The 67,871-nt window shown below is 42.2% G+C and overlaps 2 protein-coding genes across 2 annotated transcripts; both read left to right on the forward strand.

The window, feature by feature from the left end:
• Positions 1 to 3,286: 3,286 nt before the first annotated feature.
• On the forward strand, positions 3,287 to 16,740 carry LOC130322199 (extracellular calcium-sensing receptor-like). Its single transcript, XM_056553062.1, has 3 exons — positions 3,287 to 3,721; positions 11,635 to 11,926; positions 15,276 to 16,740. Exons 1-3 carry the CDS (start codon positions 3,411 to 3,413, stop codon positions 16,125 to 16,127), a joined length of 1,455 nt encoding a protein of 484 aa, XP_056409037.1. The 5' UTR covers positions 3,287 to 3,410; the 3' UTR covers positions 16,128 to 16,740.
• A 13,832-nt stretch (positions 16,741 to 30,572) lies between these two features.
• Positions 30,573 to 53,918, forward strand: LOC130322363 (vomeronasal type-2 receptor 26-like). The gene is made up of 3 exons (XM_056553069.1): positions 30,573 to 30,602; positions 43,200 to 43,323; positions 53,285 to 53,918. The coding sequence occupies exon 3, from the start codon at positions 53,299 to 53,301 to the stop codon at positions 53,899 to 53,901; it is 603 nt and encodes a 200-aa protein (XP_056409044.1). The 5' UTR covers positions 30,573 to 30,602; positions 43,200 to 43,323; positions 53,285 to 53,298; the 3' UTR covers positions 53,902 to 53,918.
• Positions 53,919 to 67,871: the final 13,953 nt, after the last annotated feature.

Consider the following 67,871-nt stretch of genomic DNA (forward strand, 5'->3'; position numbering starts at 1 on the left):
GCTGAAAATGCCCCCCTCAGCTTATACTTGAGTGAACAAAAAATATATATATATCGCCTTAGGCATACCGGTGGGGGGGGTGGGCTGGGCCATCCATCTTCACTGCAGGGACCATCCACATTCCGGTGGGGAGGGTGAGCTGGTCCGGGCCGTCCATCTTAACCGGGAGCCACTCTTCTCCGCTCCGGGCCGTCCCCAGACTAGTGATGCTGTATTGACGTTGCCGAGCAAGGATGTCCATGCTGGGCAGACATATGATGTCAGGGGCGTCCCGTCTGCTGTGCACGGACGTCCCTGCGTGATGGCGCAGTCCGAGGATGGCCCGAAGCAGAAAAGAAGGCCTCCCGGTGAAGATGGACGGCCCTTACCGGCTTACCCTCCCACCAGAATGCGGACAGTCCCTGCAGTGAAGATGGATGGACCGGCTCACCCTCCCTGGACGGTCCCTGCTGCTACTAGAGCAACAGCTGGGGAGGTGAGAAGAAAATGAAAGGGGGGTCTGGATGATGACAGGGGGATATTCACAGGGGGTTATATGGACAGGGGGGTCTGGATGATTACAGGGGTGGGGGGAAGATGGATGATGACAGGGGAGGGGGATGATGACAGGGGGGGATGATGTATTTCCCACCCTAGGCTTATACTCGAGTCAATAAGTTTTCCTAGGTTTTTGGGGTGAAATTAGGGGCCTCGGCTTATATTTGGAACAGCTAATACCCGAGTATGTATGGTATGTGGACACGCCCACTTTTACAAAACTGATGTGAACGGTGTAAACAGTGGCACAAAGCTCTTTGAAAACGTGGTTGATTTTTTTGGGCGCAAAATTCTTTGGGAATCTCCCCCAGAGTTTTTTGGGATACACAATCTCAACACTTTATCTCCAGCAGGTTTAAATTATGTCATTGGAAAAACTGACTTTTAGGTATATATTTATTATAGCTTTTTGTGAGTACTGTTAGGTGTTTTTAGGGTTTCTTATATATGTTTTGCTTATTGTGATACGTGAATGTAATTTTAATGATGTGTATATACACTGTGTCACTTCCAGGAGGAGGGCTTTATGCTCTCCTTCAGTATTTTTAAATGGCTCCTTATCAGTGTGTAACCGCGCCTGACGAAAAAGCCGGAGCACCTTTGAAATACATTGTGTGGATCCTATTTGTGCAATAAGCCTATTCTACGCCCTTCAAGTCCACTTCTGGTGGAACTTCTTGTATCTTAATCCAGTCAACAATATTGGAGTCCAAGCTCAAAGACTGTACACCCTGTTCCAAATTATTATGCAAATTCTATTTAAGTGTCATAAAGGTTAAATATTTAGTTTTTTAGTTTAACTCATGGATGGCATTGTGCCTCATGGCTCTTTTGATCACTGAAAACAATCTCAGACACCTGTGATAATTAGATTGCCAGGTGAGCCCAATTTAAGGAAAAACTACTAAAGGTGGGTGTTCCACATTATTAAGCAGAGAACCATTTTCAAGGAATATAAGGAAGAAAAAGGATCTCTCTGCTGCCAAAAAGAGTGAAATAGTTCAATGCCTTGGACGAGGTTTGAAAACATTAGGTATTTCATGAAAACATAAGTGGGATCATCGCAATATTAAAAGATTTGTGGCTGATTCAGAGCACAGATGGGTTCGTGCAGATAAAGGCACATCGAGGAAGATTTCTGCCTTATCCATGCATCAGATCAAGAGAGCAGCTGCTAAAATACCATTACATAGCAGCAATCAGATATTTGAAGCTGCTGGTGCCTCTGGACATCACACTGACATCAACTTGTAGAGTCCTCCAAAGTCTAGCAACTGTGGATAAACCTTCTATTCGGCCACCACTAACCAATGCTCTCAAGCAGAAACGACTGGGTTGGGCAAAAAGATACATGAAGACCAATTTTCAAACAGTCCTGTTCACTGATGAGTGTTGTGCATCCCTGGATGGTCCAGATGGATGAAGTAGTGGATGGTTGGTGAACAACCATCCTGTTCAAACAAGGCTGTGATGTAAGCAAGGCGGTGGTGGAGCCATGTTTTGGGTTTGAATCATGGGAAGAGAGCTGGTCAACCACTTTAGGGTCCCTGAAGATGTAAAGATGACCTCTGAAAAGTATGTGGAGTTTCTGACTTACTACTTTCTTCCCTGGTACAGAAGAAAGAACTATGCTTTCTGTAATAAAATCATCTTCATGCATGACAATGCACCATCTCATGCTTCAAAGAATATTTCTGCATCAATGGCTGATATGTAAGCACATGAAGCGGCATCACAAAGCCTTGCTAGAAGTATCCCTAGTCCACCACTGCCTGCTTTCCCCTGGCTACTACAACTTCCACCAATCCATTACTGCCTGCTATCCAGTGGCTACCACCACTTCCATCAATACACCACTGCCTTCTGTCCTGTGGCTGCCACAACTACCACCAGTCTACCACTGCTTGCTTTTCAATGGCTTCTAGAACTCTTACCAATCCACCACTGCCTGCTGTTCTTTCCACTGGCTACTACAACTCCCACCAGTCCACCACTGCCTGCTGAGTTCTGGATACTACAAATCCCACCAGTCCACCATTGCCTGCTATATACTGGATACTACGACTCCCAACAATAAACCACTATCTGCTGTCCACTGGTTACTGGAACTCCCAGCAGTCCACCACTGCCTGCTGTCCTCTGGTTAATACAACTCCTAACAGTTCACCAATGTCTGATGTCCGCTGACTACAACTGCCACCACTGCGCCATTACCCTTGCTACCGATGCTACCTGCCAAGCCTACTCATACACAAAAAAGGGATTATTTTTTTCAGTGTTTCTTACTTATTTCTTCACTATTTTGGGAAACCATTCCTTCCAAAAAGGGATACTTTTTTGACCCTTTAAAAAAGCCATTGCGTCTTATGATAGCTCTGTGTGCATTTTCACACTGGCAGACATCTGCAAACAAAAAGGGATACTTTATGCAGCTAGTGCTAAAAATCATACAAACTCTGCTACTGCAGTGTGTTTTTAAACAAGCTGTTAGTTACCATGACTTTAGCATAGCCTTAAAATCACTTCAAACTACTTGAATATATTCCTAGGTGACCCTAGCAGTGTTATACACATGTTTTGAGGCTCGTCATGAACCACACGTTTTCTTACAGTTTGACAAGCCCGCCAAATTGATGTATTGGAAAGTACACACAATACTAATTGTAATATTTTATTTCGAAGTTTGGTCATGTTATTTTATAGTTACTTTTTCTTTCTTAAGATCATAAAGGAAATGTTCAGTGCTGGGAGCTCCCCGGTGGTTTTGATTTTTTTGATGTTGTGATTTATATCATTTTATTTATTTTAACGTTAAATTCATTGAATCTGGTTATATAAACCTCTCCCTGCTACAACCTCTGCAGTAGAGCTGCATGAATCCTTGCGTGTCTGTGCTGTTGGTCCTGATACATCTGCTGGGACATCGGAGGGTGCACACTGTATGCATCTTCTGTTGTCTTGTACTAACCATGTTATTATTGTTGTTTGTTCTCTGTGTGACCTTCTGCATCTCTGAGATCCAGGACCCTGCAGCTCAATGTCATCTTACAATAAAGAATTATACATTTGACTACAAATATTCTCAGGAAGGAGATATCATCATCGGAGGGATCTTCACTGTACATTCCTGGGTGAAAAGGTGGAAGCAGAAAGGGAGAACTTTATATAACCGGATGTGTATAGGGTAAGTAGAAATCAGCATTTATGAAATAAAGAGCAACCGTATAACGAATAATAATACAATTCACTATTTCTAGTGGACAATCACTTCTCTACACATTTGATAATTATTATCTGTAATTTTAGTTCTATTGTCTTTTATGCTGATGCTAAGATGACTCCAAAATCTACGTGCTGTGTGTCAGGGGTGATGATGAGCCTGTGTGGATAGTAATGATATGTGTTGGGCTTTGTGCACATATTATCATGGTCATATAGGGAAGGTGGGGGGTTAAGACCCATATTCATGATTAAAGGGGTACTGAAGTGGAATTTTTATTTTTTTTAAATAAACTGATGCCAGAAAGTTAAACAGATATGTAAATTGCTTCTATTAAAAACAGAGGATGTTCTTTTCTTTTTTTTTTTTTTTTTCTTTTCTGTCACAACCACAGAGCTCTCGGCTGACACTTCTGTCCATGTCAGGAATTGTCCAGAGCAGGAGAAATTCCCCATATCAAACCTATGCTGCTCTGGACAGTTCCTGACATGGACAGAGGTGTCAGCAGAGAGCACTGTAGTCATGACAGAAAAGAAATCCCAAAAGAAATCCCAAGACCACTATACAGTGGTCTCTATACTGTAGCACTCCAGATGTTGCAAAACTACAACTCCCAGCATGCCCAGACAGCTGTTTGGGTATGCTGGGATTTGTAGTTTTGCAACAGCTAGAGGGCTACAGTTTGAGACCATTATACATTGGTCTCTAAACTGTAGCCCTCCAGATCTTGCAAAACTACAACTCCTAGCATGCCCACACAACTGTTTGCTGTCTGGGCATGCTGGGATATGTAGTTTTGCAACATCTGGAGGGCCACAGTTTGCAGTGGTCTCTATACTGTAGTTCTCGAGATGTTGCTAAACTGCAAATCCCAGCATGCTGGGAGTTGTAGTTGTGATCCCTCCAGCTGCTGAATAACTACATCTCCCAGCATGCCCTTCGGCGATCGGTACATGCTGGGAGTTGTAGTTTTGCAACAGCTGGAGGCACACTGGTTGGAAAATACTGAGTTAAATAACAGAACCTAACTGAAGGTTTTCCAACCAGTGTGCCTCCAGCTGTTGCAAAAGTATAACTCCCAGCATGAACGGTCTGTCAGTACATGCTGGGAGTTGTAGTTTTGAAACAGCTGGAGGTCCCCCCCCCCCCATGAAAAGCGTATAATAAGGCAGTGTTTTCAAAACAGAGCCGACAGCTGTTGGAAAACAACAACTCCCAGCATTTCTGGACAGCCACTGACTGTCCAGGCATGCTGGGAGTTTAGCAACAGCTGGAGGCACCCTGCTTGGGAATCACTGGCGTAGAATACCCCTATGCAATCCCTAATTTAGTCCTCAAATGCGCATGGACCTCTCTCACTTCAGAGCCCTGTTGTATTTCAAGGAAACAGTTTAGGGCCACATATGGGGTATTTCCGTACTCGGGAGAAATTACACTACAAATTTTGGGGGGCTTTTTCTCCTTTTACCCCTTATGAAAAGGAAAAGTTGGGGTCTACTCCAGCCTGTTAGTGTAAAGAAATAGTGTAAAGAAGTAAAAGGAAAAAAAGACCCCCAAAACTTGTAACGCAATTTCTCCTGAGTACAGAAATACTCCATATGTGGGCGTAAAATGCTCTGCAGGCACACAACAAGGCTCAGGAGTGAGAGCGCACTATGTACATTTGAGGCCTAAATTGGTGTTTTGCACAGGGGTGGCTAATTTTACAGTGGTTCTGACATAAATGCAAAAAAATAAATACCCACATGTGACCCCATTTTGGAAACAACACCCCTCACGGAATGTAACAAGGGGTATAGTGAGCTTTAACACCCCACAGGTGTTTGACACATTTAAAAAATGGATGGGAAAATGAAAAAAATAATTGTTCTTCACTAAAATGCTGGTGTTACCTTAAATTTTTCATTTTCACAAGGGAAAATAGGAAAAAGCCCTCCAAAATTTGTAACCCCATTTCTTCTGAGTAAGAACATACTCCATATGTGGATGTAAAGTGCTCTGCGGACGAACTACAATGCTCAGAAGAGAAGGAGCGCCATTGAGATTTTGAAGAGAAATGTGTCCGAAATTGAAGGCCACATGTGTTTACAAAGCCCCCATAGTGCCAGAACAATGGACCCCCCAACATGTCCCCCCATTTTGGAAACTACTCCCCTCACGTAATGTAATAAGGGGAAAAGTGAGCATTTACACCCCACAGGTGTCTGACAGATTTTTGGAACAGTGGTCTGTGAAAATGAAAAATGTAATTTTTCATTTGCTCAGCCCACTGTTCCAAAGATCTGTCAAATGTCAGTGGGGTGTAAATGCTCACTGCACTCCTTATTAAATTCTGTGAGGGGTGTAGTTTCCAAAATGGGGTCACATGTGGGGAAGTCAACTGTTCTGGCACCACGGGGGGCTTTGTAAATGCACATGGCCCCTGACTTCCATTCCAAACAAATTCACTATTCAAAAGCTCAATGGCGCTCCTCTTCTGAGCATTGTAGTTCGCCCGCAGAGCACTTGACGTCCACACATGGGGTATTTCCATACTCAGAAGAAATGGGGTTACAAATTTTGGGGGTAATATTCTCCTATTACCCCATGTAAAAATGTAAAATTTGGGGAAAAACCAGCATTTTAGTGAAACATTTTTTTTTTCATTTACACATCCAAATTTAACAAAAAGTCATGAAATATCTGTGAGGTTTTAAGGCTCACTGTACCCCTTGTTACGTTCATTGAGGGGTGTAGTTTCCAAAATAGTATGCCATGTGGGTATTTTTGCTGTTCTGGCACCATAGGAGCTTCCTAAATGCGACATGCCCCCCAAAAACCATTTCAGCTAAATTTACTTTCCAAAAGCCAAATGTGACTCCTTCTCTTCTGAGCATTGTAGTTCGCCCGCAGAGCATTTTACGTCCTAACATGGGGTATTTCCATACTCAGAAGAGATGGGGTTACAAATTTTGGGGGGCATTTTCTCCCATTACCCTTTATAAAAATGATAAATTTGGGGAAAAAACGGCACTTTAGTGAAAACATTTTTTTTTTTTCATTAACACATCCGACTTTAACGAAAAGTCGTCAAACACCTGTCGGGTATTAAGGCTCACTGGACCCCTTGTTATGTGCCTTGAGGGGTGTAGTTTCCAAAATGGTATGCCATGTGGGGTTTTTCTGCTGTTCTTGCACCATAGGGGCTTCCTAAATGTGACATGCCCGCCAAAAACCATTTCAGAAAAACTCACTCTCCAAAATCCCACTGTCGCTCCTTCCCTTCTGAGCCCTCTACTGCGCCCGCCGAAAACTTGACATAAACATATGACGTATTTCCTTACTCGAGAGAAATTGGGTTACAAATTTTGAGAGGATTTTTCTCCTTTTACCCCTTGTAAAAATTCAAAAACTGGGTCTACAAGAACAAGCGAGTGAAAAAAATGAAGATTTTGAATTTTCTCCTTCGCTTTGCTGCTATTCCTGTGAAACACCTGAAGGGTTAACACACTTACTGAATGTCATTTTGAATACTTTGAGGGGTGCAGCTTTTATAATGAGGTAATTTGTGGGGTATGTCTAATAAGAAAGCCCTTCAAATCCACTTCAAACCTGAACTGGTACATGAAAAATTCCGATTTTGAAAATTTGGTGAAAAATTGGAAAATTGCTGCTGAACTTTGAAGCCCTCTGCTGTCTTCTAAAAGTAAAAACATGTCAACTTTATAATGCAAACAAAAAGTAGACATATTGTATTTGTGAATCAATATATCATTTATTTGGAATGTCTATTTTCCTTACAAGCAGAGAGCTTCAAAGTTGGAATTTTTCACCAAGAAATTATGCAAATATCGACAACATTTTACCACTAACATAAAGTAGAATATGTCACGAAAAAACAGTCTCGGAATCAGAATGAAAGGTAAAAGCATCCCAGAGTCATTAATGCTTGAAGTGAAAGTGGTCAGATGTGAAAAAACGCTCTGGTCCTATAGTGAAAAATGGCCTGGTCCTTAAGGGGTTAAAGGGGTACTCCCGTGGAAAACTTTCTTTTTTAATCAACTGGTGCCAGAAAGTTAAACAGATTTGTAAATTACTTCCATTAAAAAATCTTAATCCTTCCAGTGCTTTTTAGGGGCTGTATACTACAAAGGAAATATTTTCCTGTTTGAATTTCTCTTATATCACAACCACAGTGCTCTCTGCTGACATCTGCTGTCCATTTTAGGAACTGTCCAAAGCAGCATATGTTTGCTATGGGGATTTTCTCTTGCTCTGGACAGTTCCTAAAATGGACAGCAGAGGTCAGCAGAGAGCACTGTGGTCGAGACAGAAAAGAAATCCCAAACGAAAATAATTTCCTCTTTAGTATACAGCCGCTAATAAGTACTGGAAGGATTTAGAATTTTTAATAGAAGTAATTTACAAATCTATTTAGCTTTCTGCCAGCAGTTGATTTAAAAAAAAAATTCCACGAGACTATCCCTTTAAGCTCGGTAGTCTGGTCCACCAGTGAGGGTATCATTCTGATTATTTTTAAAGTTTCTTGTACATGTATACATTTTCCTGTTTTTATTTATTGTGGGATGTTTGGCCACAAGGTTGACTTATTGTACTTCTTTATTGTTTGACTAATGTATTTTTCATTTTGTGCTATTAAAGCTTTATTCTTGCTACAGTATTTGGGATGAGGCTTTTGTTTTTGTATGCATGCTGATTATTTTTTAAAGAATTTTTCTGTCGTGTGGGCCAGCACTCTAATGGTCTAATGTATACTTTTATACGTTAGGTGGTGCCCACTTACATTTATATAGTTTAATACAATAATTTCCATCTTAATAGGAATAAGGACATTTGTTTGCACTTTTTCAATATATATAAAAATAAAATAAAAATAAACATTTCCAACAAAAGATCTACAGTTGTGCTCAGAAGTTGGAATACGCTTAAAGAATTTGTCATATTTGAACTGCTTTTTAAGAAAATATGAGTGAGCAGGCAGAACACATTTCTTTTATTCCTAAAAAGATTACTGTACGACTGCAAGTTTTAACAGAATGGCACAATCCTTAAACAAAACACGGAAATGAATAAAAAAAAACTAAATGAAAAAAGTCTGCATACCCTTTGTTCTTAATACTGTGTATTTTCCCCTATGCATCCATGGCAGAGTGCAGTCATTTGTGATACACTTCTCAAAAAAATAAAGAGAACACTTAAACAACACAATGTAACTCAGAGTCAATCACACTGTCCACTCAGGAAGCAACACTGATTGACAAACAATTTCACATGGTGTTGTGCAAATGGAACAGACAACAGGTGGAAATTATAGGCAATAAAGGAGTGGTTCTGCAGTGGTGACCACAGACCACTTATCTGGCTGATGTTTTAGTCACTTTTGAATGCTGGCGGTGCATTCACTCTAGTGGTAGCATGAGACGGAATCTACAACCCACACAGGTGGCTCAGGTAGTACAGATGGCACATCAATGCGAGCTGTGGCAAAAAGGTTTGCTGTGTCTGTCAGCGTAGTGCCCAGAGCATAGGGGTGCTACAAGAAGACAGGCCAGTACATCAGGAGACGTGGAGGAGGCAGTAGGAGGGCAACAACCCAGCAGCAGGACCACTACCTTCGCCTTTGTGCAAGGAGAAACAGGAGGAGCACTTCCAGAGCCCTGCAAAATTACCTCCAGCAGGCCACAAATGTGCATGTGTCCATTCAAATGGTCAGAAACAGACTCCATGAGGGTGGTATGAGGGCCCGACTTCCACATGTGGGGGTTGTGCTTACAGCCCAACACTGTGCAGGACGTTTAGCATTTGCCAGAGAACACCAAGATTGGCCAATTTGCAACTGGCGCCCTGTGCTCTTTACAGATGAAAGCAGGTTCATACAGAGCACATGTGACAGATGTGACTGAGTCTGGAGTCACTGTGGAGAACGTTCTGCTGCCTGCAACATCCTCCAGCATGACCGGTTTGGCGGTGGGTCAGTAATGGTGTGGGGTGGCATTTCTTTGGGGGGCCACACAGCCCTCCATGTGCTTGCCAGAGGTAGCCTGACTGCCATTAGGTACCGAGATGAGATTCTCAGACCCCTTGTGAGACCATATGCTGGTGAGGTTGGCCCTGGGTTCCTCCTAATGCAAGACAATGCTAGACCTCATGTGGCTGGAGTGTGTCAGCAGTTCCTTCAAGAGGAAGGCATTGATGCTATGGACTGGCCACACCCATTCCCCAGACCTGAATCCGATTGAGCACATCTGGGACATCATGTCTCGCTCCATCAACTAACGCCACGTTGCACCACAGACTGTCCAGGAGTTGGCGGATGCCTCAGTCCAGGTCTGGGAGGACATCCCTCAGGAGACCATCTGCCACCTCATCAGGAGCATGCCCAGGCATTGTAGGGAGGTCATATGGGCACGTGAAGGCCACATGGAGCCTCATTTTGACTTGTTTTAAGGACATAATATCAAAGTTGGATCAGCCTGTAGTTTTCCACTTTGATTGTTGATTATGATTTTTGTGTGATTTTGTTGTCAGCACATTCAACTATGTAAAGACAAAAGTATTTCATATAATTATTTCATTCATTCAGATCTAGGATGTGTTATCTTACTGTTCCCTTTATTTTTTTTTTGAGCAGTGTAGTTGTCTTTGAGGCCTGAATTCTTGTAGGAGGTAGAGCTGCCCATTCATTTTAGTACAATGCAACAAGATCATGCAAAGTCTTTGGCTGTCTTTTTGAACCACAAGTTTGAGATCTCCCTAGAGGGAAAATAAGGGGAAGGAGACTGTGATAGTCACTCCAAAACCTTTACCTTTTTCTGTTATAAGCAATGAAGGGTCAACTTGGCCTTGAGCTTAGGGTAATTGTCGTGCTGGAAAGTCCAAGCGTTCCATGTGCAGCTTTCATGAAGCAGAATGCAAATTGTTTGTCAGTATTTTACATACTAATATACTAACTGATAACATGTTACTTTCCTCTTGCTATGACTTTTAACAAGATTTCCCATGGTGCCTATAAAGCATTATCTTATACCTATCCGCATTCAATTCAGTTGCCAGAGTTCTGAATATTTCTCTGTTTTACCTAAATCCTTTTCTATTTGGTGTATCCCCCCAAACACAGGGGAAGAGGAACAGAGGTGCAGTTGCCCATAACAACCAATAAGATTGTTTCTTTTATTTTTCAGAGGCCTTTTTAAAAAATTAAAGAAGCAATTTGACAGGTTGCTATGGCCAACTGCATTAAACCTTTTATTGCCATTTTAATCTGTCACCGTGTGTCTCTGTAATACGGCCAGAGTATATGAACTTTTGATCAGGGCCATTTGGGTGATTTCTTTTGTCATTGTGATTTAATAAGGAACTAAACAAATATCTGATAAGAAATGGCTTCATATGGTCACTCTCCTCATATAAAAAGCATGGTCAATCATATTTTCTAAATCAATGCCAAAAAGTCACAATTTCGCCAGGTTGTGTGAACTACTGTACCACAAACTGAAGCACAGAGAGAGCTTGAGAGGATGATATCGGTTGCTTCTATGGCATATACACAATAATAGTGGGGCAATAAATTGCCTTATTTTCTTTATTTTATGAGACCACTCGTTCAGGTTTTTATCTTGGTGTCATGAAATGTTTTACAAAAGAGTGACTGTGTAGGGGAGGAGGTTTAGCGGTTCTAGCTAAAATAGTAGACCAGACTAAGGTTTTGGCTGCAGTGTTTACCTTAATGTTTTTTTTTTTATTTTTTATTTTTTGAACTGATAAATTTACTCTTTAGCTTAAATAGAAAATGTCCCCCTATAGTTTATTCTTCCTTCTTATAACACAATTGCTGCTGTATGTATCTAGTAACACAGTTGTCTTGTATTGTTCCATAGTGCTCACCCCAGAGAATATACACATCTGAGGGCTTTTCTCTTTGCTATAGAAGAAATTAACAATAGTTCAGATATCCTTCCCAATGTCACCCTGGGATATCACATATATGACTCTTGTGGACATGAGAATAAAGTTATAAAAGATGTTCTGCAGATACTGTCTGGACACACAGTGACAGCTCCAAACTATTCCTGTATGGAGAATGATGCAGTGGTCGGTTTTATTGGGGATTTACATTCTGGTACTTCTCTCCCTATGGCCCAACTGTTAAGTTTATACGGATATACACAGGTGAGTAAAGAAAGTATCTAAGTGTAAAAATCTACATACAGTATCTGTATCTAATTATTGATACACATGTTATGTCTGTCTGAGTTAGTGAATTAACCTGGGCATTGGTATGTCCGTCTTGTCCATATGAACCCTTAAAGGGGTTATCCAGGATAAAAAAAAACATAGGTAATTTCTTTCAAAAACAGCTCCACGTCTGTCCCCAGGCTGTGTGTGGTATAACAGCTTGGCTCCATTCATTTCAATGGAACTGAGCTGCAGAACCACACCCAACCTAAAGACAGACAGAGAGTGTTTTTTTTAAAGAAATTTGCTCAGTTTTTCTATTCCTGGATAACCCCTTTAAGGACACAGCCTATTTTAACCTTGAGGAAACAGACTATTTTGATTTTTCAGTTTTTGTTTTTTTCCTTCTTGTGGTTTAAAAGCCATAACTCTTTTATTTTTATATCTACAGACCTTTATAAAGGCTTGTTTTTTGTGCTTGTTCTTTATAATGAAAACTTTTATTTTACCATAATACGTACAGCAAAACAAAAAACAAAAAAAAATGCTATTTGTCTGGGGAAATCGAAAAGAAAACTGAAATTTTTAAACTTTTTTTTTTTTACTTTTATGCAATACATTTTAAGGTAAAACAGACATTCTTGTTTTTTTCTCTGGATTAACCCCTTAAGGATGCAGTTTTTGCATTTTCGTTTTTTCCTCCTTACCTTTTAAAAATCATGACCCTTTCAATTTTCCACCTAAAAATCCATATTGTGGCTTATTTTTTGCATCCCCAATTCTACTTTGCAGTGACATTAGTCATTTTACCCCAAAATCCCCGGCGAAACAGAAAAAAAAATCATTGTGCGACAAAATCGAAGAAAAAATGCCATTTTGTAACTTTTGGGGGCTTCCGTTTCTACGCAGTGCATATTTCGGTAAAAATTACACCTTATAATTATTCTGTACGTCCATATGGTTAAAATGGTACCCTACTTATATACTTTTCATTTTGTCGTACTTCTGGAAAAAATCATAACTACATGCAGGAAAATGTATATGTTTAAAAATGTCCTCTTCTGACCCCTATAACTTTTTTATCATTCCACGTACAGGGCGGTATGAGGGCTCATTTTTTGCACCCTGATCTGAAGTTTTTATCGGTATGATTTTTTTTTATCGGACTTTTTGATCACTTTTTATTAATTTTTTAATGGTATAAAAAGTGACCAAAAATACGCTTTTTTGGACTTTGGAATTTTTTACGTGTACGCCATTGACCGTGCGGTTTAATTAATGATATATTTTTATAGTGCGGACATTTACGCACAAGGCAATACCACATATGTTTATTTTTATTTTTATTTACACTGTTTTATTTTTATCATGGGAAAAGGGGGGTGATTCAAAATTTTATTAGGGAAGGGGTTACATGATCTTTATTGACACTTTTTTTTACTTCATTTTTTGCAGTGTTATAGGCCCCATAGGGACCTATAACAATGCACACACTGATCTTTTACACAGATCACTGGCGTGTGTTAACACGCCTGTGATCAGTGTTATCGGCGCTTGACTGCTCCTGCCTGGATTTCAGGCACAGAGCAGTCATTCGCCGATCGGACACCAAGGAGGCAGGTAAGGGCCCTCCCGGTGTCCTGTAAGCTGTTCGGGATGCCGCGATTTCACTGAGGTGGTCCCGAACAGCCCGACTGAGCAGCCGAGATACTTTCACTTTCGCTTCAGACGCGGCGGTCAGCTTTGGTCGCCGTGTCTGTAGGGTTAATACAGGGCATCACCGCGATCGGTGATGTCCTGTATTAGCCGCGGGTCCAGGCCATTGATAGCCGCCGGGACCGACCCGATATCACGTGGGGTCACTGTGTGACCCTGCGGCATATCGTGGGAGCCGGCGGAGGACGTAATTATACGTCATTCGTCGTTAAGGGGTTAATATGATTAATCTCTTAAGGATAATGGGCGAAAATATATGTCCTGCTGCACTGGTACTTAATTTACCAGGACATACAGTACATTTATGTCCTGTACATGAAGCGAGTACAGGAACTGCACTCACTTCATGCATGGCAGGTCCCAGCTGCCATCAGTTGCCAGGGATCATCCGGTAATGGCGGTCATCAGCAATCGCGCTGATGTTCACCATTTACCCCTCAGATGCCGTGATCAATATTGATTACAGCATCTGTAGCATTGCAGCGGTTCCGATGGTAGATCTGGTCACCCACAGCAGGACTGTGGGGATCAGATCAGCCAAGATGATGGACAGAAATAAAGAAAACATGTTCTTCGGATCTTCCACACTGTTCTTCACCATCAGAAGGGGAGACTTGTTTTCCAGGTCTCAGGGGGGTCCCATCCATTTGGACCCCTCTCTGCCCTTGGATTAGACACTTATACCCTGTTCTGTGGATAAGAGATGGGTGTTCTAAGCTGGAATAGCAATTTAAATGGGCTTTGTCATAAATTTTTTTTTGCTATTGTACTCCTTATGGTAAATAAAAACATCTTTCTAATATACTTTGTTTAAAAAAATTAAGTTTTATATGTTTTATTTGTGTTTTAAAAAGCCTAAGTCTCCCTATTTGTCCAGAGCACATTTACCCCCATCTCTTGCACAGACTTTGGACTCCTGCAGGCCTGGAAGATGTCCAAAATCAGGAAAGGCAGTCTGGAGTGCTGACGGGGGGGGGTGTGCAGCCTTAACCAATCATAGCTCATCTCACACACTGAACTTCTCTAGGCTGTGTGTAGCAGAGTGAGGGAAGAAGTTCTCCCCTGTATGGCTTCATATGATGTCACACCTGCTGGGGAACGCCCCTTCCCAGTCAGTGAAACTGACTGAGACTGAGCAGAAAATACAGAGCAATCTCAAGGTAGAATTAAAATAAAGGCAGGGGGTGGTTTATAATGGTTTATCCCAGTGAACTGGGAATATTATTAAATTAAACACGATCATGACAGGTATTCTTTAACACTATTTACCCAGATTACTAAGATTTGCCTTTTGGAGTCATCCAGCCCTTAGAATCTGTCTCTTATAGAAGCCCACAAGGTCTTTATGGTTGCTAATTTTCCTGGTTTCAACAAATTAATTTTAAGAACTGGCTGCCCACTTGCTGCCCCCTTATATAACTGGCCAGTAGTTGCCATTTAATGTTGATCAGTTTTGGTTGATAGCTCGGAGTTATGAATTACTGGTTACAGTGAACTTTATATTTAATTGTTCAGTTCTATTTTTGTTCTTTTACAAATTATAGTGCTGTTTAATGTCTTTTTCTTCTTTTTGATAGTGAATACTCTATAATTTATGGTCACAGTATGGACATTTTTTTTTCTTTAGATCAGTTATGGGGCCAGAGAACCTCTTCTTAGCAATAAAAGACTTTACCCAAACTTTTTTCGAACTGTACCTGATGAAAAGATACAATATGCAGCCTATGTGAAGCTATTGGAGAGATTCCAGTGGAATTGGGTTGGGATCATCACATCAGATGATGACAGTGGACGGCGAGAGTTACAGGAGTTGGTCAAACTATTTACATCTCATCAGATTTGTATAGAATTTACTTTTCTTGTATCTGAAAATAATTTGGATCATGTCCCTCCAGCTTTGAAGGCTTCATCTACTGATGTTATTATTATCTGTGGCTCCTATAGTCTGACTTACATCAAGTTTTTATACAATGTAGCTCCTCTTCTAAAGAACAAGAACAAGACTCTTATACTTCCAAGTTCATGGTCACTGGCGACAGACCTTATTATTTACAGAGAAAATGGAAGTCCTGGTAATTGTAGTTTAGTGTTTTCAATTCCCATAAACAATATAACTAAAAAAGAGTTTTTGAATATTGTTCAGTTATGCAACCAACCTTCTGATCCATTGTTGGAAGATCTTTGGATGACTTTATTCCATTGCTATACAGGAAATAAATTAAAGGATTTTCTCATGCCATTGGCAGATCAAAATCCATATTGTCATTGTTCTGAGGAGATGAAACTCAATAAACTGTTTAATTTTTCTGGAGATGCAACTCCTTACCAAGTGTATATTGCTGTCTATATTATGGCTCAGGCTTTGCACAAACTGAACATTTTTCTTAATTACAATAAAAAAACAAATGCTTCAATAATTTATGACTATAAAAGATGGGTGAGTATTGTTAATTCTGGATATTTCATCATTTTTATTTAAGTGGAAGGAGAAGAATACAAAAATATAAGACACAAATGTAAAATACATGAATAAATGTGACATTTTGCCTTGTAGAAACACATACTATAGTGCTGGGGTCCTGGATAAATAGAAAAAAGAAATATATGCTTCCCTACCCCACTGGTCCCACCACAGATGTAGTGCTCCTTTTTCTGATCCCCCATTACTTTTCTTTTCAACCTGCCTCCAAGATAAGGGCTTGAAGCAAGACCTTCCCACTCAGCCAATCACTGACTGAGATAGGACACCACTGATGCCAGTGATTAGCTGAGGTACTGGAAGGTGCTGGAAGTACTCAGAAGCCTGTTGAAGAGAAGAGCAGGGGCCAAGTTGTGAGTTTCCAACCAGCTGGCAGAGCTAGCCAGGACGGAGGATTTAATTCTTTAGATGCCGCGATCAGCATGATCACAGCATCTAAATGGTTAAGGACAGGATCATTAGTGGCATTAGTGGCCCTGATGTGGTAAGCTCAGGGTAGCAAGGGTTTACTTGTACTTTGACGTCCGCTACAGGTTAAGGTCAAGTGGAGTTACTGATAATGGAGCTATTTTAGGTGATAGTGTGGTTTGTGATCTTTAGTCATAAAATAAGAGAGGGAATGTGGAATTGCTAAATACACTTTTAAATATTTTTTTTGTCCTTTGTGTATTTGTTTTGGTAAAAAAAAAATTCTGTAAGTTTTTATTAAAATTAGTTTTGTACTTTCTCTTTTTTTTTAGTTATTCTTTAGAAGCAGATTGTCATCTTGTCAACAAACCTTTTCATTCCTGTCTTGAATCTGTTCTAAGCTCATTTATGACCAGAGCAAATTTGACCGTTCTCTGGTGTTAAATCAGATTAGAATATTGTTCAGGAGAGGAGAGACAAGGGCTGAAGACAGAGACATCAAGCTGTGTATTTGACAAAATGGGACAGAGCAGCTAGTACTACTATATGTTAAAAGGAAAATGTTTTAGTAGAGAACCTAAATGAAATAAAAGAAAAAGACATGTATGGGAAAAATATTTTCTGTGACATTATGGTAAAGATTTATCAAAACCTGTGCAAAGGGAAAAGTGGTGCAGTTGCTCATAGGAATCAATCAGGAGGCATTCTCATGGTGGCAAAATCCCAGTGAAGTTCAACCCATCTACTTGAAATGTATCTCATACAATTTGTTGTCTCCTCAACCACCTTAATTAATAAAGTCCAAAAGGTGTTGCCAACTGTTAGGGTTTCCGCCAACTACAGCCATGCGGCAGGTCTGTGAGGCGAGCTTAGGAGCTGTGGGCGCTTCATACCTGTTTGGTCTTGACTGCTGATAGCTAATGCCAGACATCGACAATCAGTTTTAGGTTCAGCATTAATCCTTAAAAAGCCACAACCAAAGTTGATATAAATGACAAAAATCCAGTGCCGGTAACTTAGTGGAGCTAATCAAGTCCATCGCAGCAAAAGCGAGGGATCCTGATCAGCTGAGAGGAAGGGCTCCAATGGTGCAGACAGCCTCAGAAGCCTAATAACACTGACCAATGCTGTGCTATGGCAATAGTCCCATAGGGGTACTAAAAAAAAATGTTTTAAAAGGAAAAAAATTGTAATAGATGGGAATAAGCCCCTCACCTAATAAAAGTTTAAATCAACCCTTTTTTTATTTTAAAATAAAACAATGTTAAAAAATGATTAATCATTTGTGCTAATTTTCGCATATGCGAATGTTCTTCAATATGTTAATTTTTGCATACGCGAAATTTTCGCATATGCGAAAATAAAACGAGAATATAACGAATATGCGAATATTCGCGAATATATGACGAATATTCGTCCATATATTCGCGAATATTCGCGAATTCGAATATGGCCTATGCCGCTCAACACTATTTCTAATATGAAGGCCATTCAAATCCATTTCAAAACTGAACTGGTCCCTGAAAAATTCTGATTTTGAAAATGCTGTGAAACATTTGAAAATTGTTGCTGAACTTTTAAGCCCTCTGATATCTTCCAAAAGTAAAAACAAGTCAACTTTATGATGCCATCATAAAGTAGACACATTGTATATGTGAATCAATATATAATTTATTTGGTATGTCTATTTTTCTTACATGCAGAGAGCTTCAAATGTAGAAATCTTTAGAGAAATTTTGGAATTTTTCACCAAGAAATGATGCAATTATTGACAAAAAATTAACCACTATGTTAAAGTAGAATATGTCACGAAAAAAAAATCTCATAATCAAATTCATAAGTAAAAGCATCCCAGAATTATTAATGCTTAAAGTTACTGTGGTCAGATGTGCAAAAAATGCTCTGATCCTTAAGGTAAAAATGGGCTTGGTCCATAAGGGGTTAAGGGGTTAAAGTAGTACAATAACAGTTAAGTGTGTAAACATGGGTATCATTTTAATTGTATTGATCCAAAGAAAAAATAGAACATTTTTACCGTTAAGTGCACTGTGTAAAAACGAAACCCTCCAAAAGTTGCAAAATTGCCTTTTTCTTTTCAATAACCCCACAAAATAATATTTTTGGTTACTCCGTACATTTTAAGGTGAAATAAAAGGTGTCATTACAAAGTACAATGAAAATGCAAAAAATGAAACTGGCTTTGTCCTTAAGACAAAAATAGGCTGCATGCTTAAAGGGGTACTCCACCCCTACACATCTTATCCCCTATCCAAAGAAGCACCCCCTATCAAGGAGGGAGTTTGCGATGCAGGGGTGGGGATCGTGGTGTCACGGCCCTGCCCCCTCATTGCAAGTCTATGGGCCAGCTACTATCAGTAGCTGAGGCCTCACTGTTAATAACAGGCAGTGGCGATCCCACCACTGCTGTCATTAACCCTTTAGATGTGGCGGTCAATGCTGATCACGATGTCTAAAATTAATGTGAAACTTTCTGACTAGCTCAGTGAAATCCTTGGGACTCCTGCAATGTGATCCCAAGGGTCTCGTGAGCTGAAACAGTGGTGGAGGGTCTCGTTACCTACCTCTGGCTGCCTGCTTGGCTCTTCACTGATGCACCATAGGAGGACCAGGCTGTATCAGTTAAAGGGAATGTGTCACCAATTTTTTTTTATTTTTTTAGAGGTTAAATACATTTTTCACATTTTTTTTATTATTTTTGGAAATGTTTTTAAAATTTTTGACTTGTCACAAAATTAGAGCAATTAAAAAAACTTGTCATATTTCCCACTGTTGATCAACAGAGGGAGCTAACATAAGGACTCTGGTGAAAGCAAGGAACTTGTAAATTGACTGCTGCAAATCTGGCCTTGCACGTCTACATCTTCCTCTTGTGTCTGTGTGCAAAAGTAGAGGGGGAGAGGCTTTTGTAGTTTTTTCAATTCCGGTAAGCCAGAGCCATTTTGTTGGTGATTGAAGGGTGGTAAAGTACAGACTACCAAAAGTCACTTGCTAACTGGCTGTCACTGCCAGAAGTCTCTTACCCACTTTTCTGCTCTAAAGTTGCAGCTGTGTTAAAAATTTGCGATATACATGTTATATTTTTTACCGCTTTTTTTCCCCTAACCAACTTGTACTAACAAATTTTCTCTGTTTTTTTTTCCTTCTCATTTCAGATCCTTGTATGCAGAGGACTACTTCTGATTCCGTGGACCTGCGATTGACCAACGTTTTTTTGTTAAATAGTTTAAAATGGTCAATGAAGGCTTGTGGGGGAGTGTTTTATGGAATAAAAGTTTTTAAAACTTTGTTGTGTTTTTTATATACTTAACAGGCTTGGTAGTGGAAGCTATAGTACAGACGGAGTCCATCACTAAGCCAGGGCTTAGTGTTAGCCCCAAACACAGCTAGCGCCAACCCCCAATTATTACCCCAGTACCTACCACCACAGGGGTGCCAGGAAGAGCCGGTACCAACAGGCCCAGAGCATTAAAAATGGCGCGCCTACGTGGTACCAGGCTGGTATTATTTAGGGTGAGGAGGGCCAGAAACAATGGTCCTCGTCCACCCTGGTAATGTCAGGCTGTTGCTGCTTGGTTGGTATCTGGCTGAGAATGAAACAAATAAAACTGGCTGAGAACAAAAAATGTGGTTCCACGTATTTTTATTCTCAGATACCAACCAAGCAGCAACAGCCTGATGTTACTAGGGTGGGCGAGGAACATTGTTAAAGGCCTTCCCCAGCCTTATTAATGCCAGCCTGTTACTAGTGTTGCTCGCGAATATTCGCAATGCAAATTTTATTCGCGAATATCGCATATCGCGAATCCGCGAATATTCCCGAATATAGCACTATATATTCGTAATTACGAATATTCGTATTTTATTTTATTTTTCACAGTACACATCACAGTGATCATCCCTCTCTGCTTCCAGCTTGTGTGGTGTAAAGAAGGCTCTAATACTACTGTGTGAGACTGGTGCGCGAATGTGAGAATGTTCGCATATGCAAATTTTTCTTATGGTAATTTTGTAATTGCTAATTTTCGCATATGTTAATTTTTGCATACACGAAAAATTTACATATGCGAAAATAAAATGAGAATATTACGAATATGCGAATATTCGCGAATATATGACGAATATTCGTCCATATATTCGCGAATATTCGCAAATTCGAATATGGCCTATGCCGCTCAACACTATCTGTTACCACCTAGGCCCAGGAGCACCATTTTTGATGCTCCGGGCCTGTTGACACCGGCTCTTCCCAGTACCCCTGTGGCGGTGGGTACGAGGGTAATAATTAGGGGTTAGCACCAGTTGTTTTGGGGGATAACGCTAAGCCCTGGCTTAGTAATGTATTCCGTCTATAAGACAGCTTCCATTTCTAAGCCTGTAAAGTAAATTTAAAAAATGTTTAAAAAACACAACACGTTTAAAAACTTTTATTCCAAAAAACACTACCCCACAAGCCCTCATTAATCAGTGTATTAATAGTAAACAAAAAAAAATTGGTCATCATGGTAATCCATCGAATCCAAAGTAGTCCTCTGCATACTTGGATCTGAAATGAAAAGAAAAAAAAAACACAAAAAATTGGTTCTTACATTTATGGCACTCTCCCCTGGGGAGAACGCCCATAAAGCAGGGTTTCCAAAAGGGAACCTCCAGCTGTTGCTAAACTACAGACCCATAATTTCAAGACAACCTTAGGCTGTCTGGAAATGATGGTAGTTGTAGTTTAGCAACAGCAAGCCTCCAGTTTAGCAAGAGCTGGAGGCTCCCTGTTCCTCAACTACAACTCCTATCATGGGAGTTGTAGTTTAGCAACAGCTGGAGGCACCCTGCTTCTAAGTTACAACTCCCAGACAGCTAAAAGATAGCTGTTGGGGCATGCTGGGAGTTGTAGTTTTGCAACATCCTAGTTGGGAAACACTGGTATGGAGGGGCAACACTGAAGCAGTGTTTCCCAACCAGGATGTTGCAAAATTACAACTCACAGCATGCCTAGACAGCCTTTAGCTGCCTGGGCATGCTGGGAGTTGTAGTCTTGCATCATCTTGGAAACCTCCCCTCCCCCTGGGCACCATCGAGTTGCAAGAGGTCTGTATACAGTAGACAAATAGCTTTTTGAAACTTTGAAAAAAATTGATGAAATTCTCCTTTTTTGGGAGTTGCAACTCTTAGGGTACGTTCGCACTAAGTAATTCAAGAGGCATTTTCTCGAGTAATTTCTCTTGAATTCTACGCTCCAAATTAATGCACATCTCCTCTGCCCATTGACTTTAATGCTTTTTCAGCTGTCCTGTTCTTTTCTGTCTAAATCCTCTCTGATAACACCTGTCTCGGGAAACGCCCAGTTTAGAAGAGGTTTGCTATGGGGAATTGCTTCTAAACTGGGCGTTTCCCCAGACAGGTGTCATCAGAGAGGATTTAGACAGAAAAGAACAACCTTAACTTCAGAAGCTCATAAGTACTGAAAGTATTAAGATTTTTTAATAGAAGTAATTTACAAATCTGTTTAACTTTCTGGAGCCAGTTGATATATAAAAAGTTTTTTCCTGGAATGCCCCTTTAAATTATGTAAACAAAAAACATTTATGTAAACAAATGCGGTATCGCTGCCTGTGGAAATGTTATTACATTTATGGCACTCTCCCCTGGGGAGAACGCCCATAAAGCAGGGTTTCCAAAAGGGAACCTCCAGCTGTTGCTAAACTACAGACCCATAATTTCAAGACAACCTTAGGCTGTCTGGAAATGATGGTAGTTGTAGTTTAGCAACAGCAAGCCTCCAGTTTAGCAAGAGCTGGAGGCTCCCTGTTCCTCAACTACAACTCCTATCATGGGAGTTGTAGTTTAGCAACAGCTGGAGGCACCCTGCTTCTAAGTTACAACTCCCAGACAGCTAAAAGATAGCTGTCGGGGCATGCTGGGAGTTGTAGTTTTGCAACATCCTAGTTGGGAAACACTGGTATGGAGGGGCAACACTGAAGCAGTGTTTCCCAACCAGGATGTTGCAAAATTACAACTCACAGCATGCCTAGACAGCCTTTAGCTGCCTGGGCATGCTGGGAGTTGTAGTCTTGCATCATCTTGGAAACCTCCCCTCCCCCTGGGCACCATCGAGTTGCAAGAGGTCTGTATACAGTAGACAAATAGCTTTTTGAAACTTTGAAAAAAATTGATGAAATTCTCCTTTTTTGGGAGTTGCAACTCTTAGGGTACGTTCGCACTAAGTAATTCAAGAGGCATTTTCTCGAGTAATTTCTCTTGAATTCTACGCTCCAAATTAATGCACATCTCCTCTGCCCATTGACTTTAATGCTTTTTCAGCTGTCCTGTTCACACATCGAAAATTCTGCTAGCTGAATTCCGACACTAAATTCCTTTCCGCTTGAAGAAAGAACATGTTCATTCTTCAATCGGAATCAGCTAGCAGAAATCAATGGTAAAAAAAAAATTCCCTCCGACATGGTTTTCGCACATAAATTGCACGGAATTTGCACAAAAATGGCTGAAAAACCCTTCACTTCTTTCTCCCTCATTTACGCGCACAATTCTGCGTGAATTCCGCGAGAACTCCGTGCAAATTCCGCAAATAGAAAATTATTTTTTCCACACGTAAATTTTTTTGTGTGAATTCCTCTTGATTTACTCAGTGTGAACTCACCCTTAAAAGACTAGAGAATCACTTTTTGAAATTTTGAATCTGGTCCTGGCCATAGTTACCACTCCGTGTATGTACTGTGGCATGCACTGTGCTGCACACCGACAACTGCATGTGGTGGCTCATCCTCTCCTCCACATCCTCTCTTTGTGCTCATCCTTATCATCCCCACCACTCCTCTAAGTATGAATTTATGATGTCTGATCATGGCTCCTTGCTCCCCCTTAGCACATCAACCATTATGCCATACAATCTCACCACCAAGCCTACCACTACTAGTCCCACTAGTGCTGTGCTCAGCCACTGCTTCCACCTCCACTACCTCCTCAACACACTCCAAAGGCTGACCGTGACACAACTCCTCCTCATGGCTGCTATCCTTCTGCTCACCACTGGGGGAAGGGAGCAAAGGCAAGATAATAAAACAGATTATGTAGGATGGACATTTCCATCTTGCCATGTTACTGCAGACCAGGGGTTGGCAACCCCAGGAACGCATGCCATGAGTTGCACACTGGGCCTGCCCTGCACAAATGCTCTCTCGCTATTAGGAATTCAGGACACTTGTTCCAGATCCCCAGACGAGTGGACACCAGTTTCAGCTGTGCAGTACGTGGACAAGACCTTCAGCTTACACTGAAAGGAGACCAGTTACAGTCTTCCTCACGCAGTGCAGGCGACGATGAAATCACTCATTGACGGCTGTACTGTGAAGGGAGAAGAACATGGCTAGCCATCATTGTGGAGAAGATCACTGTGTGGGACATGAGGTGCTAGATTCTTGGCTACCTCCCTACCTGGCTACCTATCAAATTACTTCCCTGGCTACCTACATACTTAACTACCTGACTACCTGATTACCTACCTACATAGCTAGCTACCTGGCTACATACCTACATAACTACTGTAGCTACCTACCTATCTAGCTACTTTGGCTGACTACTTATCTACTGCCTACCTTGCTACCTACCTGCTCTGCATACCTACCTAACTGGCTACATACTCACCTTACCAACCTACATAGTGAACTCCGCTCCTTGCTGGATTACGGGAGATCACGCGCTTTCCATTCATGTCCATGGGAGGGGGCGTAGCGGCTGTGGTTTAGTGACACGCCCCTCCCACAGATATGAATGGAGGGGGCATGGTGTGACAACCACCGCCACCCGAAGCTGGTGTACAGAACAAAATGTCTCAGAGGCCAGACCCCTGTGAACAGACATATCCCCAATCCTTTGGAAAAGGTATAAGATGTCTTGGGGTGGAGTACCCCTTTAACCCCTAGAGGATTTGCAGCATACATCTGTGCCGCAATGCCCTGGAACTAAGCGCACAGCAATGTACATGTACGCCGCCCAGTTCCGGTATCACTGCCATGCCCAACATGGTGATTGGAATTAGCCAGCTGCTGTTATCAGCAGGGACCTCATGGATAATGGTGTACATCAGTGATTGTACTGATATCCTCCATTAACCCTTCAGATGCCGTAAACAATACTGATCACGACATCTGAAGTATTGCAGTGCTTTTCAGACACACTTCAGACCATTCGTGGTGCAATTGCGGGTAGTCCGAAGTGTTAACATGGCGGCCAGAGCTCCTCTCACCTGCTGCGGCCAATTCCTGCAGTCCAGAGAAGTAGATCGCAAACAACACTGATCAGTGCTATGCATATGTTCAGTATTTGCAATCCAAAGATTATGCCTCTTAGAAGGCGAGGAGAAAAAAAAAACAAAATGCAAAAATGAAATTGTATGTGTCATTAAGGCCAAAATGGGCTCTGTATTTAACTCCTTGCCACATAACGCCGTTTATTAATGGTACAGTGGCACGGCAGGGGTATGAAGCGAGCTAAGAAGCTGAGATCGCATCATACCCTCATGGTCCCGGCTGCAGCCAGGATCCATGGCTAATTCCGGACATCGCCAATCAGGCCTGCATTAACCGTAGAGAAGCCATGAACAAAATTGATCACAGCCTCTAAAAGTGACGAAATCTGTTCCTGGCTGCTTAGCAGCGCTGATTGGGTTTATCGCAGGGAAATTGTGATGTCCCAAACAAGTGTAGTGATGGAAGGAAGCCTCTTACCTCCTTCTTTGCTGTCCAATTGGTGCTCCTTTGCTGCAGACAGCCATTGCAGGCTGTAACAATCAAGCACTGACAACACTGATCAATGCTCTCTTATGGAGCATCATTGAACAGTGTATGCAATCTAAACATTGCATGTAATAGTCTCCTATGGGGACTAAAAAATTGTGAAAAAAGTTTTTTTAAAAGTCTAACCTCTTCCCTAACCCCTTAAGGACTCAGCCCATTTTGGCCTTAAGGACTCTGCATTTTTGTTTTTTCCTCCTCGCCTTCAAAAAATCATAACTCTTTTATCCACAGACTAGTATGAGGGCTTGTTTTTTGGGTGACCAGTTGTCCTTTGTAATGCATTCACTCACTTTACCATAAAATGTATGGTGCCACCAAAATAATACTATTTATGTGGGGAAATTAAAAAGAAAACCGCAATTTTGCTAATTTTGGAATGTTATGTTTTCACGCCGTACAATTTATGGTAAAAATGACATGTGTTTTTTATTCTTTAGGTCAATATGATGAAAAGGATACCCATGATTACATACTTTTCTATTACTTTTGCGCTTTAAAAAAATCGCTAATTTTTTATCCAAATTAGTACATTTAAAATCCCTCTTTTTTGAAGACCTATAACTTTTTCATTTTTCCATATAAGTGGTGGTAAGAGGGCTTATTTTTGCGTCGTAATCTGTAATTTTTATTGATATCATATGTGCATATATAAAATGTTTAATACATTTTTTTATAAAAAAATTTTGGGAATAAAATGTTATAAAAAAGCAGCAATTTTGGACTTTTTTTTACGTTCACGCTGTTCACCATATGGTATCATTAACATTATATTTTAATAGTTTGGATATTTACGCACGCGGCGATACCAAATATGTTTATTAAAGTTAGATTTTTACACTTTTTGGGAGTGAAATGTGGGAAATGGGACATTTTACATTTTTATTGGGGGGGGGAGACTATTTATAGCAATCATTCGATTGCTTATACTGTTCAGTGCTATTTATAGGGCATAGCACTGATCAGTGTTATCGGTCATCTTCTGCTCTGGTCTGCTTGATCTCAGACCAGAGCAGAAGACCTGTGGAGGGCAGGGGAGGCAGGTGAGGGGACCTCCGTCTGCCGTTCTAGATGATCCAATCCAATCATCCATTTTAGTGACTGCAGTGCTGCAGATGCCGTGATCTGTATTTATCACGGCATCTCAGATGTTAATGGCGGACATCCTCACGATCGCGGATGTCGGCCATTACCGGCGGGTCCCTGACTGCTATCAGAAGGACCTGCCGCACATGACCCGAGCTTCGCTGTATGTATAGGACGTAAATGTACATCCTGGTGCATTGATTACCACCTCACCAGGACGTACATTTACATTCCCATTTTTAAAATGAAAGGGGTATTCCAGGAAAAAACTATTTTTTTATATATATATCAACTGGCTCCAGAAAGTTAAACAGATTTGTAAATTACTTCTATTAAAAAATCTTAATCCTTTCAGTACTTATGAGCTTCTGAAGTTAAGGTTGTTCTTTTCTGTCTAAATCCTCTCTGATAACACCTGTCTCGGGAAACGCCCAGTTTAGAAGAGGTTTGCTATGGGGAATTGCTTCTAAACTGGGCGTTTCCCCAGACAGGTGTCATCAGAGAGGATTTAGACAGAAAAGAACAACCTTAACTTCAGAAGCTCATAAGTACTGAAAGTATTAAGATTTTTTAATAGAAGTAATTTACAAATCTGTTTAACTTTCTGGAGCCAGTTGATATATAAAAAGTTTTTTCCTGGAATGCCCCTTTAAATTATGTAAACAAAAAACATTTATGTAAACAAATGCGGTATCGCTGCCTGTGGAAATGTTATTATTAAAATATATTGTTCACTTAACCACACGGTCAAAGGCATAAACGTAAAAATACCTAAGTCAAGAATTGCATATTTTTGGTTGATTCTTATACCAGGAAAAAATGAATAAAAACAATCAAAAAGTCCCATCAAAAGAAAAATGGTATCAATAAAAACTGAAGACCACGGCGTAAAAAAATAGCTTTCATGCGTCCCCGTCTATGCAAAAATAAAATAGTTATAGGGGTCAGAAGATGACAATTTTAAATATGTTAATTTTCAAATTAAAGTTATATTTTTTAAAAGTAAATAAAACAAAACCTATATAAATTTAGTATCATTCTAATCATATGGATCTACAGAATAGATATATCATGTCATTTGTACGGAAAAGTGCTCTGCGTAGAAAAAGAAGCCCCCAAATTTTACTAAATTGCTTTCTTTTTCGATTTCTTCATACAGATTTTTATTTTTATTTTGCAGTAGATTAGGTGGTAAAATGAGTGATGTCCATACAAAGTACAGTTGGTGGCACAAATAACAAGCCCTTATATGGGTCTGTAAGTGGAAATTTGAAAGAATTATGGCTTTTAGAAGACCAAGGGGGAAAATGAAACTGCAAAAAAATAAATAAATAAATAAAACATGTCCCTAAGGGGTTAAATGGCTCCAGAAAGTCAAACAGATTTGCAAGTTAAATCTTAATCTTTCCAGTACTTAGCATCTGCTGTATACTATAGAGCAAGTTGAGATGTTCTTTTTTGTGCTCTCTGCTGACACCTCTGTCCATGTCATGAACTGTCCAGAGCAGGAGAGGTTTGCTATGGGGATTTGCTTCTTCTCTGGACAGTTCCTCACATATACAGAGGTGTCAGCAGAGAGCACTGTGGTCAGGCAGAAAAGAACAACTTAAAGGGGTACTCCCGTGGAAAACTTTATTTTTTTTTTTTAAATCAACTGGTGCCAGAAAGTTTAACAAATTTGTAAATTACTTCTATTAATCCCTTGGGGATGGAGGGTTTTCCAGTTTTTGGACTCCTCAATCATAACCCTTTCAATTTTGCAGCAAAAAATCCATAAGATGGCTTATTTTTTGTGCCACCAAATTTTACTTTGCAATGACATCACACATTTTACCCAAAAATCTACGGCGAAACAGGGAAAAAAATCATTGTACAACAAAATCTAAGAAAAAAAAGCCATTTTGTAACTTTTGGGGGCTTCCGTTTCTACGCAGTACATATTTCGGTAAAAATGACACCTAATCTTTATTCTGTAGGTCAATACGATTAAAATGATACCCTATTTATATAGGTTTGATTTTGTCGTACTTCTGGAAAATATCATAACTATATGCAGGAAAATTTATATGTTTAAAATTGTCATCTTCTGACCCCTTTAACTTTTTTTTATTTTTCCGCGTACGAGGTGGTATGAGGGCTCATTTTTTGTGCCCGCCGTGATCTGAATTATTTATCTATTTATTAGACTTTTTGATTTCTTTGTGTAAACTTTTTCATGATATAAAAAGGGACCAAAAATGCACTATTTTGGACTTTTGAATTTTTGGGCGCGTACGCCATTGACTGTGCGGTTTAATTAACAATATATTTTTATAATTCGGACATTTCCGCACACGACAATACCACATATCTTTATTTAAATTTTTATTTATGTAGGTTTTTTTTTTTATTGGGAAAAGGGGGGGTGATTCAAACTTTTATTCGGGAAGGGGTCAAATGATCTTTATTCACTTTTTTTTCCCATTTTTTTTATTTTTTTTTCACTGTTATAGCTCCCAAAGGGGGCTATAACACTGCACACACTGATCTTTTACATTGATCAATGGTTTCTCAAAGGAAACCATTGATCAATGATTCTGCCGCTTGACTGCTCATGCCTGGATCTCAGGCACTGAGCAGTCATTCGTCGATCGGACAGCGAGGAGGCAGGTAGGGACCATCCTGCTGTCCTGTAAGCTGTAGAGAATGCAGCGATTTCATCGCGGTGATCCAGAACAGCGCCCTGAGCTAACCGGCAGTGCTTAACTTTCACTTTAGATGCGGTGTTCAACTTTGAACGCCGCGTTTAAAGGGTTAATAGTGCGCGGCACCACAATCAGTGCCGCGCGCTATTAGCTACGGGTCCCGGCAGTTGTTAAAGGCTGGGCCCGACCCTCTATGACACGGGCCATGGCGTGGCCCCGCATTATAGAAAGGGAGTGGGCTGAGGGCGTATAGATACGCCCTCCGTCCCCAACAGGTTAAAAAATATTAATCCTTCCAATACTTTTAGGGGCTATATACTACAGAAGAAATGCTTTTCTTTTTGGTTTTCTCTGATATCACGACCACAGTGCTCTCTGCTGACCTCTGCTGTCCATTTTTGGAACTGTCCAGAGCAGGAGAAAATCCCCATAGCAAACATATGCTGCTCTGGACAGTTCCTAAAATGGACAGCAGAGGTCAGCAGAGAGCACTGTGGCCGTAACATCAGAGAAATCCAAAAGAAAAGCATTTCCTCAGTAGTATACAACCCACAAAATGTATTGGAAGGATTATGATTTTTTAATAGTAAATTACAAATCTGTTTAACTTTCTGGCACCAGTTGATAAAAAAAAAATAAAGTTTTCCACAGGTATACCCCTTTAACTTAATCTGTAGTATACAGCAGCTGATAAGTACTAGAAGGATTAAGATTTTTTTATAGAAGTAATTTACAAATCTGGCACCAGTTGACTCTAAAAAAAAATGTTTTCCACTGGAGTACCTTTAAGGCATTAAGGCTCAAGACCCGTTCACACTGCAGAATTTCAGGGGCGGACATTTCCGCCGCTGAAAGTGTTCCGCGCAAAGAAAGAAGAAGTCCATTCTTTGCACGGATTCCGCAAGCGGACCATAGCCGTCAATGGTGACGGCTCAGTGCCCCGTGGCCTAGCGCCCAAGCATCTCCGGCGCCGGCCGCCAGGCGGAATCTCTGTTCGGCGAATTCAGCCGCGAGAATTCCGTTGTGTGAACGGGGCCCTAGGCAAAACCCGGAATGGGTTCAACACACAAAAAAAGCTACAAATCCTTTATTATAGTTTTTTCTATGTGCCACTTTCACTCCTGGTTTTGGCTAAAAATCTAAATACTGTTTGTGAACTCGGCCTAAAGGTGAGTATTAATATTCTTATCTTGTGTGCCCAGTATGACCAATAGATTGAAATATTTATTGTTACTGATATGACAACCCTGGTTTATCTTTTAAAGCTAACACACTATATAAAAGAAGAAAATATTTTTTTCAATGAAAACAGAGACTGGATAACACCGCTAGATATTATGAATTGGGTAACAAGAAAATACCAAGGAATTGTGAAAAGGTCTATAACGGTTGTTGGAAGATTTGATGCATCTTTTCGAGAAGATAAACAGCTGGATATTAATCCCCAGATAATAACATGGAGACAGAACTCAGTAGGTTACCATGAAGTCATTTACCAGTATATAACATGTTTTCTAGAAGATCAAACCCAGGAATATGTTAGAGAAATGTATTTATTAACTAAAGGGGCTTTATAGAGGTTTTTATGTACTTTGAATGCCACCAGCTCAGGGTTTGGTATATTATTTATACATTTTTATTTTGATGAGAGGTGGGAACATATTGGTGCCCCTGCATGAAGGAAATTGCCATCCTAAAGGGGACATTCTGAGGTTAAATGACCTACCTACTTTGGGCATCTACCTAAAGTAGGGCTGAAATTATCTACTTGGTGATGTCTACCATATTTTTCGCCGTATAAGACGCACTTTTTCTTCCCCAAAACTGGGGGGAAAAAGTCGGTGCGTCTTATACGGCGAATACACCCCTATCGCGGCGGTCCCTGCGGCCATCAACGGCCGGGACCCGCGGCTAATACAGGACATCACCGATCGCGGTGATGCCCTGTATTAACCCTTCAGACGCGGCGATCAAAGCTGGGCATTTTTTGAAAATCTGACCACTGTCACTTTAAACATTAATAACTTTGGAATGCTTTTACTTATCATTCTGATTCCGAGACTGTTTTTTCGTGACATATTGTACTTTATGTTATTGGTAAAATTTCACTGATATTTGCATCCTTTCTTGGTAAAAAATCTAAAAATTTCATGAAAATTTTGAAAATTTAGCATTTTTCTAACTTTGAAAGTCTCTGCTTGAAAGGAAAATGGATATTCCAAATAAATGACATATTGATTCACATATACAATATGTCTAATTTGTGTTTGCATAAAAAATTGACAAGTTTTTACTTTTGGAAGACACCAGAGGGCTTCAAAGTTCCGCAGCAATTTTCCAATTTTTCTCAAGATTTTCAAAATCGTAATTTTTCAGGGCCCAGTTCAGGTTGGAAGTGGATTTTAAGGGTCTTCATATTAGAAATACCCCATAAATGACCCCATTATAATAACTGCACCCCCGAAAGTATTCAAAATGACATTCAGTAAGTGTTTTAACCCTTTAGGTGTTTCACAGGAATAGCAGCAAAGTGAAGGAGAAAATTCGAAATCTTCATTTTTTACACTCGCATTTTCTTGTAGACCCAATTTTTGAATTTTTACAAGGGGTAAAAGGAGAGAAATCACCCTAAAATTTGTAACCCAATTTCTCTCGAGTAAGGAAGTACCTCATATGTGTATGTAAAGTGTTCGGCGGGCGCAGTAGAGGGCTCAGAAGGGAAGGAGCGACAATGGGATTTTGGAGAGTGAGTTTTTCTGAAAGGGTTTTTGGGGGGCATGTCCCATTTAGGAAGCCCCTATGGTGCCAGAACAGTGGACCCCCCCCCACATGTGACCCCATTTTGGAAACTATACCCCTCATGGAATTTAATAAGGGGTGCAGTGAGCATTTACACCCCACTGGCGTTTGACAGATATTTGAAACAGTGGACTGTGCAAATCAAAAATTTTATTTTTCATTTTCACAGACCACTGTTCCAAAAATCTGTCATACACCAGTGGGGTGTAAATGCTCACTGCACCCCTTATTACATTCCGTGAGGGGTGCAGTTTCCAAAATGGGGTCACATATGGATATTTATTGTTTTGCGTTTGTCAGAACTGCTGTAACAATCAGCCACCCCTGTGCAAATCGCCTCAAATGTACATGGCGCACTCTCCCTTCTGGGCCTTGTTGTGCGCCCCCAGAGCACTTTGCGCCCACATATGGGGTATCTCCGTAGTCGGGAGAAATTGCGTTACAAATTTTGGGGGTCTTTTTTCCCTTTTACCTCTTGTGAAAATGAAAAGTATAGGGCAACACCAGCATGTCAGTGTAAAAAATTTATTTTTTTACACTAACATGCTGGTGTAGACCCCAACTTCACCTTTTCATAAGGGGTTAAAGAAGAAAAAGCCCCCCAAAATTTGTAAGGCAATTTCTCTCGAGTACGGCGATACCCCATATGTGTCCCAAAACTGTTGCCCTGAAATACGACAGGGCTCCAAAGTGAGAAAGCACCATGCGCATTTGAGGCCTGAATTAGGGATTTGCATAGGGGTATTCTATGCCAATGATTCCCAAACAGGGTGCCTCCAGCTGTTGCAAAACTCCCAGCATGCCTGGACAATCAATGGCTGTCCGGCAATACTGGGAGTTATTATTTTGCAACAGCTGGATGCTCCGTTTTGGAAACAGTAGCGTACCAGACGTTTTTCATTTTTTGGGGGGAGGGGGGCTGTGTAGGGGTATGTGTATATGTAGTGTTTTTAACTTTTTATTTTAGGTTAGTGTTAGTGTAGTGTAGTGTTTTTAGGGTACAGTCACATGGGCAGAGGTTCACAGCAAGTTTGCCGCTGGAAGTTTGAGCTGCAGCGCAAAATTTGCGCCATCTCAAACTTGCAGCACTCACTGTAAACCTCCGCCCATGTGAGTGTACCCTGTACATTCACATTGGGGGGGGGGGCAAACATCCAGCTGTTGCAAACTCCGAGCATGCCCTTTGGCTGTCCGTGCATGCTGGGAGTTGTAGTTTTGCAACAGCTGGAGGAACGCTGGTTTGGAAACACTAAGTTAAGTAATAAACTTTCAAGTGTTTTGCAACCAAACTTAGTGTTTCCAAACCAGTGTGCCTCCAGCTGTTGCAAAACTACAACTCCCAGCATGCATGGTCTGTCAATGCATGCTGGGAGTTATAGTTTTGCAACAATTGCAACAGCTGGAGGCACTGAGGTAGGAAACGGACAATGTTTCCCAACTAGTGTGCCTCCAGTTGTTGCAAAACTACAACTCCCAGCATGCCCAGACTGCCCAGGCATGCTGGAAGTTGTAGTTTGGCAATATCTGAAGGATCAGATGTTGCCGAACTACAACTTCCAGCATGCTTGGGCAGTCTGGGCATGCTGGGAGTTGTAGTTTTGAAACATCTGGAGGTCCACAGTTTGGAGACCACTGTATAATGGTCTCCAATCTGTGCTCTTCCAGATGTTAGAGAACTACAACTCCCAGCATGCCTGGACAGACTGAGCATGCTGAGATTTGTAGTTTTGCAACATCTGGAAGAGCACAGATTGGAGACCATTATACAGTGGTCTCCAAACTGTGGACCTCCAGATGTTGCAAAACTACAACTCCCAGCATGCCCAGAAAGCCAAAGGCTGTCTGGGCATGCTGGGAGTTGCAGTTTTGAAACTCTCAGAGGCAGCAGTGAGATCGCTTTACGGCGATCTCACTGCTGCCAATGAAGATGCCGCACTGCTGCCGGAAACTCACCTCCGGGACGCAGCGCAGCCAGGACCGCATGGAGGACGCCGGGACCGCTCGGGACACCGCTCGGACGGGTAAGCGACGCCGGGGGACGGGTCAGGGACACTTATCAGAGCGGTGTGTGTCCCGATCCCCGTGATCGGGACTCACACACCGCACTGCTAAGTATTTTCATAGCGAAACGCTGCTATCAGCTGGTCAGATTTGACCAGCTGATAGCAGCGATCGCTGGGGGGGGGGTGGGGGATGAAACCCCCCGTGGTTGCACGGTAAGATTGCTGGCTATCAGTGATAGCCACCATCTTTCCGGGCGCTGCGGGGTGCCGCGAGTAGCGGCAGTAATGTTCATGACGTACCTGTATGTCATGGGTCGGGAACACCTTGCCACCCATGACGTACAGGTATGTCAAAGGTCGGGAAGGGGTTAAAAGGCAAGTGCACCAATGATTGGTGCCTGGCCCAATCAGTCTGATTAGCTTCCACCTGCCCCCTGTCCATATAACCTCACTTCCCCTGCACTTCCTTGCCGGATCTTGTTGCCATTGTGCCTTGAGAAAGCTATCTCTGAGTTTGCCATTTCCAGTGTTCCTGACCTATTGCCGTTGCTATTGACTACGAACCTTGCCGCCTGCCCCGACCTTCTGCTACGTCTGACCTTGCCTCTGCCTAGTCCTTCTGTCCCACGCCTTCTCAGCAGTCAGCGAGGTTGAGCCATTGCCGGTGGATACGACCTGGTTGCTACCGCCGTGGCAAGACCATCCCGCTTTGCGGCGGGCTCTGGAGAAAACCAGTAGCAACTTAGAACCGGTCCGCCGGCACGGTCCACGCCAATCCCTCGCTGACACAGAGGATCCACATCCAGCTAGCCGAATCATAACAGTAGATCCGGCCATGGATCCCGCTGAGATGCCGCTGCCAAATCTCGCTGAGCTATCCACGGTGGTCGCACAGCAATCCCTACTGATCGCCCAACAAGGTCACCAGCTGTCGCACTTGACCACCATGCTACAGCAACTTCAGTCACAGCTACAGCAGCTGCTACAGCAACAACCATCTCCTCCGCTGGCTCCTGCACCTCCTCCGCAGCGAGCGGCCGCTCCTAACCTCCGCTTGTCCCTGCCGGACAAATTTGATGGGGACTCTAGACTCTGCCGTGGTCTCCTGTCTGGGAAGGCCCTGTCATGGGCCATACCACTCTGGGCACCTCTCTCACTGTATCCTTTGCAATCTACCCCTGTGCCTTCCGCCGAGGAGGCTACGCAAGTGGATCGGTCTCGCCTGACCCATGAAGAGAGGACTCGCCGCAGAGATAAAAATTTATGTCTGTACTGCGCTAGTACCGAACATTTCTTGGTGGATTGCCCTATTCGTCCTCCACGTCTGGGAAACGCATGCACGCACCCAGCTCACGTGGGATTGGCGTCTCTTAGTCTGAAGTCTGCTTCTCCACGTCTCACCGTACCGGTTCGGATTTCTCCTTCTGCCAACTCCTCCTTCTCAGCTGTGGCCTTCTTGGACTCTGGTTCTGTGGGAAATTTTATTTTGGCCTCTTTTGTTAATAAGTCCAACATCCCTGTGACCCGTCTCGCCAGGCCGCTCTACATTTCCTCGATCAACGAAGTAATATTGGACTGCACTGTGCGTTACCACACCGAACCCCTGCTCATGAGCATTGGACAGCATCTCGAAAAAATTGAACTTTTTGTTTTGCCCAACTGCACCTCTGAAGTGCTCCTTGGTCTGCCATGGCTCCAACGCCACTCTCCTACCCTTGACTGGACCACCGGGGAGATCAAGAGCTGGGGTGCTTCTTGCCACAAAAAATGCCTCACGTCTGCTCCCAGTCCCGTCAGTCAAACCTCAGTGTCTCCTCCTTTGCCTGGTCTCCCCAAGGCCTATCAGGACTATGCTGTGTCTCCTCCTCATAGCCCCCGTCCTGGTAACACTCTGCCCCGTGCCAAGCTTCACCCTCTTCCCCCCCCTCCCCACTCCCAAGCCTTCTGGTTTGCCCGCTGTTGATGAGGTTTCCCGGGACTTCTCCACCGTTTGGAAAGAGACTCAAAAATCCCTCATACAGGCCTCATCCCGGATGAAGAAGCATGCCGACAAAAAAAGAAGAACTCCTCCTGTCTTTGTTCCTGGAGACAGAGTGTGGCTCTCCGCCAAGTATATCCGCTTCCGTGTCCCCAGTTATAAACTGGGACCACGTTATCTTGGACCCTTTAAAATCAAGTGCCAAATCAATCCTGTTTCCTACGAACTCCTTCTTCCCCCTTCTCTCCGTATTCCTAACGCTTTTCATGTCTCTCTCCTTAAAGCGCTTATCCTTAACCGCTTCTCTCCCAACGTTGTTGCTCCTACTCCTGTCTCCGGGTCCTCAGATGTCTTCTCGATTAAAGAATTTTCAGGTTCCAAAAAGAGGGGGAGACCCAAGGGGGGGGGTACTGTTATGCCGAGCGCTCGCGGCGTTCCTCTCTCTGCAGCGCCCCGGTCAGACCCGCTGACCCGGAGCGCTGCACTGACACTGCCGGCGGGGATGCGATTCACGTCACTCACCTGTCCCGGTCCCCGGCTGTCATGTCCTGGCTCTGCTCCTTAGGGCGTGCGCGCGCCAGCTCTCTAAGATTTAAAGGGCCAGGGCACCAATGATTGGTGCCTGGCCCAATCAGTCTGATTAGCTTCCACCTGCCCCCTGTCCATATAACCTCACTTCCCCTGCACTTCCTTGCCGGATCTTTGTTGCCATTGTGTCTTGAGAAAGCTATCTCTGAGTTGGCCATTTCCAGTGTTCCTGACCTATTGCCGTTGCTATTGACTACGAACCTTGCCACCTGCCCCGACCTTCTGCTACGTCTGACCTTGCCTCTGCCTAGTCCTTCTGTCCCACGCCTTCTCAGCAGTCAGCGAGGTTGAGCCGTTGCCGGTGGATACGACCTGGTTGCTACCGCCGCTGCAAGACCATCCCGCTTTGCGGCGGGCTCTGGTGAAAACCAGTAGCAACTTAGAACCGGTCCACCGGCACGGTCCACGCCAATCCCTCTCTGACACAGAGGATCCACATCCAGCTAGCCGAATCATAACATACCGTATTTTTCGCCGTATAAGACGCACTTTTTCTTCCCCAAAACTGGGGGGAAAAAGTCGGTGCGTCTTATATGGCGAATGCACCCCTATCGCGGCGGTCCCTGCGGCCATCAACGGCCGGGACCCGCGGCTAATACAGGACATCACCGATCGCGGTGATGCCCTGTATTAACCCTTCAGACGCGGCGATCAAAGCTGACCGCCGCGTCTGAAGGGAAAGTGACACTAACCCGGCTGTTCAGTCGGGCTGTTCGGGACCGCCGCGATTTCACCGCGGCGGTCCCGAACAGCCCGACTGAATAGCCGGGTTAGTGCTTACAGGACACCGGGAGGGACCTTACCTGCCTCCTTGGTGTCTGCTCCGTGCCGGGATCCCCTGTATGCCGGCGCTCTCCTTCCTCGTCGTCGCGTACGTACGTGATGGCGTGATGGCGGCGACGGAGAGCGAGGATACCCGGCCGGCAGCAGAGACGTTCCGGAACGACGGGGACATGGCGACAGCGATGGAGCGACATTCAGGGCAGCGGTGACGGGTCCGGAGCGGCGGGGACACGTGAGTATTACCTCCTCATGCAGTGGTCTTCAATCTGCGGACCTGCAGATGTTGTAAAACTACAACTCCCAGCATGCCCGGACAGCCAACGGCTGTCCGGGCATGCTGGGAGTTGAAGTTTTGCAACATCTGGAGGACCGCAGGTTGAAGACCACTATTGGGTTCTAAATCTTTATTTTTTAAGATTTTGCCCCTAAAAATTGGGTGCGTCTTATACGCCGGTGCGTCCTATAGGTATATATTTTATATATATATATATATATATATATATATATATATATATATATATATATATATATTTTGTGACACCCATGCAAGATTGGCTGTGAAGGGGAGGTATATGTTACCGAGATTCCTCTCCTACGTGAGGTAACAGCAGAGCCGCTCACCTGCTCGGAAATAATTTAGGTGATCAGAGGGCGGATATATAAGAGAAGCCATGAGAGCCGATAAATCTCTCTTCTGGATGGGGACACAGAATGTGGACATTAAGTTTGATGTGATCTGGATCTTCTTAGCAATTGGCCGGTTTAAGAAACTTGTATTTCTTGAACCCATTGTAGTAAATCAACTCACGTGCTCTGGCTCCTCTGCGTCACAAACTGTGTATAGCAAGCGGAAAAAAATGGCACTGTGTTCAGGACTCCTGGCCCAGTGACTTGAGAAAAGTCTCGTTGTGAAGACCGAAACGTAGCACAGTATGGGTGGGTGAATAAACCACGCTGCTTTCACGTTATTTTGGAGTGCCACTTCTTTATCCAGTGGATATGAGGTCTATGGGGTATTGAGTCCTACCTTCAGTCGCTGAGCACCCATTTGGACCAGGAGTCCTGAACACAGTGCCAGTTCTTTTTCACTTGCTATACACATGAATTACTTGAACAATGCCATTCATGGTTGTATTGTCTTATTCATGTTCCTAAATGTTCTGTCTCCATTTGCTTTTCATTTGATTTCTTTTTTGTTCTTGAAAACCTTAATAAAATTCTTTCAAAATAAAGCTTGCTTACAAATTCCGGACTTAAGCCTCTCAGGGGGGCAAGATAGGGGTATTACCAAACTTTCAAATATTTCACATTCCTCAGGCCTGTTACCTTTTATTACTATTATGGACAAATTCAAGCTCCCACACACTGAATTCTATAAGTATCTGCAAATTAGGCAAACCTCCTCCAAAAACCACATGTCCTTCCTATAGCTTTTGTTTTTTCTCCACATGCACTATAAAAAGGCATATCACAAGCATATATAATTAATATATAAATAATTTTAACCTTGCTTGGAGTAAATGGCTTGAGTTTAAAGGGGTGCTCCTGTGGAAAACTTTTTTTTTTTTTAATCAACTGGTGCCAAAAAGTTAAACAGATTTGTAAATCACTTCTATTAAAAAATATTAATCCTTCCCGTACTTTTCAGGGGCTGCATACTAAAGAGAAATCCAAAAAGAAAATTCCTGTGATGTCCTGACCACAGTGCTCCCTGCTGACCTCTGCTGTCCATTTTAGGAACTATCCAGAAAAGGAGAAAATCCCCATAGGCAACATATGCTTCTCTGTACAGTTCCTAAAATGGACAGCAGAGGTCAGCAGAGAGCACTGTGGTCAGGACATCACAGGAAATGCATTTCTTTTTGAATTTCTTTTTAGTATACAGCCCCTAAAAGTACTGGAAGGATTAAGATTTTTTATTAGAAGTGATTTTCAAATCTGTTTAACTTTCTGGCACCAGTTGATTTAAAAAAAAAGTTTTCTACGGGAGTACCCCTTAAAGCCTTTATATTAAAAATCTTGGATCATTTCTGTCTCTGAAATAGGGAACAGGAAGAAATAAAGATAGGAAATATATTGATTAACCCCTTAAGGACGCAAGACGTACTCAAACGGCCCCTTTTCCGAGTCCTTAAGAACTCAGGACGTTTGAGTCGCTAGCTGGAGGGGAGCGGTGCCCGATGCCTGCTGAAATCGTTCAGCAGGCATCGCGGCATATAGCCCATGGGCTCATGATGACCCCCCCCCCCATGCTGACGATGGCCGCAGATCACTGGACAATTCAGCCCAGCGATTTGTGGCGGATTCCGGGTCAATCGGGTCTCCATGTTTACCGGCCGACCAATCAGGGCACCTGCTGCGGGTGTCACTCCCGCAACCCTCTCCGCCCCTCTTCCGGAGGACGTGATCGGGTGCGGGAAGAGGACCCCGGCAGCTGGGGACCCCGATCCCCGGCGTCAATGTTGGGATCGGGGCCCCAGGAGCGGCGGCGAGGGACTGACCTGAAGCGGCGTGGATCAGCAGTTGGAGATGAGTGACAGCCTCCTGCTGTTGCTTAGCAACAATTCCCAGCATGCAAAAAGGGCATGATGGGCATGCTGGGACTTATAGTTTTGCAACAGCTGGAGGCACATTTTTTCTATGGAAAAGTGTACCTTCAGCTGTTGTATAACTACAACTCCAAGCTTGCACAAACAGCTAAAGTGCATGCTGGGAGTTGTAGTGGTGCATCTGCTGGTTGCATGACTACAACTCCCAGCATGCCCGTTGGCCGTCGGTGACTGCTGAGAGTTGTAGTTTTACAACAGCTGTAGGCACACTGGTTGTGTATTACTAAGTTTGTGACCTAACTCCAGTGTTTCACGACCGTTGTGCCTCCAGCTGTTGCAAACTACAACTCCCAGCATACACCATACATGCTGGGAGTTGTATTTTTGCAACAGCTGGAAGCACACTGATTGTGAAACACTGAGTTAGGTCACAAACTCAGTGATACACAACCAGTGTGCCTACAGCTGTTGCAAAACTAAAACTCAGCATGTACAGTCTGTCAGTGCATGCTGGGAGTTGTAGTTTTGCAACAGCTAGATGTCCCCCCCTCCAATGTGAATCTACAGGGTACACTCACATGGGTGGAGGTTTACAGTAAGTATCCGGCTGCAAGTTTGAGCTGCCGCAGCTCAAACTGCCAGCGAGAGACTACTGTGAACCCCCGCCTGTGCGACTATACCCTAAAAAACACTACACTAACACAAAATAAAAAGTAAAAAACACTACATATAGACATACCCCTACACAGCCCCCCTCCCCAATAAAAAGGAAAAACATCTGGTACGCCACTGTTTCCAAAACGGAGCCTCCAGCTGTTGCAAACCAACTACTCCCAGTATTACCAGAAAGCCACTGGCTGTCCAGGCATGCTGGGAGTTTTACAACATCTGGAGGCACCCTGTTTGGGAATCACTGGCGTAGAATACCCCTATGTCCACCCCTATGCAATCCCTAATTTAGGCCTCAAATACGCATGGCGCTCTCACTTTGGAGCCCTGTCGTATTTCAAGGCAACAGTTTATGGTAACATATGGGGTATCGCCGTACTCGGGAGTAATTGTGTTACAAATTTTTGGGGGTATTTTCTGCTTTTACCCTTTTTAAAAATGTAAAATTTTTGGGAAAACAAGCATTTTAGGTAAAAAAAATAAAAAAATTTTACATATGCAAAAGTCGTGAAACACCTGTGGGGTATAAAGGTTCACATTACCCCTTGTTACGTTCCCCGAGGGGTCTAGTTTCCAAAATGGTATGCCATATGGTTTTTTTTGCTGTCCTGGCACCATAGGGGCTTCCTAAATGTGGCATGCCCCAGAGCAAAATTTGCTTCCAAAAAGCCAAATGTGACTACTCCTTTTCGGAGACCTGTAGTGCGCCAGCAGAGCACTTTTCACCCCACTATGGGGTGTTTTCTGAATCGGGAGAAATTGGGCTTCAAATTTTGGGGGTTATTTTCTGCTATTACCCTTTTTTAAAGTGTAAAATTTTTGGGAAAACAAGCATTTTAGGTAATTTTTTTTTTTTTTTTTACATTTGCAAAAGTCATGAAACACCTGTGGGGTATTAAGGCTCACTTTATCCCATGTTACATTCCCCGAGAGGTCTAGTTTCCAAATGGTATGCCATGTGTTTTTTTTTTTGCTGTTTTGACACCCTAGGGGCTTCCTAAAGGTGACATGCCCCCCAAAAACCATTTCAGAAAATTGTTCTCTCCAAAATCCCCTTGTCGCTCCTTCCCTTCTGAGCCCTCTACTGCGCCCGCCGAACAATTTACATAGACATATGAGGTATGTGCTTACTTGAGAGAAATTGGGCTACAAATACAAGTAACATTTTTTATAATGGGGTCATTTATGGGGTATTTCTAACATGAAGACCCTTCAAATCCACTTCAAAACTGAACTGGTCCCTGAAAAATATCGAGTTTGAAAATTTTGTGGAAAATTGGAAAATTGCTGCTGAACTTTGAAGCCCTTTGGTGTCTTCCAAAAGTAAAAACTCATAAATTTTATGATGCAAACATAAAGTAGACATATTGTATATGTGAACCAAAAAAAATTATTTTGAATATCCATTTTTCTTATCTTCAAAGTTCGAAAAATGCAACATTTTCATTTTTTTCATCAAATTTTGGGATTTTTCACCAAAAAAGGATGCACGTTACCATAAAATTTTACCACTATCTTAAAGTAAAATATGTCACGAAAAAACAATCTCGGAATCAGAATGATAAGTAAAAGCATTCCAGAGTTATTAATGTTTAAAATGACAGTGGTCAGAGTCCTTAAGGTGAAAAAGGGCTAAGTCCTTAAGGGGTTAAAAACCGAAGAGATTGACCTAAAGAATAGATCAATTACTTAATAAATAAATTACAAAAAAAAATCAGCAACTCTAATAAGGAATAGATAGACTTTCAAGCTCTTGCATATTGACATCAAAACAAAAGTGGTATCGATATAAACTACCGATAACGGCACTCATACAGCTCCGTATACGGAAAAATAAAAAAGTTATTGAGGTCAAAGTAGGACAATTTTAAGGATTGTCCTTGTAGACAAAGTTTTACTATTTTAAAAGGAATACAATAATAGAAAAAATATTTAAATGCAGGTATTAGTTTATTCGTATTGACCCACAGAATAGAGATTACATGTCAGTTTTGCTGTAAAACACACTGCATAAAAAATATCACCCAAAAGTGGAAAGTGTTTTTTATATTATTTTCTCATTTTCATTGATATTTTTTTTTTTCATTTTCATGAATATTTTATGAAAAGGGATCATTGCTCCGTATAATTGGTCCTGCAAAAAAAAAAATAAATAAATAAAAAAACAAGCCCAATGATGCTCCGTGGATGCAAAAAATATGAAAAAATAGGTTTCTTAAAAGATCCTTTCTAAGTCAAAGCAGAGAATCACTGAGGAGAACAACCCCGCTCTGATAACACAAATATCTTTACACAATTCCCCATTCATTATTATATAATATTAAATTTCCCTTGAAGAAGCAAAGAACTTTCCTCTGGGTGCTTCATACTACGAAGGGGATTTTAGTTGGACAATTGCTTTAGTGTTTTATTCACTTTTATATATAATATATATATATATATATATATATATATATATATATATATGTGTGTGTGTGTGTGTGTGTGTGTGTGTGTGTGTTTTACATGGTATGGAAGAGAATATGCATTTTAATCACTTATGTATTTAGCAAAATGAAGAATGAAGTGGCACTCCAAAGGATTCAATCTAAAAAGTGGTGCTTTATTCACCCATCAGTACAAGGTACAACATTTCGATCCACAGTCAGGATCTTTTTCAAGCATAGTTCGTATTGAATTTATGTGTTTCCTTATACTTAGAATCCTAAAGGTCGGTGCATTGAGCCCTGTCTGCCAGGAACCCGAAAAGTTCTCAGAGGAGGATATCACATCTGCTGCTATGACTGTATCCCATGTCCAGAAGGAGAATTTACAAATCATCCAGGTATATATATATAAATATATATACCAAATATACCAAAGTTCTCCCTGCTGACACGTCTGTCTCAGGAACTATCAAGAGAAGGCGCAAATCCCCATAGCAAAACTATCCTACTCTTGACAGTTCCTGAGACAGACAGAGGTGTCAGCAGAGCACTTTGGTCAGACAGAAAAAAATAAATAAAAAGAAAATAACTTCAGTATACAGCAGCTGATAAGTACTGGAAGGGTTAAGATTATTAAATTGAAGTAATTTAGAAATCTATTTGATGTTCTGGCACCAGTTTATTTAAAAAAAAAATGTTTTTCACCGGAGTCCCATCCTCTAGATTTCACCTGCAATAGAGATTCTTCCTTGAGCTGGTTCTGTATTTCTTTGTTTAATTTTGACTTGACTTGTCTAACTTCTCTTTATCTGACTGTTCACTCATTCCCTGTGTTTTGGTATTGCTCCCTAATCTGTGTCTGTTTAACCCATTTTGTCCTGACTTTTGTATTGTATTTGTGTTATTGTTTTTTGTGGACATTGTTACACTGTGCACTTCCTTCAGAGTAGGGAACGTTGGCAAGTTGGGGGTCTGACTTTTTGGCGGATCGTTGGGTAGTGAGTAGCCTAGGACTGTGCTTATTCCACACCAATAAGCAGTTTTTAAGCAGGAAGTAACTTGATCCCACATGCCCATAATTTGTAAACTTTATGCTCACTCAAGAGAATACTATCTCTAGTGTAGACTCCATCTGATGAGATCACCTTTTCAAGGTGGGATGGTGTACACTGTGTTCAGACAATAGACAATATACTAAGAATCTTAATTTTTACAGAACAATATTGCAATTGAATATAGTCATCTGTGCCAGTTAAAACTGTTGAGTCCCATATTCCAACCGTGCATGAACTGTCAAGGGCATCCCAAATGCCATCAGCCAAGATATCAATATCAGGGGCTTGACCCAGACGACCAAATAATAACACATGCAGTGGCACACTTCTGACGGTCTAAACACCACTCTAGTCCCTGTAAACATGGTCTTCTACCAATGTTGGGATTACAACTACCAGCCGGTTCTGTCTAGACAATCGGTACCAACCCGCATATGCAAACATTCTCCCTTCTTAAGAGCACACTTTATCTTAAGGCATATCAGTGCCCACTGGTTATCAGACATCATGGGTACAAGGGAACGGTTTAGCTGGTAATTTGTATATTAATAAAACTGTATACAATGGTGGACCTGTCTGCTACTTTGGCAATGTTAAGGCCTCTTTAAGACCTGTATAAATCATGGCAGTGCAGTTGCTCACTCTACCAGCTGACTAAGAAACATGTTGCACAGCCTTCAATTATCAGCAAAGGGATTATCACTTCTTTTACTTCAACACCCTCACAAAGTATGGGCTTTCCCAGAAGCATTGTAGATCCCTAAAAATTTACAAAAGCAACAGCTCAGTAGAGGCAAAGGAATCATCAAGAATAATTATACAGCAACAGAAGAATGCAGCAGCACACTGCCAGCACAAGGCTATAGGTGAAACATGAATATGCAGTTAAAACATGGAGAGCTATACAGCTATGGTGTAATAGATGCAAATGTAAAACTATGAAATAGTGAGGCACTTAGCTTGCAAATTTGTCTCCGCCGGCGGTCAAATAGCTTGGACCGTCCCACCGCGATAAGGTGGCCTCATTGGGACGGACCCTACACTGTGAATATGCCTCTGTGTGAACAGTTCAGTAAGCATGGCAGGGTCTGGAACATCCAAGACACCTTATATACACACCTGATAGAGGTGGGTGGGGTGCAAGGCCAACATGGAGGTAGCCACTCCCCCATATGTGCAATACAGACAAAGAATAAGTCAGCCAGCACTTTAGTTGATACCAAACTAATATATGGACCTGGCCTACAGGTGCACGCTACTAGGCTAGATATACAGCAACAGAAGAATGCAGCAGCACACTGCCAGCACAAGGCTATAGGTGAAACATGAATATGCAGTTAAAACATGGAGAGCTATACAGCTATGGTGTAATAGATGCAAATGTAAAACTATGAAATAGTGAGGCACTTAGCTCTCAAATTTGTCTCCGCCGGCGGTCAAATAGCTTGGACCGTCCCACCGCGATAAGGTGGCCTCATGGGACGGACCCTACACTGTGAATATGCCTCTGTGTGAACAGTTCAGTAAGCATGGCAGGGTCTGGAACATCCAAGACACCTTATATACACACCTGATAGAGGTGGGTGGGGTGCCAGGCCAACATGGAGGTAGCCACTCCCCCGTATATGCAATACAGACAAAGAATAAGTCAGCCAGCACTTTAGTTGATACCATATCAACTAAAGTGCTGGCTGACTTATTCTTTGTCAAGAATAATTATAGTTAGACAAGCCAGAGGTCCAGACAAAAAGTTCAGTGCAGTTCTTCCCTTTTCAAGTGGTGGACTCTGCACCTTTCAGAAAACTGATGGCTTGTGCCGAGCCGAGATGGAGAGTCCCAAGCCGTCATTTCTTTTCGAAAAAGGCAGTACCAGCCCTGCACAAACATGTCGGTGTGTACGGCAGCTCCCTGTTCGGCAGCTCCCTCCCAAAGTGCACGGCAGCTCCCTGTGGAGCTGTAACTATGGTAAGGGACAATACATGTCCTTTATGGCCCACTGGGTGAATGTTTATTCTTGCACAGCCTCACCAGAAACTTGGCCAGGTCATGCCGCTTCTGCCTCCACGCTCTTACGCCGTTGGTGCTGCGACAATGTCCGACTCTGCCTCCTCATCCTATGCCATTTCCTCAGCCTCCACTGCATGGACAAGTCACAGGGTCCCTCCAGCATGCCATGTGTGCAGGGCACGGTGGTGTTCTTCACCTGGTTTGCTTTCTGCTGAAAGTGATTCGCCAAGAAATTGAATCATGGTTTTCTCCGAGACAACTGGAAATGAGAACCATCGTGACCGACAATGGGAAGAACATCTTGTCTGCGCTGCGTCAAGGAAGGCTGAGCCATGCACCCTGCATAGCACACATGTTCAATCTGGTTGTCAAGCATATCCTAAAGTCTTCCACTCAATTGCAACACATCCTAACAATGGCAAGGAAACTTTGCATGCACTTCAGCCAAATAACACCCTCCTTGAGTTGCAGTGTCAGAACGGCATCCCCCAACATAGTCTGATATGCAACGCTTTCACCCGTTGGAATTCCACCCTCCATAAGTTGGACCAACTATATGAACAAAGAAAAGCCATCATCAATTTCTTGATTATCCAAGCGGATAGGGGTACTCCCCTATGTAACTTTAATGTCAACCAGTGGCAGCTCATACGTGACACCTGCCGTTTGCTCAGGCACTTGGAGGAAGCGACATTATTAGTCAGTCACCAGGATTATGGGATGGATAACGTCATTCCACTGCTTCATTTCCTACAACAGATGGTGGAAACTATGGCTGATCAGACAAGGTGCCTACATCTCATTGCCATATGAGCCCTGTGGAGCTGAACTGGAAGAGGAGGTTTGACAGGAGAGGAGGAGCAGCAGCAGCCAGAAGAGCTACACGGTGATGAGAAAGACAAGACAGAGGACCCAGATACACCGTGGCAGTACACAGTGGAGATGGAGGCAGGGAGTCCCTCTGAGTCACTTGCACAACTGTCACGATGCATGTTTAGTAGTGACTGCCGAAATTGTCACCTTTCAGCAGTGGGATGACTTCTGGCTCTCCACTATGTTGGACGCTCGTTACTGGCACAAAATGGGGGCCTTTTTGACACCCACTGAGAGGGAGGACAAACTGACCTACTACAGAGTCATCCTATATAGTCAGTTGGCCGATACCTATCTGCGCCATCGTCCATCCTCTCTCAGGTCTGACTCAGGGGGCACTCTGCGCTCACCTTCCACTGCCATGGCTGCGTGGGTGGGGTGGCAGGAGCAGTACCAGCTCCATCTGCAGAAGCCTGAGTCTACAGTCGCTGATGAGTAGCTTTCTTCACCCGCATAGTGAAACAACTCATCAGCAGCAGGTAGACCTTGAGCAGGATCTGAACCAGCAGGTGGTGGCATACCTTGACATGCCCATGCCAACACACATTGAAGATCCGCTGGACTTCTGGGCTGGCAAACTGGATTTGTGGCCCCAACTAGCAGAGTTCGCCCTGGAAAAGCTTTCCTTCCCGGCAGTAATGTGCCATCAGAGCGCATGTTTAGTGCAGCGGGGGCCATAGTTACCCCAAGGAGGACTCACCTGTCCACCAAAAATGGGGAGAGACTGACCTTTGTCAAGATAAATCAGGCATGGATCAGCCAGGATTTCCACCCACCAATGCCTGATGCATCAGAGTAGATTAACCATGGTGTCACACCAACACTTTACAAATATGGATAAAGCAAAAAATATTTAAGGTGCTTCTCCCCAGTTACAGAAATTCCTCCACATCAGATCTCAAGTAATTATTGAGGATATGCATGAACTAAAGCTTAACATATGGACCCAATTTTTTTTTTAATCAAACAAAAAGAAAGATGTGCAAAAAACACCATGTGCCACCTACACCACCAAGTATTGATGTGATGCAAAAACCTCTATAAGGTGGAAGGGAACAACGTATGGTCCATTGTAACAGGTGGGGGTAAAAACTGGCCCTGTAAGGCTCTACTCTCGCCCAATTGATTCCCTTTTTGTCAAGTGTTACTCGCCCTAAAAAGGGCACCCCACACAGGAACCTCTCCCTATTTCCACCTAAAAACCCTGCTATTTCCCAGGGTTTTTGGATGGAAATAGGGAGATGTTTGTGTGGAGCCACCCTTTTTAGGGCAGGTAACACTTGCCAAGAAGGGAATTAATAGGGCGAGAGTAGGGCCTTTAAGGGTCAGTTTTTACCCCCACCTTTTACAATGGACCATACGTTGTTCCCTTCCATCTTTTAGAAGTTTTTGCATCACATCAATACTTGGTGGTGTAAGTGGCACATGGTGTTTTTTGCACACCTTTCCTTTTGTTTGATTTAAAAAAAATTGGGGTCCATATATTCTATCCTAAGAATATTATTAACCCCTTAATGACCAAGTCCATTTTCACCTTAAGGACCACGCCAATTTTATGTTTGCATTTTCTTTTTTTCCTTCTCGCCTTCTAAAATCCATAACTCTTTTATATTTCCATCTACAAACCCATATAAGGGCTTGTTTTTTGTGTGAGCAATTGCACTTTGTAATGAGACCTCTAATTTTACCATAAAATGTTCGGCGAACCCAAGAAAAAAAATTTTTAGGGAGGAAATTTTAATGAAAACCCAAATTTTGCACATTTTGGAGGGGTTCGTTTTCACACTGTACAATTTACGGTAAAAATGATATGTGTTCTTTATTCTGCGGGTCAATACGATTAAAATGATACCCATGGCTAGATACTTTTATATTTTTGTACCGCTTAAAAAAAATCGACAAATGGACAAAATCAGTCATCTAAAATCGCCATATTTTGACCACCTATAACTTTTTCATTTTGCCGTATATAGGGCGGTATGAGGGCTCATTTTTTTGCGCCGTCATCTGTACTTTGTTAGGTGCCATATTTGCACATATAAAACTTTTAGATCATTTTTAATAAAAAAAATTTAATAAAATGTGACAAAAAAGCAGCATTTTTGGACTTTTTAAATTTTTTATGTTTACGCCATTCACCGTACGGGATAATTAACATTATATTTTGATAGTTCGGACATTTACACATGCGGTGATACCAAATATGTTTATAAAAAAAAAACGTTTAGGCTTTTTGGGGGTAAAATGGGAAAAACTGACAATTTTCATTTTTATTGGGGGAGGGGATTTTTCACTTTTTTTTTTACTTTTTATTTTTACATTTTTCAAATTTTTTTTAACACTTTTTATGTCCCCATATGGGGCTATCTATAGCAATCCATTGATTGCTAATACTGTGCAGTGCTATGCATAGGACACAGCACTGCTCAGTATTATCGGTGATCTTCTGCTCTAGTCTGCTCGACCTCAGACCAGAGCAGAAGACCCCGGGAGACAGCCGGAGCCAGGTGAGGGGACCTCCGGCCGCCATGCTGGATGATCGGATCGCCACGGCAGCGCTGTGGGCGATCCGATCATCCAATCAAAGTACCGCAATGCTGCAGATGCCATGATCTGTATTGATCATGGCATCTGAGGGGTTAATGGCGGACATCCGGACAATCGCGGATGTCGGCCATTACGGGCGGGTCCCTGGCTGCCGTATATGATGCGAGCACCCTTCAGATGCTCACGGTCATACACAGGAAGTAAATGTACGTCCTGGTGCGGGAAGCCAAACCAGGACGTACATTTATGTCCGTGGTCGTTAAGGGGTTAAAATTTTAGTTTTAGCTAATGCATATCCTCAATAATTACTTGTGCACACTTAACCACTTTGACAAAAAAGTCTGGTTTCTTCTGCCTACCTGCCTCAGCTACTATGCTGATCCTGCCACCTGCCTGATGCCACACATCTGATGCCAAGTTCTCCTTTCACCCACCTTCATCTGTGGGTACTGGTATTGCCACCCACCACCCCAATCTTTCACCGGGTCACTTTCGGGATTACTTATGCTGCAATCTCCAGGCTGTGTCATTGTGCCCCCATATGGTCTCCTCATGCTGCCACCACCTCCAGGCTGTGTCATTCTGCCACTATATGGTCTCCTCATGCTGCCGCCACCTCCAGACTGTGTCATTCTGCCACTATAGGGTCACCTCATGCTGATGCAACCTCCAGGCTGTGTCATTCTGCCACCATATGGTCTCCTCATGCTGATGCCACCTCCAGGCTGTATCATTCTGCCATCATATGGTCTTGTCATGCTGATGCCACCTCCACGCTGTGTAATTTTGCCACTATATTGTCTCCTCATGCTGCTGCCACATCCAGTCTGTCATTCTGCTACCGTATGGTCTCCTCATGCAGATGCCACCTCCAGGCTGTGTCATTCTGCTGCCATTTGGTCTCCTCATGCTTCCGCCACCTCCAGGCTGTGTCATTCTGCCACCATATGGTCTTCTCATGCTGATGCCACCTCCAGGCTCTTTCACTGTGACGCTTTGTGGCCTACATACGCTGCCTCCATGTCCAGGCTGTGTCATTCTGCCGTCATTTGGTCTCGTGTTGCTGCTGGCACATTACATTAACCCCTTAAGGACCGGGGGTTTTTCCGTTTTTGCATTTTCTTTTTTGCTCCTTGCCTTTAAAAAATCATAACTCTTTCAATTTTGCACCACCAATTCTACTTTGTAATGACGTCAGTCATTTTGCCCAAAAATCTACGGTGAAACGGAAAAAAAATCATTATGCTACAAAATTGAAAAAAAAAAAACAGTTTTGTAACTTTTGGGGGCTTCCGTTTCTACGAAGTATATTTTTCGGTAAAAATGACACCTTATCTTTATTCTGTAGGTCCATACAATTAAAATGATACCCTACTTATATAGGTTTGATTTTGTCATATTACTGGAAAAAATCATAACTACATGCAGGAAAATTAATACGTTTAAAATTGTCATCTTCTGACCCCTATAACTTTTTTATTTTTCCAGTATGGGGCGGTATGAGGGCTCATTTTTTGCGCTGTGATCTGAAGTTTTTAACGATACCATTTTTGCATTGATAGGACTTATTGATCGCTTTTTATTCATTTTTAAATTATATAAAAAGTGACCAAAAATGCACTATTTTGGACTTTGGAATTTTTTTGCGCCCACGCGATTGACCGAGCGGTTTAATTAATGATACATTTTTATAATTCGGACATTTCCGCACGCGGTGATACCATATTTGTTTATTTTTATTTTTGTTTACACTGTGTTTTTTTATGGGAAAAGGGGGGTGATTCAAACTTTTAATAGGGGAGGGGTTAAATGATATTCATTCACTTTTTTTTTTCACTTTTTTTTTGCAGTGTTATAGCTCCCATAGGGACCTATAACACTGCACACACTGATCTTTATCATTGATCACTGGTTTCTCATAGGAAACCAGTGATCGATGATTCTACCACATGACTGCTCATGCCTGGATCTCAGGCACCGAGCAGTCATTCCGATCGGACCAGCCTTGTTTAGTTAAACGTCCATGGCTTAATATTTTTGACAAGCATATGATAATGGCAGGATCTATCCAGTAGCTTTCCAGGGTCAGGCCTGAATCACTGAGAGGGAGGACAAACTGATACACTACTCTGTCGTTGTGCCGCTCTGCGGCCTACATAGGATGCCACCACCTCCATCCTGTGTCATTGCGCCAACATATAGTCTCCTTATACTGCTGCCACATCCAGGCGCTATCATAGTGCCGCCCTATGGTCTCATCATGCTGCTGCCTCCTCCAGACTCTGCCATTGTGCCACATGTGATCTACTTGTTATATTTCTTTGGTTGTCATACAGTATTTTTTCAAAGTCAACCCTTTGGGCACCTGGGACACTCAATTATGAGCATCGGGGGCGCTGAGAGGCAGGTGCTGGAACAGGTGGTAGCTCGCCTCGCAGCAGACTGCCCTCCAATGGGTCCTCAAAAATAATTTTCAATATTACAAAATTGGGTCCTCCAAAATTTTACATTTTTTTTTAAATTAAATTAAAATAAAATAAAATATAAATTAAATAAAAAAATATATATTTAATCTTCTTAATTGTAACGCCATACGGTCTCCTGACCCTGCTCCCACATCCAGATGCTCTGCAGCAGTGATTCTAATAGCGATGCCTGTTATCTGCATGTCATACTGAATAACAGTATTATTTTACTAACCAAGCACACTCCCTATGCGTGTTATTACACTATTGAGGCTCTCTGTAGCCCGGAAATAGCCTCTTTTAATAGCGATTTGCCGCAAATAAATTCGGATCAAACCGATTTGGGGGGGGGGGGGGGGGGAATTTGGCGAATCGTCCGAATCACATTTTTCAAAAATGTGCTCATCTCAAATGACTACACTGCAAAAGAAGGTTGTAACCAATAGGTAAGATGGTTCATTTTTACACTAACTATGACAGGAAAACCTTGATGTCACATATGGGCAGGGAACAGTGAAGCCCTAACTCACCCACAGCCACTGTCCCTACCTATTGCCTATCCGCCCTAAGTGACGGATCGACAACCACAATGACAAACCCTCCCTGCTAAGTGTTAGGACAGCATTGTCAAAATAATAAAATACAAAAACAGTAGAAGTTGGAAAACCGCTGGAGGCACGCAAACTAACTGAGATACACTAAGACACACATACGGTCAAAACAATAAGTCTAGCCGAGGTTGTTACCAAGTAATAGCCGAGTACAGGAGAAGAGTCAAGGGAAAATCCAAAAATCAATAAATAAGCAGGAGGTGTCAGCTATGGTATAACCTTTCACAGACAATGAACTGATCACTGCTCCTAGCTTATATATGAAGGTGATCAGGGATATACCTCCCTGATAGGTAGCAGAGCTGATAACCACACCCAGATAACACAGGTGAGCTCCAAACAGTGCCAGCCCAACTAGAGTCATTTAACTCTTCATGTTCGACCAGAGCCATACATTGAACTTGATGTATCACATGTCATATTTATATTTTTATATAATACATGCATTTATATTATGATGGTATGTATGATATACTATATACTGAAGTTAGATATTTTTATTTTTATTTATAGATAGTGAAAATTGCCAGAGATGTCCTAAAGATAAATGGCCAAATGAGCGAAAGAACAATTGTATTATAAGGGATTATGAGTTTCTATCATATGACACTGATGTTTTTATTTTAGTCCTTTCCATCATCTCCATATTATTATCTCTTATAACTGTATTTATAATTGGAATTTTTATTTTATTCCAAAAATCTCCCATTGTCAGAGCCAATAACCAGAGCCTAAGCTTCGTTCTCCTGACCTCTCTCATGTTCAGCTTACTCTGTGTGTTTCTATTCATCGGTCGTCCAGTGGATATAACCTGCATGCTGAGACAAATCTTCTTTGGCGTCTTCTTCACAGTTGCCGTGTCTTCTGTCCTGGCCAAGACCATCATAGTCTGCATAGCATTCAAGGCCACCAGACCAGACAGCTCCTGGAGAAAATGTGTGGGGGTTAAGCTTCCTTATTCTGTAGTGTTGGTCTGTTCATCTCTTCAGATCCTGAATGCAGTTATCTGGTTGTCATTGTCTCCTCCATATCAAGAGCTTAACCTGGATTATCCTGGGAAGATCATCATTCAGTGTAATGAAGGGTCTGTCTTGGCCTTTTACCTCATGTTGGGTTATATGGGGCTTCTGGCGGCTGTGAGTTTTCTTCTAGCTTTCATGGTGAGGACATTACCTGATATGTATAATGAAGCCAAGTATATCACCTTCAGCATGCTGGTGTTCTGCAGTGTCTGGATCGGTGCCATCCCGGCCTATCTGAGCAGTACAGGGAAACACATGGTCACTGTAGAGATATTTGCAATATTAGCCTCAGTGGGAGGAACATTGAGCTGCATGTTTCTACCTAAATGTTACAATATCCTGATGGAGCCTGAAGTGAACAGTAAAGGACATTTGTTCCAGAGAAGCGTTATGTGAAGATGTTTTTGTCACTGTACAGTTTGTATATTTTGAAAAGTGTTTATCTGGAAAGATATAAAGTCCATATATTATTTTGCAAATATAACTGTTTCTTTGTTGTCTCTTGTTCTAATGTATGGTGATAATATACCTCCTTAGATAATGATATTTTTGACAATATTTGACAAAACACTACATATACACCCCCTTACACTCCCCCCCCCAATAAAAATTTGTAACGCATTTTCTCCTGAGTACGGAAATACCGCATATGTGGACGTAAAATGCTCTGTGGACGCACAACAAGGCTCAGGAGTGAAAGTGCAGTATGTACATTTGAGGCCTAAATTGGTGATTTGCACAGGGGTGGCTGATATTACGGCGCTTCTGACATAAATGCCAAAAAAAAATACCCACGTTTGATCTCCATTTTGGAAACTACACCCCTCATGGAACGTAACAACGGTATAGTGAGCCTTAACACCCCATAGATGTTTGTCAAATTTTCGTTAAAGTTGGATGAGAAAATGAAAAAAACTTTTTTTTTTTACTAAAATGCTGGTGTTACCCAAAATTTTTTATTTTCATAAGGGAAAATAGGGGAAAAAAAGCCCCCCAAAATTTGTAACCCAATTTCTTCTGAGTAAGAACATACCGTATATGTGGATGTAAAATGCTCTGCGGGTGAACTACAATGCTCAGAAGAGAAGAAGCACCATTGGGCTTTTGGAGAGAAAATTTGTCTGGAATTGAAGGCCACGTGTGTTTAAAAAGCCCCATAGTGCAAGAACAATGGACCCCCACCACATGTGATCACATTTTCAAAACTACACCCCACATATAATGTATCAAGGGGTGCAGTGAGCATTTACACCCCACATGTGTCTGACAGATTTTTGGAACAGTGGTCTGTGAAAATGAAAAATGTAATTTTTCATTTGCTCAGCCCACTGTTTAAAGATCTGTCAAACGCCAGTGGGGTGTAAATACTCACTGCACCCCTTATTAAATTCTGTGAGGGGTGTAGTTTCCAAAATGAGGTCACATGTTTTGGGGTCCACTGTTCTGGCACCACAGGGGGCTTTGTAAACGCACAAGGCACCCAATTTCTATTACAATCAAATTCTCTCTTCAAAAGCCCAATGGCGCTCCTCTTCTGAGCATTGTAGTGCCAGCAAAGCACTTGATGTCCACAAGTGGGACATTTCCATACTCAAGAGAAATAGGGTTACAAATGTTGGGGGTCATTTTCTCCTATTACTGTACCCCTTGTAAAAATGTTAAATAATAAAAAAAAAAAACTGCATTTTAGTGAAAAACATTTTTTTTTTCATTTACACATCCCAATTTACCAAAAAGTCGTCAAACACTTGTGGGGTATTAAGGCTCATTGTAACCCTTGTTAAGATCCGTGAGGGGTGTAGTTTCCAAAACAGTATGCCATGTGTTTTTTTTTTTTTTTTTTTGCTGTTCGGGCATAATAGGGGCTTCCTAAATGCAACATGCCCCCAAAAAAGCATTTCAGTAAAATGTGCTTTCCAAAAGCCAAATGTGACTCCTTCTCCTCTGAGCATTGTAGTGCGCCCGCAGTGCGCTTGATGTCCACACATGGGGTGTTTCCCTACTCAGAAGAGATGGAATTACGCATTTTGGGGGGCATTTTCTCCTATTACCACTTGTAAAAATGTAAACTTTTTGGGGAAACCAGCATTTTAGTGAAAAAAAAAATAATTTACACATCCAAATTTAACGAAAAGTCATCAAACACCTGTGGGGTGTTAAGGCTCACCGTATTCCTTGTTACATTTCATGAGGGGTGTAGTTTCCAAAATAGTATGCCATGTGGGAAGTTTTTTGCTGTTCTGACACCATTTCTGAAAAAACTCACTCTCCAAAATCCCATTGTCACTTTTTCCTTTCTGATCCTTGTAGTGCACCCACAGAGCACTTGACATACACATATGAGGTATTTCCTTACTCAAGAGAAATTGGTTTACAAATTTTAGGAAGATTTCTCTCCTTTTACCCCTTGTAAAAATTCAAAAACTGGGTCTACAAGAACATGCAAGTGTAAAAAATGAAGATTTTGAATTTTCTCCTTAATTTCGCTGCTATTACTGTGAAACACCTAAAGGGTTAACACACCTACTGAATGTCATTTTGAATACTTTGAGGGGTGCAGTTTTTATAATGGGGTCATTTATTGGGTATTTCTTATATAAAAGCCGCTCAAATCCACTCCAAAACTAAACTGGTCCCTGAAAAATTTAGATTTTCAACATTTTGTGAAAAATTTGAAAATTGCTGCTGAACTTTGAAGCCCTGTGATGTCTTCCAAAAGTAAAAACTTGTCAACTTTATGATACAGTCATAAAATAAACATATTGTATATGTTAATCAATATATCATTTATTTGGGATATCCATTTTCCTTATAAGCAGAGAGTTTCAAATTTTTCATCACATTTTGGAATTTTTCACCAATAAATCATGCAAGTATCAACAAAATTTTACCACTAACATAGAGTAGAATATGTCATGAAAAAACAATCTCAGAATCAGTGTGAAAGGTTAAACCATCCCAGAGTTATTAATGCTTAAAGTGACAGTAGTCAGATGTGCAAAAAATGCCCGGGTCCTTAAGGTGAAAATGGGCTGGGTCCTTAAGGTGTTAAAAAAGGGTCAAAAAGGGATCCTGGGAAAGTTTAACATCTGTTGTAGATTTTTGAGGGTGTTCTAACGGATTCTATCCTGAGTTTTTTAACAAAAATAACCTTCTAACACAGCGACAACATGGGCTTATGCAGGACTGGTACTAATCTGATCAGCTTCTATGAGGAGGCCAGTTATAGATTGGATCAGGGTAAAGCTGTGGATGTTGTACATATGGATTTTTTCTAAGCCATTTGATACTGTGCCAAACAAAGGGATGCTGTGACTAGGGGAGGATATATGTAAATGGATTAACAACTGGTTATGGGATAGGAAGTAGAGTGTGGTTGTCAATGAAACTTACTCTGGTTGAGTGACAGTTACAAGTTGGGTAACACAGGGGTCAGTACTGGGTCCACTTTTTAAAAATTCTATTAATGACCTTGTAGAGGGATTATAGAGTAGAATTTTTACATTTTCGGATGACACTTAACTGGATAAGGTGATCGCTACAGAGGAGTATGATATAATATTACAGAGGGATTTGGGAAAGCTGGAGGCTTGGGCACAGTCATGGCAAACTACATTTAATGTGGATAAATGTAAGGTGTTCAGGTTATCAAGCTTGGGGTTATTTAGTTTGGAGAAAAGACATCTTAGGGGGCGGTTCAATTACAATTTACAAATATATGAAGGGACAGTACAGAGATCTTTCTAGTGATCTTTTTATATGTAGGCCGGTAACCATGACAAGGGGGCATTCACTATGTTTAGAGGAAAGAAGGTTTCCCACCATCATCACAGACTATAGAACTCTCTGCCTCATGATATTGTGATGTCTAACTCAATTAACAGGTTCATGGGGGGCCTGGACGTTTTTCTGGAAAACTATAATTTTATAGGTTATGAATATTACACTTAAAGGGGTACTCCGGTAGAAAACAAATGTTTTCGAATCAACTGGTGCCAGAAAGTTAAACAGATTTGTAAATTACTTCTATTTAAAAATCTTAACCCTTACAGTGCTTATCAGTTGCTGTATACTACAGAGAAAGTTGTGTAGTTCTTTCGAATCTAACCACAGTGCTCTCTGCTGACACCTCTGTCCATGTCAGAAACTGTCCAGAGCATTATAGGTTTTCTATAAGTATTTGCTTCTACTGGTTCCTGACACAGACAGAGGTGTCAGCAGAGAGCACTGTAGTCAGACTGGAAAGAACTACACAATTTCCTCTGGAGCATACAGCAGTTGATAAGTACTGGAAGGACTACAATTTTTAAATAGAAGTAATTTACAAATCTGTATAACTTTCTAGCACCGTTTGATTTGAAAACATTTGTTTTCCATTAGAGTACCTCTTTAAATGGATAAAACGTTGATCCTGATATTTATTCTGATTGTTTTATTGTAGTTGAGAAAAAAAAATTCCTATCATCGAGCAATTGGCATCAGCCGCATTTTTTTTTTTTTTTGCCTTCCTCTGGATCAACACAGTAGGGTTTTAGGTTAAACTCGATGTTAAAAGCATTGAGAGAGAACGGAAAATTGCCATCTAAGGCTAAGCTAGGTGTATTTTCTGGGTTTTATTGAACATTTAGTATTTCTACTTGGGTTTAACATAATTACGCAGTTTAAGGCATTGAGTAAAAGTTCACTAGTAAGTGAGTGAAAAATGTACACCAAAAACATAAAAATAACTTCCAAATCTTTCTAAAAAAAAAGTTTGTCTGGTGAAGGAATTGTTGAACAGAAAAAAAGGACCGAGGACCCCTGCCCTGTCCTCTGCCCTGCACCAGTACAGGTAGCAACCACAGCCAGGTGCCTTGTGGTAGTAGTAGCAGCCACATCAGCAAGCAAAAGTTCTCACTGACTTTTAGAGGTTGTGTGGTTTCTGAGGTTAGTACAGTCCTTGTGGACTGGTTAACTTGTTCAAGGTCTTTTTAGGAGGAGGAAGAAGAGTCTGGCAATATGGTGTTGAGGCAGGTGTCAGTTGATTCCTCATCATCCACAGTTACATGGCACAGTAGAAATGTCCATGCTAGAAGGTCAGTTCCATCATCTCTGTCTTTGCTTTCCCCCTATTGCTAAGCAAAAGGATAGCATTAGCAATAAGGAGGAGTTGTGTCACAGTCAGCCTTTGGAGTTGCAGAGGTGGTGGAGGTGGAAGAAGTGGTTGAGCAAAATTCTAGTGGGACTGGTGGTGGTAGGCCTAGTGGTGATTGTGAGACATCATGGTGGATATACTGAGGGGGAGCAAGGAGCCTATGATTAGACATCAGAAGTTCATACTGAGAGGAGTGGTGGGGATGATGAGGAAGATTTTGATGATGAGGATGTCAGCAGATCTGTTGGTCTGATTAGCTCAGGAACAGGTGATGACGATGCTTCTACTGCATCTGAAGTCTTGAGAAAAAATTATTCCAGAGGAGAGGCACAGTTAGGTTGCGGTCTATCTTTTTTTTTTGTTTTAATATATTTTTATTGTTATTTTCCAAATACAATTATTGCTCATACATATCACACATATGCTTACTTAGACATTCTAAAAAATAAACAAAAATAAAAAAAAAAACAAAAAAAAACAAAAAACAACAAAAAAATACAAAAATAAAAATAAATAAAACTAAATAAAACAATTCCATCTCTTCCCTTTTATTCCCTCACCTCCCTTCCTAACCTTCACACTGCTTCTTTCTTCCACTCATGCCCAGAGTTCCATTTGATCTTTAATATTTGGGAGTTACCCCAAGTTATTCACCTGGTTTCCAAAATATTCCCAAATCTCCCGCCACTTATCCTTCGATTTATTCTTTGCAAATTTATCTAATCTTAATTTCTCCATAATACATATTTGTTTAAGTGATCTGATTATAAGGGATGTATCTGAGAGGTCTTGGCTTCTCCAATAACTTGCGATTGCATCTCTTGTTGTAGCTAGAGTATGGAAAAGTATTACTGACTGTTTTAATGGTAATTGATCCAAACCCATTGACAGGAGCGCTAGACCTGGCCCCCAAATGACGTTTATATCCTCTCCACACAATTGTTTCTGTAATTTATATATTTCCTCCCATAACCTTTTTATACACGGACAGTCCCACCATATATGTTTAAGTGTGCCAATCCCCAGGTTACACCACCAGCAGGTCGGGGAATTACTTGAGCTAAACCTAGATAACTTAACTGGGGTCAGGTACCATCTATATAACAATTTGCGTGATGATTCCAAATGGGAAACACAGTGTGAGAACTTTGTTGGGATAAGGAAAATACCCGTCCAGGTTTCATCAGAAATAGGGTGACCCAGATCAACCTCCCATTTAACCTGAAAACTCATCTTTATTTGGAGGTCCATTTGTTGCAGAGCCTTATAAGCTCTAGACATCCCACCCCTACCTCCTTTAGTGTTAAAAAAAATATTCATTATATATTGACTTCACCCCAACTCCCCAATTAAAGGAGTAGACACAATGCCTTAACTGGAGGTATTTAAAAAAATCTTTTGGTGGTATTTCAAATTTTTGGGAAATTTGTTCAAATGGCAGCAACCCTCCACTCTCCACAATGTCTTTTTTTATGATATCCTGCCATGTGGAAATTAATTTCTATCTTACCAGATGCAGAAAACCAGTGACAGCACTAACTTTGCAAAAATAAAGTAAGGCATAGACAGGGTTTGAGTTTAGGAGTTGTGGCTCTATGTAAGCACATGAAGCGGCATCACAAAGCCTTGCTAGAAGTATCACTACTCCACCACTGCCTGCTTTCCACTGGCTACTACAACTTCCACCAAGCCATTACTGCCTGCTATCCAGTTGCTACTACTACTTCCACCAGTACACCACTGCCTGCTGTCCAGCGGCTACTACAACTACCACCCGTCCACCACTGCATGCTTTTCAATGGCTTCCAGAACTCTTACCAATCCACCATTGCCTGCTGTCCTGTTCACTGGCTACTACAACTCCCATCAGTCCACCATTGCCTGCTGTGTTCTGGATACTACAAATCCCACCAATCCACCTTTGCCTGCTGTATGCTGGATACTACGACTAGAGATGAGTGAATCGAAGCTGACGAACCCGAATTCATTCCGAATTTCATGAAATATTGGATTCGCAACGAATGAGAATATTGCCGCGATTCGATCGTGCGAATTGCTTCATTAAACTATATTTTACAGAGTTCCAGGCTATTGGAGACCTAAAATGACGGATACACTTGTGAGTACATGGGGCAGGGGATTATGGGAGGGCGGGAAACAGCGGCGGGAATGAAGGTAGGTGGGATGACCCTGAATCACATGTGAGATGCAGCCTATCAGCATTCATTGACCCCTGTGATGTCACAGCCCTATATAATCGGCAGCCATCTTGCCTCTCTTCATTTCGTCTATGCACTCAGAGATAGAGAGAACGGGACTGCGTGTGTCTGACTAGCTTATACCACAGCATTACACTGCAACAGCTAGTCACATCAGCATTGGGGAAAGACAGGAGTGCAGAGTGTTTTGCTGTTCACACTGAGAAGGATCATTGATAGCTCAGTAGTCTCCGCTCAATCAGTCTCTGCTCTGGCCTGGTTTTCCTCCTATCTCTCTGGCCGCTTCTTTAGCGTCTCGTTTTCTGGCTCTACTTCTTCTCCTCTTCCCCTTGCTGTCGGGGTTCCCCAGGGATCGGTCCTGGGTCATCTACTCTTTTCACTCTACACATCCCCCAATGGAAAAACAATCAGTAGATTTGGTTTCCAGTACCACCTCTACGCTGATGACACCCAACTCTATACCTCCTCCGCCAACATCACCCCTGCACTCCTACAGAATACCAGTGACTGTCTCTCTGCCGTCTCAGACATCATGTCCTCTTTATATCTGAAACTAAATCTTTCTAAAACAGAACTTCTGGTCTTTTCTCCATCTACTGATACTGTACCTAACCCTGATATTTCCATCTCGGTATGTGGTACTACCATAACTCCCGGGCAGCAGGCTTGCTGTCTTGGAATTATACTTGACTCTGATCTGTCTTTCACTCCCCATATTCAGTCTCTTTCACGTTCTTGTCACCTGCATCTCAAAAACATTTCAAGAATCAGCCCGTTTCTCACTACTGAAACTGCTAAAACTCTCATTATTGCTTTGATTCACTCCCGCCTCGACTACTGTAACTCTTTACTAATAGGCCTTTCTTTCTCCAAACTCTCTCCTCTCCAGTCCATCCTTAATGCCGCAGCCAGACTCATCTTCCTCTCCAGCCGCTACACCGACGCCTCCTCCTTGTGCCAGTCACTACACTGGTTACCAATTCAGTCCAGAATACAGTACAAAATCCTCAGTCTCACACAAAGCTCTCCACAATGGTGCACCTCCCTACATCTCCTCTCTCATGTCCGTCTACCATCCTACACCTTCTCTCCGATCTGCTAATGATCTCACACTAACAACTTCTATAATCCGAACTTCTCACTCCCGTCTCCAAGACTTCATTCGTGCTGCACCGGTTCTATGGAATGCTATCCCTCAATCCCTCAGACTCAAGAACAACATCCATAGTTTCAAACGTGGCCTAAAAACACATCTCTACAGACAGGCCTACAACAGTCTCTAATTGGCCTCAACATATCCTCAACATATCCTCAACATATCCCCAACATATCCTCAACATATCCTCAACATATCCCCAACATATCTCCAACATATCCCCAACATATCCCCAACATATCCTCAATATATCCCCACACCTCTTGTTTGAATAGTTATTGTGTAATTTTATGTCTGATACTTGTCTTTGTTTGTACCCCATAATTATAAGCGCTGCGGAATCTGTAGGTGCTTTATAAATAAATAAATAGCTAAACCTCCTATTCACGTTATTGAGCATTGCAGCAGAGAGGGGCAGATAGCTGTCAGCTGCCTCATACAGATCTCCAAGCTGCCTGAACTTTATCAACCATCTTACCAGCTCATTTTTCAGCGCAATTCAGTATTTTTTTTTGCTCCACAAATAATCTGCTGCTCAGAATTGTAAAACAGAGTGCAATTTAGGGTTTAATCCCTGTATTTTTTTTTATTGTGGTGCTGCACTGTTGGGTCCTGCAGCTGTTCATAAATACATTATTTTTCAGAGGACTGTATTGCATTTGTCTGCCCTCATACGTGCATAACACATGCCTACATCAAAGCAGTCTACTATTCTGTATCTGTAACAAGTCTAGATATATTTCTATATATATATATATATATATATATATATATATATATATATATATATATAAATATATATATATATTTATATATAAATATATATATATTTATTTTTTCTGCGTATAGTTGTGCATATTACTGCCCTCATCAGTGCATACCGCATGGGTACATCCAAGTATTGTACCATTTTGTACCTGTTAATCTATCAAGGGGCTACATACTGTCAAAGTCCAAACAATAGTATTCACCGGCTGGTGTTTTTAAAAAATACAGAGTTTTTTCTGCGTATAGTTAGGCATATTACTGCCCTCATCAGTGCATTCCGCATAGGTACATCCAAGTATTGTACCATTTTGTACCTGTTAATCTGTTAAGCGGCTCCATACTGTCAAAGTCCAAACAACAGTATTCATCGGTTGGTGTTTTACAAAAATACAGAGTTTTTTCTGCGTATAGTTGCGAATATTACTGCCATCATCAGTGCATACCGCATACGTACATCCAAGTAGTGTACCATTTTGTACATGTTAATCTGTCAAGGGGCTACATACTGTCAAAGTCCAAACAATAGTATTCACCAGCTGGAGCTTTTAAAAATAGTTTTTTCTGCATGTAGGTGTGCATATTACTGCCCTCATCAGTGCATACCGCATAGGTACATCGAAGTATTGTACCATTTTGTACCTGTTAATCTGTCAAGGGGCTACAAACTGTCAAAGTCCAAACAACAGTATTCACCGGCTGGTGTTTTACAAAAATAAAGAGTTTTTTCTGCTTATAGTTGCGCATATTACTGCCCTCATCAGTGCATACCGCATAGGTACATCCAAGTATTGCACCATTTTGTACCTGTTAATCTGTCAAGAGGCTACATACTGTCAAAGTTCAAAAAATAGTATTCACCAGCTGGTGTTTTACAAAAATACAGAGTTTTTTCTGCGTATAGTTGTGCATATTTCTGCCCCCATCAGTGCATACCGCATACGTACATCCAAGTAGTGTAACATTTTGTACTTGTTAATCTGTCATGGTCCTACATACTGTGAAAGGACAGCCATAAGTAATCACCTGCTGCTGTTCTAGACAAATACTGTTTAAAGAGTAGTGTAGTGTATTTTAATACCCTAATATACGCACTAAGTATGTCAGGCAGAGAAGTGCCAGGACGTGCACAGAGGAGTGGCAGAGGCCTAAATACTTCAGTCAGAGTTGGCAGCAGACTAGGGGCGAGTGGCAGCAGGAGTTGCAATGAGAGGCCTGAGCTCCCGTTATTAGCCAGCAGTGGTGTTTCGACCAGCAACCCATCTGCCGTCGTCGATTGGTTAACACACTCATCCACATCATCACAAGTGACATCTGACACCCGCAGTCAACAGTCGGTAGGTTCCTCAGACACAACCCTCAGTTGGCATGGCCTGGGAGCAGTCCCTGTCTTCCCAATGCCTTTGTCCTATGCTGTTCCCTCTCCTACAGAAGTATCTTATGCTGTGGGTTGAGCTTCACTATTTGCTGAGGATGATCTAATAGAGGACAGTCAGCAGCTACTGCCCAGCCAAGAAGGGGAGGAGACATGCGCCACTTGCTCCGCTAGGCGGCCAAGTAGTGATGCGGAGAGTGACGTGGGAGGCGGTATTGCACGAGTTCAGGGTCCTGAAGCAGACACTGTCCGGGAACCTGAGAAGGACATCAGTGACATGCACATAACTGTTGATGATGATGAAGCCGATCGCAATTGGGAGCCGGTTACAGAAGGGGCTTCATCATCATCAGGAGAAGAGAGTTGCAGGTTGCCCTTGAAGCAGCAAGGCGGTAGCAGAGTTGGCAGTCAGCGTGGTGGAAGGAGTGAAAATTCAGGAGCCAAACGTGCCCGGGGAAGAGCAACTGCTGTGCAGCATCCTACCTTTCCGGGAGGTAGTTGAACAGGGGTTCCTGGAGACGGCGCCAGTAGCAGTCAATTAGGGCAAACTATAGGTGGGAAAATCAGCTACTCGGTGGTGTGGAAGTTTTTCCATCAGGCATCCGGTGGAGGTTTACGTAGCCACATGCTTCATCTGTTGGCAGAAGGTGAAGCGGGGACAGGGTCCCAATGTCGGCACCACTGCCTTGCGTCAACACATGCTTCGCCACCATAAAGTGGTCTGGGAGAACCGTGGCTCCAATGTAGTGGTCCAGCCTGCTGCATCACCCAGTGGCCATCTGCACTCCCTCCTTCATCCAGCCAAGGTTCCACCACCTCAGCCGAAGGGAGCTGTGTGTCAAACCCTCCTTCTGTTGCTCCAGATGCTCCTGCACCTTTCAGAGAATTGATGGCTTGTGCCGAGCCGAGGTGGAGAGTCCCAAGCTGTCATTTCTTTGCAAAGAAGGCAGTACCAGCCCTGCATAAGTTTGTACAAGAGAAGGTGGGCCAGTCCTTGAGCCTGTCGGTGTGTTCAAAAGTGTACGGCAGTGCCGACGTGTGGAGCTGTTACTACGGGCAGGGACAATACTTGTCTTTTACGGCCCACTGGGTAAATGTGGTTCCTGCAAAGCCACAACAGCAACTTGGACAGGTCACACCGCTTCCTCCTCCATGCTCTCGCTCCCAGGCAGTTGGTCCTGTTACAGTGTGCAACGCCGCCTCCTCATCCTCCCCGTGTCCTCGGATTCCACTGCACGTCCAAATCTCGGTGGCCATTCATCGTACCATGTGTGTATTACACGGTGGTGTCAAGCTGTTCTTCAAATGGTTTGCCTTGGCGAACGGAGTCAAACAGGGGAGGAACTGTTAAAATTCATTCGTAAAGAAATCCAAGTATGGCTTACTCCATGAAATCTGGAAATGGGAACCATGGTGACCGACAACGGGAAGAACATCGTGTCCACGCTGCGACAAGGAAGTGTAAAACCTGCGACCTGCATGGCACACGTGTTGAATCTGGTTGTTAAGCACTTCCTCATGTCTTCACCCCATTTGCAAAACATCCTGAAAATGGCAAGGAAACTGTTCATGCCCTTCAGCCACTCGTACACCGCCAAGCACACCTTCCTTGAGCTGCAGCGTCAGAACGGTATTCCACAACATAGTCTTATTTGTGACGTTGCCACACGTTGGAATTCCACCCTCCATATGTTGGACAGACTATACGAACAAAGAAAAGCCATCACCGATTTGTTGATGATCCAAGCAGATAGGAGTACTCCCCTGTGTAACTTCAATGTGAACCAGTGGCAGCTCATACGTGACACCTGCTGCTTGCGAAGGCCCTTTGAGGAAGCCACATTATTTGTAAGTCGCCTGGATTACACCATGAATGACGTAATTCTACTCCTACATTTCCTACAACAAATGATTGAAACCATGGCTGGTCACGGCAATGGAGACGTTGGCCTACATCTCAAGACTACATGAGCCCTGTGGGGGCTGAACTGGAGGAGGAGGATGAGGGGCAGAGCGGAGCAGAGTTTAGGTTGGAAGAGATGGCCGGTGTTTTTAGTCATCAGACAGGAGAGGAGAAGCAGGAGCAGCCAGAGGAGCTGGAGGGTTATAAGGAAGGCGAGACAGAGGACCCAGACACACCTTGGCAGTAAGTATTGGAGAAGGAGGCCAGTAGTCCCTCCGAGTCACTGGCGCAAATGGCATGATGCATGCTCAGTTGCTTGCGTAGTGACCCCCAAATTGTCAAAATTCGTCAGCGGGATGACTTCTGGATCTCCACCTTATTAGACCCTCACTACCGTACCAGAATGTGGGCCTTTTTTACACCCTGGACATCTGAGGGCATCACACACCTGTTATTTGCTCGATCTCGCGATTGATCGTGCTATGTAAGTGGTTATGAAAGCCTCTTGGATACTGCTAATGCCTCCTCCTGACTGCTCTTGTGTCTTTCAGGAACTACTTGCCTTCATGATGCTTCTGGGCTTGGGCCTTTAATTTTACGATTTGTGAAGTCGATACATAGATGCTTAATTAAAATGTCAACATTTATGGTGCAATGTATGGGGTTATTCGACCCTATTGGGTACTGTTTTTTTAAATCTTATGATTTTCTCAGTAATAAACTTGAATTTTCCAGAATAATAACCATTACACCATTGAACACTTGTTGTGTGATTTTTTTAATTAAAATTGCCAAAAATAATACGGAGATGGATGAACTCTGCTTCTTTATTTCAGAAAACATTACTTTAGAGAAGAATTTCTTTTTGTGGTCCACCGTCTTACATTATAGAGTCTTCTGGACTCTTGGATATGCGTTTGTTCTTAAACAAAGGTACCAAAACAAAAAAAGGGCCGTTCAGGGCAATGGAGACGTTACACCTACATCTCACGGCCACATGAGCCCTGTGGGGGCTTGTTGGATTTGGTCCTTCGTACCCACACTCTGGGGTCCGGGACACTCAAAGTTTGATTTAAATTTCAAATTAACAAATCAGACATTTCAATGGTCTCCTCATGCATCAGCCAACTCCAGGCTGTGTAATTCAGGCAATATATGGTTCAATGATGGCGCTGCTGGGCCTGGGTCTGGGAATTTCAAATTTTATCATAGGTAGCACCCGATATCCAAAAGTCTTCTTCATAAATTTCTACAATTGTTGTGTTTATTGGGGGGGATTGTGAAGCCCTGGTGTGTACTCATGCATCAGACAACTCCAGGCTGTGTCATTCAGGAAATATATGGTTTACTGATGCCGCTGTGGGGAATGGGTCTGGGAATTTCAAATTTTCTCATAGGTAGCACCCGCTATCCAAAATCTTCTTCATACATTTCTTACATTGTTGTTTTTTTTTTTTGGGGGGGGGGGGATTGTGAAGCCCTGCTGTGTACCCGTGCATCAGCCAACTCCAGGCTGTGTCATTCAGGCAATATATGGTTTACTCATGCCGCTGTGGCGACTGGGTCTGGGAATTTAAAATTTTCTCATAGGTAGCACCCGCTATCCAAAAGTCTTCTTCATAAAATTCAACAATTGTTGTGTTTTTTGGGGGGGATTGTGAAGCCCTGGAGTGTACTCATGCATCAGCCAACTTCAGGCTGTGTCATTCAGGCAATATATGGTTTATTGATGGCACTGCTGGGCATTTCACATTTTCTCATAGGTAGCACCCGTTATCCAAAATCTTCAAATAGTTCAAAAATGGTTGTATTTC

The sequence above is a fragment of the Hyla sarda genome, chromosome 1 (genome assembly GCF_029499605.1).
Source record: "Hyla sarda isolate aHylSar1 chromosome 1, aHylSar1.hap1, whole genome shotgun sequence".
NCBI classification, from domain to species: Eukaryota; Metazoa; Chordata; class Amphibia; order Anura; family Hylidae; genus Hyla; species Hyla sarda.

What these genes read in the sequence shown, in the direction of transcription:
- LOC130322199 (XM_056553062.1), top strand. Translation starts at nt 3,411, where the DNA reads ATGAATCCTTGCGTGTCTGTGCTGTTGGTCCTGATACATCTGCTGGGA. An exon ending in TATAACCGGATGTGTATAGG is followed by an intron (nt 3,722 to 11,634) that starts GTAAGTAGAAAT and finishes ATTGTTCCATAG; the next exon opens with TGCTCACCCCAGAGAATATA. An exon ending in GTTTATACGGATATACACAG is followed by an intron (nt 11,927 to 15,275) that starts GTGAGTAAAGAA and finishes TTTTTTCTTTAG; the next exon opens with ATCAGTTATGGGGCCAGAGA.
- LOC130322363 (XM_056553069.1), top strand. Translation starts at nt 53,299, where the DNA reads ATGCTGAGACAAATCTTCTTTGGCGTCTTCTTCACAGTTGCCGTGTCT.